Source organism: Microtus oregoni, unplaced genomic scaffold (assembly GCF_018167655.1).
Source record: "Microtus oregoni isolate MIOR12 unplaced genomic scaffold, Mior012 000006F_ref0000085, whole genome shotgun sequence".
Classification (NCBI taxonomy): Eukaryota; Metazoa; Chordata; class Mammalia; order Rodentia; family Cricetidae; genus Microtus; species Microtus oregoni.
The window spans coordinates 28670330-28741867 of record NW_024543065.1 but is presented as its reverse complement, the minus strand read 5'-3'; the positions used below and the strand labels follow the sequence as shown (position 1 = coordinate 28741867).

Below are 71538 nucleotides of genomic sequence, written 5' to 3'. Positions count from 1 at the left end.
ATTATGTTAATTGTTAAAAACCCTTCAATCACGCCGTTGCAGTCAATGGGCTTTAATGTGAAATTAGTGGGCTCTTGATAACTTACAGTCCAGAATAATCCTGGCGGTTTAGTCATCATTCCTAATAACAAGGATGTTGCTAAGAACAGAAAATTTTACATGATTTTTTGAAACATTCAGCCCTTCCCCCATGTGTCATTTAAAAAGAAAAAAAAATAAAAGGCCTAGCTTGCTCGCGATTTCCAACTCTTCCCTTGGCGCCTCGACCATGGCCTTGGCTAGGATTGGAGTTTGCGTGGCTATCAGCTCCGGGCGCTCAGCCTTCGCCACGCGTCGTAGGCAGGCTGCTGGCCGCGGGTTCCCAGAGCCTCTGGGGAACGGAGCGCGCAGCTTCCTCGCCCGGCGAGGCCAGATCGCCATCCTGCTCCCCGGGCGGCGCCCAGCAATGAATCCTCAAAGCCCGAGGCAGAGCGGGTGGGATTGGGCCGTGCGTGGGGCGATCAGAGAAGGCGGAGGAACAGGTAGACCGCAGGGTGCGCCCCCCCCGGGGGGTCTACAGCTCGCCCCACAGGCCGAGTCCTCGGACACGTGTGGCTGTGTGCACGCCTCCCGTTTGCGCTGTTAAGCTCCAGTTGCCAGCGATCTCGAGACCCCATTGGAAGCCCGGACAGGGCAGGGGGTTCAGTCAGAGAGGAAAAAAGTCACCGAGCTCCAGAGAGGGACCGAAGTTCCCAGTGCCTGGTGCCGAGTAGCATCTAATGAAAGCTAGTGAGAACGGCTCAGTACTTGAGTCCAGACCGCCCAGTATTCTCTGCAGCCCCTGGCCCTCAAGGAACGCTGCCCCCATCACCACCACCAAGCTTTCAGATTACCTGAAACCAAATTCAAAGTGTGTGTTTGTGCGCTGGGGTGGGAGGAGGGAGGGCGGTTAATATGCTGATGGAGCGGAATTCCCTCTCTATCCTCTTGGGCCTTATCAAACAACAGAGCAAGAACAGCTCAGCGGGCAAGGGAAGAAGACGTACTGCACCCTGTTGTAGACCTAGACACACACACACAAGTTTCTGAGAAAACAGACCGAGAAGATCGAACTGGGCCTCATGGGGTCCCGAGTCTTGAGACCTGAGAAGGTTAGGTTCCGGCGCTCAGGGCACCTGGTACCAGCTGACTAGGAACCTCCAAAACACTCATTCCAGGCATCCACTCACCAACTTTCTGCAGACTTAAAGGGATTTCCGTCTCTTCTTCCAGAATTGGGTAGGAAAATCGGTCTGCCTGAAGACTTGTACACACACACACTCCCCCACACTGTCCACAGATTCCAGTAGTGCCTCTCGCAACACACATGAACACCAACCTCCTCCCAGAAAGAGACTGTATCTCAGGGTGCCTTTCCCAACACTTCCACCTTCGATACCATTTGGACTGGGGGAGGGGAGGAGGCTCATGCTTTTTAATTTGCTTTTCTGTTTCTCTGGATACTTCAAAGTGGCAATTTTCTTTATTGGGTTTTCATTAAAATATGTATTTTTAATTTTTTTTTACTCTTTCAACCCCAAACAGCATGACTGTCCCTGGGGCTGGGGGACGGGTCTTGGCGACTAGCTGGGACTGGTTCCAAGGCTATTTCTGCTTGTCCTGCTCAGTACTTGCATCCTCTGGTAGGCTGAGGATCATTTTAATAAATAACAATGAACAGGAATGGCATCTAGAGGGCTTGTCGGCAACATTTAAAAGCCAATAGAGTTTATAATTCTACTCTATCATTTCTTATTGATTAGAGTAATCAAGATAAAAAGCTAGCCGAGCTGGGAGAACTTCCGCAGCATATCATTAAACATAAGAGTCAGTTAATTCTGGAGCTGGGGGAATGTGGCTGAAATGAAGAGTTCATTTGCATGAGATGCTGAGCCCAGTCACAAGGGGACAAAAATCACTAATTAGGATTGCAGAGTGTCACCCTCTCTGCAAGCACCCTTTCCAGACCACGGACTGTAGGTTCCGTTTATGTGAATCTGGGACAGGACCAAATGTGCTTTGTAGATGTCGACCCAGCTTCCCACACCTTCCTCCCAGTCCAGGTTACTCAACATGGACAGGAATCCTTGGGGTTCAACTATCTTCCACTCTGTGCACCTCGGACCCTCAACTCCTGCAACCACTCGGGGGCATTTTGCCTAGACCCTAAGGGATATTATTTGGCCAGTATTTGGTGCCTAGGTGAGCAGGCCTAGTAGCCACGTAGGTCTTGGTGTGGTCTCTGATCTGGTCAGGGGAGCTCCTGAACAGGACTAACTCTACTGGTTTATTGCATGAAGGAATTTAGCCCTGGGAGAAGCTTGCCCCAGTGGGGAACCCAGATGATGCAACAAAGCCCAAGACCCCACACTGGTTGCTCCCTCCCATTCCGGACAGTCTGAGCACTGGGGGGTGGGCACTCTTTACTGTACACAACTAGTGCTTGCAGGAGTGTGCAGGCATTGTGTGTGTGTGTGTGTGTGTGTGTGTGTGTAGGAATGTGTGCCTGTGTTTGCATGCTTGGTGTGCCGATGAGACCAGTTCTTGTGTAATACATGTTTGGAAGTTTGTGACTGCACAGATTTGGTTTTTTTTTTTCTGCTTGTGTGACACAAGTGTACGAGTGGACTGTGCACGAGATGTAGTGTATGTAACTTAAACACATGTAATGCCTGTGGCAAGTGACAGGCCAGAGAGGTTCCCCAGATGAATAAACCTACAGGCTTCATGGGTGGGCTTGGGTGCCCAGGTGATGTGGAAGCTGGACCCTGCCTCCAGATGCAGACCAGCAACTTCAGACCCGCCCAGGTCAAGCTAAGAGAAGCAGAAACCCCACCACCCTGAGGGCTACTGGGAAAGGTAGCTTCACCCGCTCCCCCCCAGGGGAACTGGAAGTAGCTACACTGGCACCCCAAAGGGTCGAAAGGCCGCTCTCTGCACCCACAAGTTCTGTGCGTTCATACCCAGGTCCTTTGGCCTTCAGCCTCTCCACCTTCTTTCCAGGTCAGTTACCCCAGGTGACCCTGGCCATGGTTCTCGCTTTCTAATCTGGGAGCTCCTTGGAGTTGCTGAGGCGAACCCCCCCCCCCCCCTCCTGAAGACGCTATGGCAGCGCCGAGGCTGGGACCCGCTTGACCTCAGTCACTTGAGAACTAACTTTGTCCTCGGCTCCGCAGTGGCTACAGGCACCCAGGCTTGTGTTGATTATTGTAGGTGCTGGCATGGGAAGCATCTGTGTTGGCTCACTCCAGCAGGTCTGGCCTGGGCTGCACCGGCTGGAGCGGGGACCTGCAGACCCGCGGCGCGTGCACCGAGCACAAGGGCCGGAGAGGGGACTGTCGCCAAAGCCGCAGGCCCGGGGCCCCAGCGGGAAGAGCGGGAGGGCTGCGTTTCCTTGGCTTCCACGTCCTCCCCATCCTGCTCTGGAAGTTTTTTTTTTTTTCTGCACAGCTGGGGGCTCCCTCACCACCCACCCCTGGGCCTTCCCATACAGAATAAAGTCAGTCTGTATTTAATGGTTATGGCGGATGTGAGGGGGATTTGGCAGAGGCAGAAGAGAAGCCTTTCGCTCTCAAACATCTCTCCTGACGTCGTGTGAGTCTACCAACCCACTACGACCCCATATTCTTGTGCGGGTGTCTGACTCGAATGACAAGCGAGCTGATTTTTTCAGTACATAGCTGGGAAATGTAGTGGGTGATAATAGAGATTTCTCTTTCATTTTTTACGCTTGACTTGGTTATTGTTGCTTTTCTTTTCCCGTGATTCCTTCTGAGGATTAGCTCTGACTTCCCCACTATTGGCGGTCAAAGTGGCCCCGACTCGGGATGACAATTGACGGGGATCAAGGGATTGCCCATTCTGTGCCTGTAAGAACGGATTCGCCAGAGAAACCCATCAAGTGGAGGCGGAGAATAAAGACCGTTCGGGGGTAAATGTATTCATTGAGAAGGGTTCTCCCAAATTGCTTCTAAGTTTTTTTAATGAAAAGTAACGATTGCAGCAATCAGCGGCTTTTTGGCGGATTACAAATCTGGAGGGAGCTGCGGCGCTGCATTGAAAAGTACCCCCGCCTTCGCACGGGGCAGGCGGTTCACAGGAGCGGCCCGAGGGGCGGGGGCCCGGGAGCAAGACAAAGGCGGAGGAGGGGGGGGCGCACGGAGGCGGGAGACTCGGGGCGCTAAGGAGCTAGCCCCAGAGAGGCGGGCGCCAAGGTGTCCGCCCAGAGCAGGCTTGACACGGAGCCCCCACCGCGGTAAGCCAAGAGCAGAAGGGCAGGAGAGGATGGCCAGGGAGGCCCTCCACAGCACCACCACCTTTGGGTGATTTTGGGGCCTCTGGAACCCGGAAGGTATTTTGAGGGGCCAGGTCGTCTCTGTGATGGGTGGAGCAGTTGAAAGTGCCGCATAGCCACTGTTACCCTCACTACCGGCCTTTGCACGCTAGCTTGTCCTAGGCATGCCTAATTTTGCACCGTGGGAACACGATCTTGCGGCACAGGGATCTTCTCCGGGTGTGCCAGTCAGAAGGAGGGAATTGAGTCTAAACAGTACAATGTCCCTCCCCTAGGCAGCAGCAAAATATCTTCAGACCGAGCCAAAGGCTTCCAAACAGCGCACGGATGGTCTCTGACACTGCCGAAACCACCGCAAAGCATCTCCCGCAGAGCAGAGCTTAGTGAGCCCCTTCCCCTGGCCCTCCCTTTGCCCCACAACGCAGGAAGTCGCCCTGGAAAACGGGAGAGGAGCGTGCAAGAACAACCGCTGTTCCCACAGAGGCCGAAATCAGCTTCATCCATTCTGCCTTTTTGTTCAAGTCTTTTTTTTTTTTTAAATAGCATATCTTACTAGCAGAGGGTGGAAGGTGTTGTTCTTCATTCCGACTTTTTAAAACTCTCTGGAGGAGAGAAGCAGAGAGCCTAGGGGCCAGAGGACGAGAAAAAAAGGCGACCCCCTTTCCTGGATCCTCCTCAAGTGCAAGAATAAACCCAGCAAGGCAGGTCCTTGGCGTTGAAGGTTTAACTTTTTTTCTTTGCAGCTTGTCAATGCGACCATTGCTTTGATGGGACGCTCCTCAAGGTGACACATTTCTGAACTTCACCCTCTTTTCAAACTAACTCCCTACCTCCTTGTTAGTGGCCAGCTCTGAACTTCTGCAGAGTGTTTTTGTGTGAGTCAGGGCTCATTCACGGCGCCTTTGTAGGCCCCTTCTCCTTTCAGGCCACAGCGTGTTACACCAATTAAAGGGCGACGTGCTGTAAATGTAATGGGCCGCGCTGCGATTGTTCCTGACAGGCAACAAAACACATAGATCCACCCCTTAGATTAGGCCGTTGAAGGGGAGGTTGAGGCCGGTCAGTTTACTGAATAGTTTGTGAACTGTAATTCTGAGGGCTCGTGTGAAAAAAAACCCCGCTCTTCCCACCTCCCTAGACTTGCTTCTCCGCAGAAGCTCTGAGAAAGAAAGGAACAAGAAGAAAAAGTGACATCCATGGGGCAGAATGGGGTCACTAGAGGGAGGAAAAAAACCCGCGTGAGGGGCTTGTTCTGTCCCTCGGCTTTCCCCCTTCCCCACTCTCTACAAGCATCCCCCCCCCTACCCCCCCCCACAAACACACCCCACCCCCGCCTTCCTCCTTGCTGGCTACTCCAGCCTTCTCCCCTGCAGTGGGTACTTGAAGTCAGGCTTTAAGTGAGGTCAGATTGTCCTGGAATGTTGCACAGGGTTTTGACCTGGCCCTAGCCGGCCACTGATGTGATGTCTCCCAGGCTGTAACTACTCACACACACGCCTCCCCCGGCTGGACCCTCAGCCTTGGGCTTCTAGTCCTCTAACACCCACTCGGGTTCTGAAAAGCCCACCCTAGCCATCGCCTGGGCTGTCTCTCAGAAGTCCCCCCTCTCTGGCTGTGCAACTCTCTGATCGCCTGAACTTCAGGGAATGTATTTCACTTGGAGAAGACGAAGAACAAACTTGCTGCTGCTTTCTCTACAACTTCTGGAGCCCAGAGAAGTGCTTAGACCCAGGATCCTGAGGAGGGGGAGCCCAGGGGCTCCAGCAGGTCATGCCATACCAATTTGCTCCTGGAACTGGGTTTCTTTTTTATTTATTTAAAAAATTCTTTTGTTACATGTATTTATCCATTCATGCATGTGTGCACACTTGTGACACTCGTGTGTGTGTGTGTGTGTGTGTGTGTGAGAGAGAGAGAGAGAGAGAGAGAGAGTGTGTGTGTGTGTGAGAGAGAGAGAGAGAGAGAGAGAGAGAGAGAGAGAGAGGGAGAGAGAGAGAGAGGACTACTCTCAGGACTCAGTTCTCTCCTTCCACTATGTGGGTCTCTGGGATCAAACTCAAGTCACCAGGCTTGGTAGCAAGCACCTTTGCCTATGGAGCCTTCTGGTAGGCTCCAGGGGCAGCATTTGTTCCTCATTGGCCCAGATCATCCCAGCTTAATATAGGTGCTCCCCAACACTCACCCCTGTACAACCCACAGCTCCACCCTCTCCCTGTCTCCATCCTCCCAGTTCCTCCCAGGAGAAAGTCCTTTAGGCCCAGAAGACATTTTTTCTTTCAAAATATTGTTTTTGTTTGTTTATGAAGTGTGTGCACATGTGCCTCTCAGAGGGCAGCTATGGGAGTCGGTTCTTTCCTTCCACCATAAAAATCCTAGGGATTGGAACCTGGGTTCTCAGGGGGCCTCTCACTAAGCCCCTCACCTTGCCAGCCCATCTTGCCATTTCTATGAAACTTCCCCAGCTCCTTTCGGTCAATCTCCACCCACCCACCACCACTTTCTGCTCAGAAACCTGCTCATTCTTCAGTACCTTGTTCAAGAGACTTCTCTGAAGCCACCCCAGGGTGCAGAGACCCCTAGGGTGTCAACACATAGAAGAACTCAGCAAAGATCAATGTGGCTGGCACAGAGGTCAGGCTGGCGAGAGGGCAAAGGTCAGACCCAGAGGGGTCAGCAGGCTGAGCACGCATGTTGGGTAGTACCTGGCGGCAATACCTGGCGGCAATAAAGAGCCTTTCGTCCCTTGTCCTGGAGAGCGGTGGCACACTCCTTGCATCTTTGTGTCTCTCCCCTGTTCCCAGCATCTGCTACAAGGCCAGGGAACACTGGCTGAAGTAATGAATCAACAACTCGGTGAAACTCCTCCTGTGCAGCTTTCCCCTGTGTGGTGTCAGCCCAGGAGGTGTTTGAATTTTCGATAACACCTGATGATTCTACTTCTGTGCTAGGGACACAGTGACGCTCACTCCTTGCTGGCAGGCGTGTGAGTGAGAGAGCTTAAGATCAGGAGGCAGGGTGTTTCCTGCCCTTCTCAGTACCGGGAGCCCCTCCTTGGGAGCACTGACACCTCCGTTTCTTCCTTAGTAGAATGGAGTTGTAGCAACTGATTGTTGAGAAGGATTTGAATTTTGACAGAATACAGACAGTCACACCAAGAGTAGGAAGGAGACACTTATAAACGACCCAGACCCAGCTTTAATCCCAGCACTTAGGGGGCCGTCAGGAGCAGGCAGGACTCTGGGAGCACTCTCTTCTAGGGGCCTTCCTTTTTCCAGTTGCTCCACAGCTGGCTGCTTCCACATCCTCTCCCACATCCTCTCCCCCACCTCAGGGCAGGGCAGGGCAGTTGACATCCTGCACACTTGGCTGCCTATGTCCTGCTCTAAGAATCTGCTTCCAAGAAGACCACTCTCATGTTGCACGTAGAAGCTGTGCTTGCAGGCAGAGCAGCGAAGTGCTGGGAAGACATGGTGAAAGTCACACAGACTGATTGCTGCTGCGAACCAGGATGGGCAACCACTCATGACAGGAGTATCCTGGCCCCTCACTGAGCTCTATAGTCTGTGGCCGTGGGGCTCCTGAGTTGACAGCTGCCAGGGCATGAAGTGTGCAGACAGCCAGTTGAGAAACTGGGTTGTGTGCCTCTGCGTATGTGTGTGAGCGTACATGCACATGTGTGTATACATGTGCATGCACACATGTGCGTGCACTCTAAAAGTCTTATTTATATTGTTGTTGTTGTTACTTTGCTGGACTCAGAAGCAGCTTTCATCGAGGACAGCCTATGTCTCTTGGCATCTGTTTTTGGCATTTTTCTTTGGCTCCTTCATTCTCTTGGCAAAAAGCTTAACATATTCTACAGCCTCCGCTTTAATTTTCTTAGTGTATTGTTATACTCCAGGGTTTGTACTGTAAGACACGTGGAGTAACAAGACACGGAAGCGTGGCTGCTTTGGTCCCAGGCTTCTTACCTTCCTTGTTTAAGGGTTTTCTCATGAGATATTGGAAGATGTCGTCTCCTTTAGAGAGACCAAAAAGCTTTCAGGTTCTGCTTGTTCTTTGGGTTCAAAACCTCCAAGGGAGAGTAGTCAGGTTTGTCAACCCAGAAATATCTCCCCTCCCCCACCATAACCAAGTTGAGAATACTCAGATTGGCACTTGCAAACAAATACACTTTGTCTCTCCAGTCCCCTTGGACTCTAACAAGATGACCCTTTCTCAACAGCAGGCACATTCTGTGGTGGGTCAAGACACCATGCTTCCTGGAAAAGCCTTGTTTGTGGCTCCCACCACTGATTCAGACTCATAACCCTCCTCACCCAGTGTGTAAGCAGCTAGTTCCTTCACCTCCAGTGAAGAGTACAGTGATCTCCCGTCACCCTCTTCAGTGAACTTCTGACCACTGGTGGGTCAGCTCCATCTGACCACCTAAGAGGTGCCATGAAAACAGAGCGAAAGGAAGACTTTTTAGGGTTCTTCATTAGATGAGGTGAGATGGCTCTCGGTGGAGCAGGCGCTTGCCACCTAGCCTGATGGCCAGAGTTCAGCCCTGGAACCCACAAGGTAAAAGCGTCTACTCTTGCAAGCTGTCTTTACATGCGCACTGTGTCCCATGTGAGGTACCTCCTGACACACACACACACACACACACACAAAATATAATTTTTTCAAAATTCTGAGTTCAAAGTAAATTCCTCTTGCAAGCTATCTCTCTGCCTTCAGTTGAAGAGAAGAGAGAGCAGGACACTTGTCTTGCATGTGAGAGCCCTGGATTCCATCTGCAGTGCTGCCAGGGCACAGGGGGAGACAGTCAAAATTAAACGCAGATGGGGAGAAAACTCAGGGTATATGAGTGCTTTCTGGGCAAGCCTGGGAACCTGAGAGTGAATCCCCAGAACCCACATGAAAAACCAACCATGGTTTTGTGCTCTACGAGCCCAGTACTGACGTAGGTTAGGACAGGGGACCACTATGGCTCTCTGGTTGCCAATGTAACTCCAAATCCAGAAAGAGACCTCATCTCCGGAGAATAAGGACAATGGGCAATGACAGAACAGGACACCTGGATGCCTTTCTCTGGCCTCTGCTGTGAACATACATGTGCATATAACACACATACGGTGAGAAGGCGTGGATGTGATGGTGTATACATACACATTATTCTAGAAAGTTTAAGGAATGACTTAGCTATGTAACTGCTCCACAAGACATTATCTCAAAATAAAAACTAAAAAGTAAGAGCTGGAGAGAGCTCAGGGGTTAAGATCATTCGCTGCTTTTCCAGATGTCTCAAGTTCACTTCCCAGCACCTACAGGGAGCCTCACAACTGTCTGTAACTCCACTTCAAGATAGCCTTTGCTGGTCTTCGCAGGTGCAGCAAGCATGCAGTACACTGACATATGAGCAGACAAACACTCCTACACTAAATAAATCCTAAAGAACGGAAGGGAGGGAAAAACTAACAGACAAAGCTAGCAAAAGACTGTCTAATGAGGGAGCCACAGCATCTTTAGAGACCTTTCTCTCCCACTTAACATTTGTGAAGCTTTAGTCCTGCATCCCAGACACCAAAATCAGCTTTCCTCCTCCCCTCGAGCCCCCTAGAGGGCTCCACCCTAAGCATCAATCTGTTAGGGAGTCTAGACCTTTCTTTAAATTCTTCCTTACCACTTTCATCTCAGATAGCATTGTTCAGATGATTCCAATGTCACTGTCCTTCACTGCCCCCACCCCCACCCCAGGAAGGTTCAGAGGGAGCAGAGCCATAGAGGGCTTGAGGCTAGGGCAGAGGATCAACAGAAATTTCTCAGGACTGGGCAAGACCCTAGTCATAGAAACAAGAAGAGCCTTGGATGTCTGTGGGGTGCCCCTGAGGAAGAGGGCCAAGCATAGTCTCCAAGCTTTACTGTGTGAGAGTCACATGCTGCCACCAGATGAAAAACAGGGCATCAATGATCTCCATAGTGAATCCAATGCCGTCCGAGGAAGAATAGGCTAAATCAGCATTCATTCCTTGGGGCCGTTCCAGGAAATATTTGTGAAAAGTTAGTTGAGAAAATATAACCCAGGCAAACCCTAATTTTGCTATTATGGTCAATCCCAGATTTCTTTGCAGTTTCTGATTGGAAAATGTTTTCGTGATTTGGTCTTTGAGACGAGCCTGTGACCTCTTAATTTAATTCTGGGTTTCACTTATTCAGTTTGACTGTCATGGAAACTTTTCCCAATGGTACAGCAAAGTCTGGGGAAGGTAGATCAGTCATAATTAGGCTTTATCCAATTAAGTCACTGAGTTAGCAAGAACCTTTACGGGTTCGTAAGCTCATAGCCACAGCTATGTTTACACTGGAGAATATCAGCCTGCTTCAGCGCTCTTCCTGGGTTTGTCTATGATGTAAAAAGGACAGTTCTCAAGGATGCCTCCAACAAGGCTGCTGGTAGCATCCAGAAGCCCACAACACCAACACTCTCCTGCCATCTCCTTCCTCTGCCAGAACCTCAGATATGCCCCTGAGGTTGGTACCCAGTCAGTAAAACCTCTGCCCAGTGTCAATAGGAGTAGAGACCTAAAACCTTGTGTTTTTATTTGATATTTTTAATTTTCTTCCTTCCTTCCTTCCTTCCTTTCTTTCTTTCTTTCTTTCTTTTTTTTGAGACAGATTCTCTCTCATAGCAAGTCCTGAAACTTGCTATGTAGACCAGGCTAGCTTCAAGCCCACAGAGATCTGCCTGTCCCTGCTTCCCAAGCGCTGGAACTAAAAGCCACCAGGCCTAGCTAAACGTCATATTTTAAAGCTCTTTTCTTTTCTTTCTTTCTTTCTTTCTTTCTTTCTTTTTTTTTTTAGACTTGGTCTCCAGTACCCTAGTCCAGCACTGAGCACTGAACTTACTGAGAACAGGCATGAATGCCTTATCTTTCTGCCTCTGCTTCCCAATTGCTGGAATGACAGAGACACCTGTGGTATGTGATGCTGGGAATGGTACCCAGGTCTTTGTACATGCTGGGCAAGCACGCTGTCAACCGAACAACCTCCCCAGCCCCCACACTAATCTTTTCTTCGTGTATCTGTGTTTTGAAACAGGGTCTTGCTATATAGCCCAAATTCTTGACTCTCCTGCCTCTACTACCCAACAAGAGCTGAGGTTCTAGGCTTGTACTGCCATGTTCATCGTAAGCCACTTTTTTAAAAGTTTTTTTTCCATCTGCCACCTGCCTTGAACTGGCGGAGAAAACGTCTCTCAGTTTCTTTGATTCTTCCTACCAAAGAATGGGAAACTCTGTCTGTGAAAAATGCCATATATTTGGGGACAGAGACCAGATTAGACAGATGGCTCAGATTTAGAACACACTGCACACTTTAGGTCACATGCTAAGTTTTGGGCTACCGGATACAGCTGTATGGGTTTCTCACTATACAGCGTTTACACTGGCTACAAAGAGAATCACATCGCCTGCTTTGCACGAGTGTGAGGTAAGGACAGGTATTTCTCCTGTGTTAGTGATCTTTATCTTACCAATATAAGAAAACAGAAATTGGGTGAACGAGTTGGCTCAGTGGGTAAATGCACCTGCCCCCAAGCCTCACAGACAGATTTCTGTCCCTGGAACCTCTTGGTGGGAGGAAACCAGCTCCCCAAGGATGTCCTCTGGCCATGGTGTGTGCATGTCCTGCTAATTGGATGGATGGATAGATAGATAGATAGATAGATAGATAGACAGATGGACAGAAGCAGTAAAAATAACAAAAGAAAGAAAACTGAAATACATGTTTGTTAAAATGACATCTCTCTTTTGGGCTAAAATAACGTTAGAGGGCTAGCCCCGGGCACCTTGAATCTTAGGTCAATGCGGCCTAGGACTTACAGAGACAATTCTGATTTTCTATGCCTTATACTTTGTGGTCACCAACACTGTGAAAACCTCCCAACAAACCAGCAGGGCAAGTGCCAGAGGCTGAAATAAAAGTGGCGCCTCGGTGTGCTCAGCGGTTCTCACGTGTACTTTTCATCTGCCCGACCTAAGGAAGACTAATCGCCCATCATTCCTTATTGTGGGAGGGTGGGACTCTGTGAGCTTTAAGGGACTTCCTCGGGTCCTTGATTAGTTGGCTAGCTGGGTGAGGGGCATCTGATTGGTGGGCTAGCTGGATGAGGGGCATCTGATTGGTGGTCTAGCAGGTGAGGGGCATCTGGCTCGAAACCCGAACACTGCTCAGGTTTCCCAGCGATCTATTTCCTGATGAAGAATGATTTGGCTTGAATTTTTGCCGTGGAAGAAGCTGAAGCCGGGCGATGGTGGCACACACCTTTAATCCCAGCACTCGGGAGACAGAGGCAGTGGATCTCCATGAGTTCGAGGCCAGCCTGGTCTATAGAGCGAGTTCCAGGAAGCCAGGGCTACACAGAGAAACCCTGGCTTGAAAATCCAAAAAAAAGAAAGGAAGAAAGAAATTGAACCCAGAGCCTCCTATATACTAGGCAGACGCTCAACCACTGAGCTTCCTCATACATACCTGGCCAAGAACTACTGATGATGATGATGATGATGATGATGATGATGATGATGATGATGATGATGATGATGAGTGTGTGAGCAGAGAAACTCTATCTCCAAAAACCAATCAACCAAACAAACAAACAATCAAAGAACAAAACAAAATAAAAACAAAAGCCTGCAGCTATCATTCCCATCCAGGGATGCCATCCTCCTGGCAAAGCACAGGTTTGAGTGAGTGTTTTGTACTTACAATTCAATGTGCTTCGAAAAAGACAGTTGCAGAGGGGAAACTTAAAGAATTCTTTCAATAAGAAGTCCCCAAAGCAGTGGGGGGGATGGGTGGCTCATGCTTGTAATCTCAACACTTGGAAGGTAGAGACTGGTGGATTTGTGCAAGCCTAGCCTGGTCTACAGAGTGAGTTCCAGGACAGCCATGTACAGAGAAATCCCATCTCAAAGAAAAGAAAACAGAAAAAAGAAAGGAAGGAAGAAAAGAAGAAGACAAAAAAGAACAACAGCTTTGGTGTGTGTTGAGGGGCATGTTATGCAAATCCAGTTATCCTGGGATGTGACTTTGTCTCTGTCTCCTATACTCCTATTTCCCAGCCTTCCTCCACAGTCCTACCGTCCATGTTGACCTCTGCTCCAAGCTCCTTGGCAGAGCACCCAACACAACAAAATCACTATGGCAACTAGCAAACAGGCATCACAGTCGTCCAGCCAAGTTACCTCCACCTAATGTGATGTTTACCCCAGAGAGGATCCAGTTCAAAAAACCTCATTCACACACAGACAACTTGAATTGGTGGATTTTGTGAGAAAAAAAAAATATTTCAGGTCCCATGAAGAGAGTGTTCCAGTCCAGGCTCAGTGTTCCACCCAACTGAGGCTCCAGAAGCATGTGACCTCAGAGCAGTTGGGCTGGGCCACCCGAGCCTGATTTCGGAAAGGGGTCTGGGTGGGACAGACGAGTGTCCCTTTAAGTGTTCCCTCGGTCAGTTGGCAGACTGCCGTAGCAATGCTGTGGAGAGGCAGCTTGAACACCAGAAACAGTTCAGATATGGAGGCCAAGATGCACAGAATCAAGGCGCCTGCTAGGTGGTGAGTAGTTGCATCTGAGTCTTCATAAGCAGAGAAAGAGAGCGAGAGAAAGGAGAGGGCTTGTTGTCTCTTCCTTTAAGGGCACAGACCCCACTGGCTTCACCTGAGACCATAGTTACTTGTTTTTCTTCAGGGTTTCTCTGCACAGCCTATGTTACCTAGGGCTCAATATGCTTCCTGGGCTGGTCCTGAACATCACAGCTTCCTGAGTGTTAGGATTACAGGGGTCCAGAGCTTCCTAGGAGTTTTGATGCTACACAAACATTGGTATGTAACACTCCCCCATTGTCATCCCAAATCCTGCACTTTTGCATTCCACTCCCAAAAGTCTGGTTCCTTTCATGTTGTGGGATAATCTTTTTGTACACTGTGAATATGTGCTGCTCTCACTGGTTTAATAAAGAGCTAAATAGCTAATAGCTAGGCAGGAAGAGGTTAGGCGGGACTTGCAGACAGGAAGAAAGTGCCAGGATGAAGAAGGGCAGAGTTGCCAGGAGACTCGGGTAGAAACTAGTCAGACTCGGAACGAGTTGGACACACAAAATGGGATAGAGGTAATAAAGTCACAAGGCAGAAAATAAATTAATAAAATGGATGGATTTAAGTTATAAGAACTAGTTAGAAACAAGCCTAAGCCATCAGCCGAGTTTTTATGATTCTGTGGAATAGCAGATCATATCAGATCCATGGTTTTCATTAACTACATTAACATCCTATCTCACGGGGAATGAAGATCAATTGCTAGAGCACTTGCGAGCATGCATGCAGCCCCAGCACCATGCAAACCAGAAGTGGAGGTGCAAGCCTGTAGTCCTGGAACTAAGGAAGCAGAAGGATCATAGCTCAAAGACATGCTCAGCTACATTAAAAGAAAATGCAAAGGCTGCCTGAGATCCTGGGGGGGGGGGGGACTCTCCACTACTGAGTTTCTTATTTCACTGCTTTCCATAATTTCATATTTCTGCCTTCCATAATACAGTAGAACACAGTTCAGCCACTGTGGGGAGTGGAGAAAGTCTTGAGTGGATTAAGTCCTAAGTGAATATATATTGTTGACATGGGCATGGCACTGTCAAGGACCCCATGCCTCAGCCCCGTGAGCATGGCAAAGGCTTTCCCCGCAAGGTAAAGCACAGAGGGACAGCTCAGAGGGACCTTCCCCTGGTCCGTGTGTGAATGACGATAGTACAAACAGAAAAAGTCCACCATAGCTGTTTTCCCCAGGACATTCGGAGCTTGCAGCCTGCTCCCTTGCTGCTCCCACCCAGACTGGCTAAACCCACTTCCTTGTTCAGCTATAGATAATAGCACAACACTGCATCCTTGCTCAGCTGTATGCAATAACCCCACCTCCCTGTCCAATACATATACTAAGCATGAGCTTCTTGGATGCTCAGTGTCTCCATAAGAGAGCCCAGCGCACCTGAGCCCAGCGTTTCCGTGCATGTGTCTGTGTGTCTGTCTTTTCTTCCTTCCCTCACTGCCCCAGTCCGATTTAGCCCCTGACATTGTGCCAGAACTTGGCAAACCTTGTAGTAAGGATGAGTTTTCCTCCACTTCACAGTAACCTGTTCCTAAGGCCTCGCCATAATGGCTTTTACTGAGCTTCTTTCAATGAGCACTTGGTCCATTATTCTTTATGCATTTTCTAAAGAGATGGGGACTTTCTCTTTCATTCTTTTCTGAATCCTTAGCCAGAGATGCCTGTAAAGCCCATATGTCTATCAGTTCTAGTGAAGCAATCTAGATTTGAGGGTTTTTGGGGGGGGGGGTACATTCCAAATTATCCTAGACTGTGCTCTTAATTTTTTTTTCAATTTTATGTGTATGAGCATTTGCCTGCATGTCTGGATGTGCACCTTGTGGGTAAGGGTGCCTGCAGAGGTCAGAAGAGTGTGTTGGACCACCATGGAACTAGAGTTACAGATGATTGTGAGCTACCATGTGGGTGCTGGGACCTGAACCCAGGTCCTCTACAACAGCATCAAGTGCTCTAAACCACTGAGCCATATTTCCAGCTCCTTTCACCAAAGTTTTAAAAACAAATTCCATTCACAACCCCTTTTCATCAGAGACACGCTTTCCCATGACTCTGGGTATATTAAAAAATAGATGTGTAAATCAAACATCTACTGACAATAAATGACAATAAATTTCTTTTTTAAAAAGCTTCATGTTTATTTATTTGTGTTTCTGTGTGTGGAGGGAGAAGTTAGGCATGCTGCATTGAACGTGTGGAAGTCAGCAGTCTGAGGGAGTCAGTTCTCCTGGTCTACCGTGTAAGTTCCAGGGACCAAGTTCAGGTCATCAGGTTTAGGGCCAGTGCCTGGGCCATTTGCCAGCCCCCAAGAAACAATTCTTTGGGGACTGGAGAGATGGCTCAGAGGTTAAGAGCATGAACTGTTCTTTCAGAGGTCCTGAGTTCAGTTCCCAGCAACCACATGGCAGCTTACAGCCATCTGTGGCGAGATCTGATGCCCTCTTCTGACATGAAGGCAGAACACTGTATATATCATAAATAAATAAATCTTTTAACAAAACAAAAAAGCCAAACTAATTCTTTGGTGTATATATAACTCTATCATTTATTAAAAATTAAAAACAAACTTGCATACTAATGAAATAGATGTGCATATTTATTTATGTATTTTGGTTTTTTGAGACAAGGTTTCTCTGTGTAACAGTCCTGACTTGTCCTGAATTTTGCTTTGTAAACCAGCCAGGCCTCAAACTTACAGAGATCCTCCTACCTCTGCTTCCTGAGTGCTATGATTAAAGACATGCCACTACCACCCAGATGTGCATATTTATTTTTGCATGAGGAATTAAGTCTTGGCCTGGGGAGACAGCCCAGTGGTTAAGTATCCTTGCTGCTTTTTCAGAAGACAGGAACTTAGTTCCCAGCTCCAAGGGTTCTGACGCCCCCTGCTGGCCTCCATGCACACCTGCGCTCAGAGGGCTTACACTCACCCAGACACATACACACACATAAATAAAAATTAACAATAATGAAATCCTGCCAAATGATTTATACTGCAGGGCCCAGATCATCTTCAATGTTTTTCAGAGTTGACTAGTATTTCGATTTTATAGCCATCAATGCTCAGAGTGCTGCTTCACACAAGTCCATGGTACAAAATGGCATAAGTATGTTTAGAGCCAATCCAGAAACTTTGAGAAATTCTGTCCTAATCTCAAGTAAAAATTTCATTAACAACGAGAATTTTAATAATCAAATCATTTAACAGAACAACCCAAAGCTATATTAATTTGACAGTTACATGATAAGCAATACAGTTGGAAAACACTGAATGTTTTGTTTTTGGTAATGAAGCCATCATGTTGCTACAGGAGTGAGCGGCTTTGTATGCACATTATAAACCCTGCAACTGAGAGCTCACAATCTGAGCGTCTGGCAGTGTTCTCTGGCATTGCATACTCGACAGCCTGCACATGTCTTGTGTTTAGAACCAAGGCTTCAGAGAAGTCATGAGCTACAACACAGACAAGTTCTTCCAGAAGCACTCTGGATTCATAGCACATTTGATTTTTGAGTTTCTTTATGTAGCTATGTCTTTTTACTGCTTTTACCGCTTTTTCAGTAAAAAGATGAAAACTCGTACTGTTGCCAAATTTGCCAAAACCCATACATTCAGTTATACAACTCCCTGGGGTCCCATAGTTTAAGGACCTTTGCTTTAGAATAGCATGCCTCTCACAACTCCCCTAGCTCCTACTCACTGTCCAGTCTCAAAGACTTGTACACGTCAGGTGGCTGTTCAGGGACCTTTTACTGCACGATACCACAATCTGTATTTGTCAAAGAAGGTCCTCCAGAAATAGACAGGCAACAGGACAGAGGGTGGATAAACAGACGGACAAACAGTGACGAGGCTGGCGGACAAAATTATTCAGAACAAGTGTCAACACAGAAACAGGCAGGACTTTAGCTTGAGTTCAAGGTGGGAAGAGAGGGGACACCACTGTCCCGTCTCAATGGCAATCCGGCAAAATAGTCTCAGTGGGCTGGGCGGCACCGACCCATAGGGAGTTCCATCAACCCGCATAGATGTTGACCTCATACAGAAGGATGCTAGTTAGGGTTCCCATTGCTGTGATAAATATCAGGACCAGGTTGATTCCTCCTCACAGGATGCAGTCACCATTGAGGACGGCCAGGCAGTAATTCAGGGCAGGAACTAGGGCAGAGACCCTGGAGGAAGACTGTCTACTCACATGCTCCTCGGGGCTTGCTCATGGTTTCTGGTACAGCCCAGGACCCCCCCCCCACTCAGGGTGGCACTGCCCACAGTGACCTGGGCCCTCTGTCATCTCTCGTTAATCAAGGAAATGCTCTACAAACTATAAACCTATGGGCGATCTGATGGCGGCATCTTCTCCACTGACGTTCTTCCCATTTGACTCCCGCCTCACTGGTACACACAGAATGATGTCTTGACTAAGTCTACACAAAATTAACCTTCCCAGTTCTCAGTCATGGCTTAGCTTCACAAATCCGAACTGGAATCCCCAGGGAGGGTTTGTTTTGTTTTTTTTTTTTTTTTTTTTTTTTTTTATGTACTTCACTCCAGTTCTGCTCCAGAAAGTCTCACATTCTCCTTCTGAGACAGAGCTCTCCTCAAGAGGATTTCAGGATGCCACCAAAAGACCAGACCTCAGCAAGCAAGGTTAGGGCAGAGAAGCTGCGTAGGCACTGTGAGTGGCTCAGCCCCGGAGTCCCTATCAACTATGAAGATCTCCCATTGGGCGAGGCATACATAGTTCAGAGGTAGCGCTCAATCCCTGGAACTGAAATAAATTGTCTGGCACGCACTCTTGTAGCTTCAGAACTTGGGAAGTGGGTCGTAAGGTCTGCATCAGCCTGGGCCACATAGTGAGCTTGAAGCCAGGGCAACACAATGAAGCTGTCTCAAAAACCAATGGTGATGATGAAGATAGGTCGAATTCCTCAGAGAGCACACAGCTACTATCTGGGAAATGAAAAGGTTAAACCACAAACGCAAAACAGACTTGAAGTGATTTTAAATGCTATTTTTTTAATGTCAATTTTTAAATTGGCATTTTAAAAAGTAATAATAAAGGCAGTCCATCTATGCCCCCACTACCGAGACTGAAACCGTGCAGGCTTGACTGTCCAAATCAGAAATTCTAGACGAAAATGGTGAGAAAAGGGTGGGAAAAATTTATGGAAGGGGGTCATGTCTGTTTAGCCTCCATCAGGGACCCTGCATGAAGGGGTTGGCTGCCTCGCTGGGCGGCACCGGACAGGATAGGAGTCCGGGGAGGAGTGGCCACGGAGATGGGAAGGCCGGGCCCCCCACCGCGCCCAGCTCCGGGGAGCAGGCTGCAGGGCCCTGGCGGTCGCTGCACCCGCCTCCTCCCGCTCGGCCCGCTGGGCTCTCGGGTTCAATGAGGATTACCTCATGCTGCAAGTATGCGGGGCAGCCTGAGAATCAAAGAGGGCGCTGGGCGGCTGGTTAACTGCCTCGCGCCTGAAACCCATCCTTCCCGCCCCCTCCCGCGCCCTCTCCCCCCACCCCGGCCCGCTGCTTTTGGTACCATTAAGGGTAGCAGTCTGGGGGAGAGGAAAATCTGATCAAAACTGTGCGCCGCCACCGACAGATTTTCTATGGATTCTATAGAGGCCACCTGAATGATTTCCCTAATTAATGGATGACATCTTTGGCTGAAGGAGAGGCGATGGATTCGACTCTGTCTTCGTCTTTGTTAACCTTCTAATTAACTTTCGCAGGTCACCCAGGTCTCCCAAACCTAAAAAGTGAAGAGGCCCATTGTGCCGGGAGCAGTAAACTTACTTTTGCTGGTAGGGTACTTAAAAGGGAGACCGATTATAGCCTGAGAAAAATAACTCCATTTAAAAGCTTTGTGGCTGCTGAGAATACATAGGCCCCTCCCTCAGAAAATAATTGAAACACCTTTTATACCAATATTTCTATGCATAATAAAAACAAATTAGCAAAAACGCATCTAAATTCAGCAGCACTTTCAAGTTACCTTTTTTGGAATGTAAGCCTCTGCAGGCCAACAAAGGGGAGTTGGGTTTAGAGCGAAAACTGCAACTGCAGCAGCGCCCAGCTTTTATGAAGAGGGACAGCAAGACAGGCCAGCCAGGGGCTTGGGTACCTCGGAGTCACCTCCCCAGGAAACGCTCTCAACATACCACCCTTGCAGAGGCTGCCTTCTGACTCGCCTGAGAGGCGCAAAGACGGTTTCAGCAGGATAGCTGCCGCTTTTTCTCCATAGGCTGAGACTCGGGGGGGGGGGGGGGGGGGGGGGGGGGGGGGTTGAGCTTTTAGGATTTTGTTCTGTTCTTTTTGAGACAAGGTCTCTAGAGGGTGGCCTGGAATGCCGGGGCTCAAGACATCCTCCTGCCTCAGCTTCTCCGCGGCTGGGCGATGGTCGCGGCCACACAGCCTTCCCTGCAACAGGGTGGGCATCTGCTTCTCCGACCCTCTGCCTCCTCCCAGCTCTTTTCTATTCTGCAAGCTAAACACACACTCTACCACTGAACCACACTCCCCACTGCCAGAAATAATTCTAAGGGTGTAAGTGAAGAGCAGACCACACTGAGTGCCAGAAGGGAGAATGAACTGGAACTGTGAACGTCAGCAACCAAGGCAAGGTGGGGTGGGAGCCGGGAAGGGTGGAGGGGAGGCTCAGTGATAGAACACCAGCACACATGCGCAAGCCTCCTGTTTGATTTCCAGAGAGATCGAGAGACAGAGAAAGGAAGGAATCATTTTTTTCTGCACATGCCCCCAAATTTTATACAATTGAAATTCATGTCTAAAAGAATACCGAAGCCAAACCCAGTAACAAAAAGCTATCCTGGCTATTCTTCTTTCATTCTCCCCCTTCCCTCCCCCAAGACAGGGTTTCTCTGTAGCTTTGGAACCTGTCCTGGAACTAGCTCTTGTAGACCAGGGTAGCCTCGAACTCACAGAGGCACCTGTCTCTGCCTCCCGACTGCTGGGATTAAAGGCAGGCGCCACCACTGCCCTTTTCTATTTTTCTGTCTTATAAAATGGGAACATGGAGCACTGTCTCAGCGGTTGAGAACACTTGTTCTTGCAGAGGACCCTGGTTTGGAGGACCTGGGTTTGGCTTCTAGCACCCAGAAGGTAGCTTACAACCGTTCATTACTCCAGTTCCAAGGGATCTGATGTTCTCTTCCGACCTTCAAGGGTACCAGGAATGCTTGCAGTACACAGACATGCAGACAGCAGAACACCCACATGTGTAAAATAAAATAAATAAATTCAGAGAGAGAGAGAGAGAGAGAGAACATACAGGCTGGTGAGACTATTCAAGTAAAGGCACCAAACCTGGGCTAATTTCAGTCTTTGGAAGCCCCATGGTGGAAGAAGAGAAGCAAGCTCTGAACACTTTCATCTGACCACACACACACACACACACACACACACACACACGTACATACACACACTGTGCAATGTGCACACAAACAATTAAGAAATAAATGCGGCTGGGAAGTAGTGGCACACGCCTTTAATTTAAGCAGAGGCAGACAGATCTCTGTGAGTTCGAGGCCAGCCTGGTCTAAAGAGCAAGTTCCAGGACAGCCCAAAGTTACACAGAGAAACCATCTTGAACAAACAAACAAACAAACAACAGTCAATCAATCAAACAAACAAAAAAGAAGAAATAACTATAAATTTTTAAAAATTCTTTTACAAGCCAGGTAGTAGTGACAAGTGCCTTTAATCCCAGGGAGGCAGAGACAGGCAGATCTCTTTGAGTTTGAGGCCAGCCTGGTCTACAGGGTGAGTTCCAGGATGGCTAGGACAGAGAAATCCTGTCTCAGAAAACAAACAAAGAAACCACTTGTACAATTAGGAACACACTCCTTTTGGAGTCCTGCCCACAAGCCTACATATAAGGTGAGCGGCAACTTGAAGACCTCTCTTTCCTGGAAAATAGCTTCTGCCTTCATATGTTGCAATGGGAATTTAAAAGACTGTATAGTCCTAGGGGTGGTTAGAACCCATTATCTGCCAAAATTCTGAATGCGTACATTCAGGGCTAGGGGTTCAGACTAATGTTAGAACACTAACTGTCATGAAACCTTGGATTCGATCAACAGCACTGGAGGAAAAGTACAACCTTTATTATATTAGTTGTATTTTCACATGTTCAGAATATGGTGTGCATTATTTATTCTTTGTAGCATAAAGGATCAAACACTAGATATCTACCAATAGGAGTTTGGCGAAGAAAACCTAATACCTCAATAGACTAACTAAACCCAGGGTTGAGGGTACAGTTCAATGACAGAGTGTTAGTCTAGCTTATGTAGGACCCTTGATTCAATCCCAGCATTGCCACAAGTAGATAAGCAGTTAGATGAGGTAGATAGTAAGGGGGGAAGATGTTGACAATCTCAAGTTCAAGGGCAGCTTGAGCTACACAGCAAAAAATCCTGTATCTAAATAGAAGAGGGATGAGGAGATGTCTCCAGGGGTAAAGTGCTTGCTGGTCAGGCGTGAGGTGGGGTCCCTTCCCATTACCAACATCAAGCAGGACACAGCAGTGCACATCTGTAATCCCAGGCTATTCTGCGAGCAAGAAGGCAGACACGAGACCTCCTGGAAGCTCTCTGGAGCAGCTGTCTTGCCTTATGCAGTAGTGAACCAGAGAACTTGCTTCAGGCAAAATGGAAGACAAGGACTGATGCCTAATGTTGTCATCAGACCTACACACACACACACACACACACACACACACACACAGCATGGCACCTATGTACCACACACATCACCTAACACACACATGTAATTTAAAGAATATAAATAATCCAGGCAGTGGTGGTGCACTCCTATAATCCCAGCACTCAGGAGACAGAGGCAGGCAGATCTCTGTGAGTTCAAGGCCAGCCTGGTCTACAGAGTGAGTTCCAGGACAGCCAGGACTGTTTCACAGCAAAACCTTATCTCAAAAAAAACAAGACAAAACAAGAGGAATAAAAATAATATGAGGTTTCTCAGCCAGGCAGTGGAGGCACATGCCTGTAATCCCAGCACTTGGGAGGGAGAGGTAGGCGGATCTCTGTGGATTTGACACCATCCTGCTCTATAGAGCAAGTTCCAGGATTGTCAGGGTGACACAGGAAAATCCTGTCTCAAAACAAAACAAAACAAAACAAAAAGCAGAAAAGAAAGGGAGGAAGGAAGGTTTTCATCATCTATCACTTTGGGATAATTTCTAGTCTATTAAATGGATAAAAACAACTATAAGAGACCATGTGTAAAGAAAGCTGCCATGCATAGGCTGAGTTTGACATGAAATCCTCAAGGTAGATGGGAATGGAGTGCCTGGAGAATCACTGTGAGAAGAAGGGGTCGTGATAACTTGTGCATGCTTTGAATTTTGTACTGTGCCAAAATATTTATTATTTAAAAATGGAACTATAGATTCAGAAGTACAAAAGAGAATGGCAAGCCTGGGCAGATGGCTAAGAGCACTAAAGCTCTCTCAAAGAGCCACAGATCAGGTCCCAGAATACACAGTAACTGAAAGCCACCTGTGGCTCTGCCTCCCTGGGCATCCACATATACACACACTTGCACACATGCATGTACACTGCACACACTACACACACATAGTAAAATAACCTTTAAAAAAGAGAACATGGCTACCAGTCTCCAATGCGTCTGTGCATAGCTCAGCACAATTCAAAGACAGCCCAGTCTAAGTACCTGTCAATTCCATATGTACAAGTAATTTGTATCAGATTTCTCAAAGTATGCCTAGACTAAGACTCCTGAAATGGAAGACACATAGTCATTTTTTTTCTTTCAAATCTTCAACAATTTTGAATGAAAACTAAACAATGCATTCTCTGATTTAATTGTTCAAAAATAAAAGTCAGCTAACCACTAAGGCCGCATCAATACAACAGTGACCACCTTCGTCAGCGTGTGTGTGAGGCCAGGTGTTTTGGACTTTGGTGGGGGTGGGAAGTGGGGGTAAATATGGCCTAGCATTGGAGACAGTTAAAGAGATTTATAAAAAAGAAGAAGAAGAAGAATAGACACCAGTTAAGATCTTGTATTATGCAAATTCCTCTCACCCACAGGGGTCTGATTTACTTGTATCAATCATTCTGAGTGATTCACACTTCATGAGCTATCTTAAGTGATTGAACTAAACCTGGGAAAATATTATTTCCATCCTGTCCCTTCATCAAATCTGTCTGCCTAAATGGAGCTGGGAATTATTAGGTTGGGCCATAGGAAATTAGTGTTGTGTCAATCGTTCGGGGGAAGCAATTTTGAGATCCCACCCAACCTTTCCCTTCTCGTGATGCTGTAGCCTGTACTGAAGACACTGCCTGTTGCCGAGGCCAACATCCATTTCCCCTGCTCTGTTAGCAGAACTATCATTTGACTCCCGTTGAAGGAGGTAGTACCTCTTACTTCAGAATTAGGGAATTCCTATTTCTTTTGCCAAGGATTAGATCCAATTAGATCTGGGCATGTGTATAGTTCTTGGTCACTGGGATGTAAGAAAAGACCAGCCGAAATTCCTAGGAGACATTGTCTGGTCCAGCGGGACTGACCAGAACTCCTGGAGCCATCTGACTACGACAGAGCAGTAAACACACAAGCAACATGTGCACAGTGAGGAGCTCCAGCAAAGGGGGAACCTGGAGCTCGGTGATGCTGTGGGGCCTCTGCACTGAACAGCTCTGAAGCTGGACTTCTCCCCATGTCAAAGAATGGGTTTCCTTGTTGTTTAAGCCACTTTGAGCTGTTTTTCTGTTACATTTGAAATGCCTGGGATTGGTCTGACAAATGTTTTCACCACACTGAGAGCAGTGTGAGTGACACCCAGGGAGTATGTGCAAAAAACTCTCCAGTGACTCCACGGCACTGCCCTGGTCAAGATTGTTCTAAGTCAGAAGAAGAAATGCCTCAGGGCTGGAGAGGTGACTGAGCAGGGTGGCTCACAACCATCGGTGACTCCAGTTCTGGGAAATCCAGGGCTCTCTTCTGATCTCCCTGGGTACTGGACACTCACACGACACACAGGCTAAATACCCACACACATAAAATAAAATAAAGTAAGTCAACGAAGAAAAACAAATGCCTCCTCGATGTCATTAGTCACTGGGGAAATGCAAATGACAGCCACATGAAACCCACTGTACTTCACACCCTTGCAACCCAGAAGACGGGCAAGAGCCAGTGTTGGCAACAGATGGCCATGCCTGCTCATGTGTCGTTCCTTAAAAATGGAAAATGGTGTGGCCATTTTGGAAATAGTTTGGCAGGTCCCCCCAAAAGGTAAACAAGGAGCTTTTCTGGAACCCAGTAGTATGCCCAAGAGAATTAAAAACCATACCCCAGAAACCTGTAAGAATGTTCAGTCAAGCCGGGCGGTGGTGGCACATGCCTATAATCCCAGCACTCGGGAGGCAGAGGCAGGCGGATCTCTGTGAGTGTATAAGAGCTAGTTCCAGGACAGGCTCCAAAGCCACAGGGAAACTGTCCTAAGTGGTGAAATCATGCACAGAAGGGCTAAAGATGGAATTCATCAGCAAAGCTTTGGACCACCACAGCAAAGCCCTAGGTTCAACCTTCAATGTTAATTTTCTTAAAAGTTGGGAACTAGGGGCTGGAGAGATGGCTTCTCATTAAGGGCTAATACCTCCCAGCACCCACACTGTCTCTAACCCCAGCTCCAGGGAATCCGGCACCCTCCTCTAGCTTCCAAGGGTATCTCCCCACCCCCAACACACACTCACACAGACACATAAGTAACACACAGTGGGGAAAATGATTTGGGGCCAGGCATGATGGCCCCTTTCTTTAATCTCAGCACTTAGGAGGCAGAGGCAGGGGGATATCTGGGAGTCAGTCCAAAGCCACTCTGGTCTACACAGCAAATTTCAGGCCAGACAAGGCTATATAGAGAAACCCTGACTCAAAATAAATTTTTTAATGATTTTTTTTTTAAGGTGCTGCCTCCAAAGTTGGCTTGGTCGTTAGCAGTGGATGGAGCTCGGTTGCTGGAGTTCTTGCCTCGTGCGGAAGCAGCCCTGGGAGTAAACCCCAGCATTGTGCACACTGGACGAGGTGGCACGTCCAGAAGAGAATAAAAGCAAGAGACAGTCGAGAGCCAGCTTTTAAAAATAACTATGGGCAATTGGAGAAATTTTGTTTGTTTGTTTTTTGGTGGCCATGGTCGTGTGTGCCTGCAATCCCAGCTTTCTGGGAGTCTGAGAGGGAAATTATTACTGAGTCCAGCTGGAACAACACAGTGAGACCCCATCTCAGAAAGAAAAAATGAAGTTTAGCTTAGGGGGAAAGACCTTTCCTAGTGTATGCCAATCTCCCTGGGCTTTATCACAACACCACACACACACACACACACACACACACACACACACTCAATCACGCATGCACATATACATGCACATACACATGCAAATATTTTTCCCTAATTTTATTTTCATGTGTGCAGTCATTTAAGCAAAACTGAACAAAAGGATTCCATCCCTCAGCAGACTGTGTCTTATAAGACTAATGTTCATCTCTGTCTTGGCACAAGCATCCTACACATTTCATAAGTTGTCTTTTTGTTTTGTTTTTCGAGACAGGGTTTCTCTGTGTAGCCCTGGCTGTCCTGTAGCCCTTTATAGACCAGGCTGGACTCAAACTCAAACAGCAGAGATCCACATGTCCCTGCTGGGACTAAAAGCCTGCCCCACTACAGCTCCTGTTGTCTTACACATTTTGTACAGTAAGTGAACGAATGGGCCCTGACATACCTTAACAAACATGGGCTTCGTCTCTAACATGGTTCTGCATTCTCTTGCCTGTCGTTTCCTCAGGGGTGGGAGTGGGGGTGGGGGGTCCACATACAACAGCTAAAGCCCTGCCCTGTTCCCAGCACACACGAGTCTGCAAGAGTCAGGCCAAGTGGTCCACACCCTGCGTTCCAGCACTCAGGAGGCAGAGACGGGTAGATCTCTGTGAGTCAGAGGCCAGCTTAACCTACAAATCAAGTTCCAGGCTAGCCAGGGCTACAGACAGAGATGACATCTCAAAACAAAACAGAAAACAATGAGTTGATAAAAGCTGGAATAGTCATTACTGTTTCACCTTGTCGTTATGTTATATCTGGGATCTTCTACCTACTCATCACAAGTGTTAGAAATTCTTAACCACCAGTCGGCAAGCATAGATATGGGCGATTGTTTTTAAAAAAAATCGACACTTGTAGGCTGGGCATGCTGACAAATGCCTTTAGTCCCAGGGCTTGGGAGGCAGAGGCAGACAGATGTCTCAGGGCTTGAGGCCATCTGGTCTACAAGTCAAGTTCCAACCAGACAGACACCCCCCGCCCATGTGTATGTACTTATTTTATTACACAATTTTTTATATGAATGAGTGTTTGCCTGCATGTATGTCTGTGCACCACTGGTGTGCATTACCCGTGGTGACCAGAAGGGGGCACTGGATTCTAGAACTGGAGATCAAAGGTTTGGAGCAGCTACTTGAGTGCTGGGAAATGAACCCCACTGCTCTGGGAAAGTGCCCAGTCTCTTTACCTCCCTGAGTCATCTCTCCAGCCCCAATTACTAGACAATTTTAAAAAGGTACTTTCAGATGCTGGAGAGATGGCTCGGTGGTTAAGAGCACTGGCTGCTCTTCCAGAGGTCCTGAGTTCAATTCCTAGCAACCACATGGTGGCTCACAACCATCTGTAATGAGATCTGGCACCCTCTTCTGACGTGCGGGCATACATGGAGGCAGAATGTTGTATATATAATAAATCAATCTTTTTTTGAAAAAAAAGGTACTTTCAGATTTTGATGCAAAAAGGTTTAGAAGTTCAGATTCATCAGCCTGAAGATTTCTTAACAGTTTACATGCTTGTGAAAATACATAAACTATTGAATTTCAACTTTTATAAATAATTTAGTCTGAAGTATCATTTTTCCAAAGCCTACCTCTTTTTAATTACTTACTAAGTTTAAAATTCTGAAGTCTGGGCCAGTGGGACGACATAGTGGGTAAAGACTTGATGCCTGGTGTCCCGAGCTTGGGCTCCAGGGTGTACATGGTAGAAAGGAGACAGGACCTTGCAGGAGAGCTGTGGCATGCATGTGGGGGATGACACCTCCCACACACAAAATAAACGAATGAGTAAATGAATAAAGGAATGAATGGATTTTAAAAGTATTTAAAATTAAAATACTAAGGCCCTCAATGATGATGTACCTTAAGACATTGCTAATATTAAAAAACAGACTCAAGTGCTCCCTTCGGCAGCACATATACTAAAATTGGAACGATACAGAGATGATTAGCATGGCCCTGCACAAGGATGGCATGCAAATTCATGAAGCACTCCATATTTTTAATGTAACCCTTGTATGATTGTGATAGAACTTTGTCTAGATTTTAAAAATGGACTCAAGATACTTGCTATCACATCTGGATTGTAAACTACTAACTGAATAGTGAGACATCACTCATTTCAAATGTATTAACTGGCAGCAATTAATATAAAAATTAGTGAAAAACATAGATTATAAGGGAATCTTAAGAATAAAAATGAGATTAATTTCTTATAATAGTATTGACAATTCTGTTTGAACTTGAAACCAGCAGGACCACAAAATCTATAGGATCTGGCTGATAAAAATCTTCAGGTTGGCTAACTCTAGTTCTTTTAATGTACAATCGCCTCTTAGTTCATGAGTCCTGTAACCTGGTTCCCTAACATGAGGCAGCCTGTGTTGGATAATCTCAGTTGTCCACTTGACACACATGGAAAGAAGGACTCTCAGCTGAGAAACCGACTCATCAGATTGGCTTGTGGGTGTGTCTATGGAGCCTGTTCTTGGTTGCAGGTTGATGTAGGAGGGCCCAGCCCACTGTGGGCAGCAGCATCCTTAGGCAGGTGGGCCTAGGCTGTGTTAGATTGGCAGCTAACGTGAGCCTGGGAGCAAGCCAGTAAGCAGCATTCTTCCGTGGTTTCTGGTGCTGTCTCAGCTTCAGATTCCTGTAACCAGTGAGATTAAACAATCCATTTCCTCTCCAAGTTGTTTTTTATCAGAGTGGTAAATCACAGCAACACAGCAGGAGCTAACCGGAACACAGACTCACATACTAACCGGAACACAGGCTCACATACTAACCAGAACACAGGCTCACATACTAACCGGAACACAGGCTCACATACTAACCGGAACACAGACTCACATACTAACCGGAACACAGGCTCACATACTAACCGGAACACAGGCTCACATACTAACCGGAACACAGGCTCACATACTAACCGGAACACAGGCTCACATACTAACCGGAACACAGGCTCACATACTAACCAGAACACAGGCTCACATACTAACCGGAACACAGGCTCACATACTAACCGGAACACAGGCTCACATACTAACCGGAACACAGGCTCACATACTAACCGGAACACAGGCTCACATACTAACTGGAACACAGGCTCACATACTAACCAGAACACAGGCTCACATAATAACTGGAACACAGGCTCACATACTAACCGGAACACAGGCTCACATACTTAGATGGAAAGTGTCAACTTTACACACAGTAAGAGCCATGGCTCTCCACTGGTTATGGTGTCTGTGAGGCAAGCCCTTCTGTTTTGGCAACTGGGATGCAATAGTCTGGATAATGTGGCAAAGCAGACTTAACTCTACCTAAATCACTCGTGTTTTCAACTGTGTTACTTTACTGTAAGTCATTATGAGTCATTTGGGATGATAATTTGTATTTCTAGTGTTAGAATTAAGATGAAATCTTTTAGAGGTTTGGTCTTTTCCAATGTTAATGTCTCTTACATGTATATAGCATGCCACACACAAAAAACAAAAGGAAACTTTAAGAAGTTTAAATCAGCCAGAGGTTGGTGGCTCTCAGGAGGCAGAGACAGGCTGAGCTCTGTGAGTTTGAGGCCAGCCTGGTCTACAAAGTGAGTTCCAGGGCCATTACACAGAGAAACCCTTCTAAAAAAGAAAGTCAGTGGTTAAGAGCACTAACTGCTCTTCCAGAGGACCCAGGTTCAATTCCCAGCACCCACATGGCAGCTCGCAACTGTCTATAACTCCATTTGCAGGCGATCTGACACCCTCACACAGACATACATGCAGGCAAAATACCAATGCCCATACAATAAATAAATAAAGCACTTAAAAAACAAAAAAAAAAGTTTAAATCAAAATAACAAGACAGATAACCAGTTAAAAGCTACTGAAAATTTGTTTCGGTGAAAATATTTACATGTTAAGAAGTAAAGCCCCAAACTGAATTTGAATAGTAGTAGATTTAATGCAAATAAAAATGGCTAAAAGTTTCAAACACTGTTAGCAGTCATTTTGCCCACTGTAACTCTCCATATCCACACCCACTGATGATCCTACAAATGTACTGTGTTTGAGTGCAAACCTTTTTACCTTCATGGAAGGTAACACATACTGCAGGGCTCTGGATTGAGGCAATGGTTACATGGGGATAGGAAGACTGTACCCAAGGCCAAAGCACGGGCCCCACGATCCTCAGAGAAGAGCTTCCTCAGCAGGTACCCGGCTAGTGCGGCTTTGCAAAGGAAGTCCAGAGGGGACAGGACGATAAATCCTCTCTACAGCATGAATGGGCAGCACAGGACACCACAGTGCAGCGTGTCCTCCCAGCCACCACTTCCGGAGACGGGCAGGTCTGAGGGAGAGATAAGTAACTTTGAGGTGCGTTCTTCTAGGCTGGGGCCATTTGTGCCTCCAGCGGTTCTAGATCAGCTTGAGTCAGTGTCCCGCTCGCTCTTAGAGTGCCCACCAAAACGGGAGGATGAGCAGAGAGACCAGGAAATCTATGATGTAATAGCGTCTATGTGTTCACGCCCTAACTGTCCCCTTCACCTCACTCTATGTGACAGAGAATAGAAAACAGAAATAAAAGGAATTTGCAGGGTTAGACATCACCCAGCAGGCAGTGCCTGCAGAGGCCAGAAGAGGTTGTCAGCTCCACTGGGGCTGGAGTTCCAGAAGGTAGTAAGCCATTGTGTGGGTGATGGGAATCAAACCTGGGTCCCTTGGAAGAGCTGTCAGTGCTGTTAACTGCAGAGCCCTCCAAACTCGAATTCACAGAGATCAGCCTGCCTCTGCCTCCTGTATTGGGATTACAGGTGCGGGCCACCACGCCTAGCCTCTAGAGTGATTCTGCAATGTTTGACTTGGTATACACGCAATTTTTGTGTACAGACACACAAAATCATGTTCTGAAGATGAGCGTTGGCCTTTGGATTTCTGCTACATGTTAGTTTCTCTGCTAACCCAGGTGCCACCTGTTCTTTGTGACACTAGAGAAGATAGTGAGCAGCATCCTCATAACCTCCCAGAGACCAGGGGAATGTCAAGCAGACCCCTCCTCTTTCTCCTCCTTCTCTTCTCCTGTTGCTTTTCCCCTAACCATTTAGAATTCTTCTTTACTTTCCAGCAAATGCCAATCTAAAGGAAGAAGATGAAGAGGAGGAAAAAGCATGGAAGGAAGAACAGGAAAGAGAGAGAATGGAGAGAAAGCCAGTCTTAACACGCCTCCACCAGCGGGTCAGTCAGCTGTCACCCTGAGTGGCACCACCACCACCACCTGCGTGTGTCCTCAGACGGTACCGTTCCGTCCACGCTCTGCCTCTGCACCAGGAGCTGCCCACATCGAGTCCCTGTTCCTGAACAAGTCCTCTGACCTTTCAGGGGTCACTACGAAGTGTCACGGTTTTCACAAATGCACTCACCTCCTCTGGATTCGCAAAGAACAGCCAGCCTCTGTGACATCAATGAGGACTTAAAAGAAATAACAGAAGTTGCCTGGCAACTACAGAGTGCGTGCGTGCGTGCGTGCGTGCGTGTGTGTGTGTGTGTGTGTGTGTACGTGCGAACGTGCCTGTGTGTGTGTGTAGGCCAGAGGTAACATCAGCTGTCTTTCCCAATTACTTTTTTGAGTCAGGGTCTTGCACTGAATCTTGAGCTCAGAGACTCGGCTAGCTAGCTAGCAAGACCTAGGGTTCATTCATCTCCCTGAAGCTCTGGCTGTCCTGGAGTTCACTATTTAGACCAAGCTCGCCCGGAACTCACAGAGATCTGCCTGTAATAGGCACATATCTCTGCACCCAGCTTTTTAAGTGGGTGCTGGGATCCAAACTCAAGTTCTTGTGCTTCCGAGGCAGGGATATATATCACAGGCATCTTCTTAGCTCTGTGAGTGCATATGACTGCCAACCAACTGTAGTTTAAATTGGGAACATAAGTGTTTTTAACAAAATGTGCTATTTCAATACTTTGCATAACTTAAAATTTCCAAAATTTGTGAAAGTATCTAAATTTGTTACTACTTACTAAGTTTTGTTAACATGAAAAACGTTTTATTGTTCTTGTTTTTGATTTTTCTGTCCTGTGCTGGGAATTGAACTCAAGGCATTAGAGGTACTGGGCAAGGATTCCACCATTGAGCTAAACCTTCTGACTAAAAGCAAGGTTTTTTTTGTTTCTTAATTTGTTGAAATGGAAATAATTTATTTGGGTGTAATTTTATAAAATATAATGCCTAGTTTTTATAAAACATGCATAAGAAAATCCCATTTATGTTTAAAGTTAAAATTCCTCAATGTTCCAGGTCTTTGCTTTGTGAATTTAAAGACAACCCAGGATTTTAAAAGACCATTTATGAGAGAGTTATGGCCGAGAGACAGCTCAGCAGTTCAGAGCACCGACTGCTCTCGCAGAGAGGACCAGACTCGATTCCCAGCACCCACATGGCAGCTCACAGCCATCCTCCAGCTCCAGGCCATGAAGAGTTCTGACCTCCTTGAGCACTAAGCACACGTGTGCTACACAACCATACATGGAGTCGAAACATTCACACACAAAAAAAAATTTAAAAAATTAAATAAATATAAAAAAATATATTTTATGGTTATTATAGAAAAGTTGAAAAGCACAGAAAAAGCATAAAGAAGAAAATGATTGATAATCCTACATCCAGACAACCATTGCTTATAGTTTCTTCCATCCCCTTGACTATATAGAAAGAAAAATTTTTTGGACATTGGGTATTGTGTTTTAAAGAAACAATTCAACTTTTTGTTTGCTTATTTCTGAGACAAGGTCTCACTATGGAATTTATCATGTAGAACAGGCTGGCCTTGAACTCACAGAAATCTGCCTGCCTCTATCTCCCAAGTGCGACAATGAAAAGGTTATATGTGTCTTGGTGTTTTCAGTGTTAGGCGTACAGTCCGTGGCCTCATGCCTGGTTTTGTAGGACTAAGCAAGGATCCAGCCTACTTGTGGGATCTTACACTAAAGACTAAGATACATGTAAGGGAAAGACACGGTTTTGCTATGCTGTAGAAATTCAAGGCCATTGTGTGTAGCTATCTATCTTCTCTTGCACTTCTGCAGGGAAGAGCACAGTGCATGACCTGCAGCTCATGAAACTGAAAGACCAGTCTGTCTGTAAGGGGGTTGGGAGTGGGGCTCAGTAGCTCTGAGCCATGGAGTTAACTGTCCTTACATTATTTATTTATTTTGCTCCCTTGTGTTGTATGTATGGGTGTGAATCTGTGGAGGTCAAAAGTCAAGGGCAACTCAGGGAAGAGTTCTTTCTTTCCACCCTGCAGGCTCCAGGACTCAAGCTGTCTTGGCAGCAAGTGTTTTCACTCAGGGAGCCTCCCGGGCTTCATTTTACTGATATCGCAAGCATTCTGTCCCTGACCACACTGTCCTTTTGTCATAAGAAATTGTGGCTCTGCCTTTGTTTCCAGCATCCCGGTCGGTTAAGGCAGCAATGGTCAAGCTAACTTTATGTGTCAGCTTGGCCGGGTTACAGTGCCCAGCTCTTTTACACTGAGGTGAATATTTCTGGGAAGGTGCCCGCAGACAGTGAAGCTAAGTCTCCAGGGTGGAGGGGTATATCTTAAAGATGCGAATGGGACTACGGGGCTCTCGGCTTTGGAACTCACGAGTAGTGAACAAAGCACCTGTCTCTCCTTTCTTCTTGGTTTTCGAGACAGGGTTTCTCTGTAACAGCTCTGGCTGCCCTGGAACTCATTCTGTAGACCAGGCTGGCCTCGAACTCACAGAGATCCTTCTGCCTCTGCCTACTAAGTGCTGGGATTAAAGGTGTGCACCACCACCACCTGGCACAACTCCCATTTTTAAAGCAAGCAAAACATGAGGTGGCGATTACAGTTAGCTTACGCAAATGTAAGTGCAGCAAGGGAATACACCTGGTGTTACATCTTACCAAAATTGTTCTTGGCACTTACCACATTTGGTTGCCACCTTTGGTCATGTAAAAAAAGAGCCAAGAATAATTTTTTTTTAGGCATTTTCCTTTTCCCCAGAGATAGGGCACTTTAAGTTTATCTACTTATCATAATTTATGCAATATTTTTAGAAGGCCCCCTTGTGGTAAGAACATCTTGTACTCTGCTCCATTTATAATTTACAGCAAGTTCACACCTTTTGTGCATAGGATCCTATGGTACCTCTGGATGCGGACAATAGTTGAACATTTAAAGAGGCTTTGAAGCAGAATGCCTTTGCGTAACAGGCTACCCTTCATGGTGTGGGTGAGTCTTATCCATTCAAGCCCTTGAGAGAAATGACTGACATATGACAGGAAATTAGAAGGGAAACTGGGGAAAGGAAGAAGACTAGCAGAAAGTGAGGGGGGATTAGGAGGGAGGAGGAAAAAGATTTGGCACAGGGGAGGGGCAAGTGCGTCAACAGAAATGTTTCTTAACGACATCAAATACTGACTTTTTTGTCAAGTGTGATGGCACATGCTTACAATGCTAACACTTAGAATGGGTAGGATAAAGGATGGGGAGTACAAGACCAGTCTAGACCGTAAAGGAATACTCCCACCCCCTCAAAGAGGCATTATTTGATAGCAAATACAAGTGCTCTCCGCTTCATAAAACAAAATAGGAGCTCATGAATGTTAGTGAGCAGGGTCAGCGAGAGGGCTCATTACACAGACTGTTTGTGGGGCAAGCCTGAGGACCTGGGTTGGAGTCCCAGAATCCATACAAAGGCAGAAGTGGAGATTTGACCCCACGAAGTTGTCCTCTGTCGTAATGAGGAGCGGCGGGCTGTGTTCTCACCCGAAATAATTACACGAAAACTGTATTCTTTTAAACACTGCCTGGCCCATTAGCTTCAGCCTCTTCCTGGCGAATTCTCACATCTTGATTAACCCATTTCTAATAATCTGTGTAGCACCATGAGGTGATGGCTTACAGGGAAGGATCTTAACCTGCGTCCATCTTGGAGAGGAGAGCTATAGCATCTGCCTCACTGCCTTCTTCCCAGCATTCTGTTCTGTCTACTCCACCCACCTAAGGGCTGGTCTATCAAAGGCCAAGGAAGTTTTTTTATTAACCAATAAAATTAACACATTGACAGAAGACCCACCTACATCAGTCCTCTGACCTCTACAGTTACACCATAGTGTGGATGACCTCCCTACACACACTGATGATGATGAAGATAAAATTTAAAACCTTAGCAAGATGGGGCTGGAGAGATGACTCAGCAGTTAAGAGCAAATATTACTCTTCCAAAGGATTTGGGTTCAATTCCCAGCACCCACATGGCAGTTCACAACCAACCCCTAACTCAAGTTTCAAGGGACACAAAGTCCTCTTTCCGGCCTCTGAGGGCACCACACACATCTAGTATACATCTAAGCATGCAGGCAAGTATTCATACATAGAAAAGAAAACAGTAGCAAGAAACAGTCTATAAGAAGCATTTCATCAGCTCTGAAGTGGGTCTAAATAACACTCCAGGAAGTAAAAATGTAAACAATCCAAGTTTGAGATGGGAGTTATTTTCCGTTTAGACAGCAGAGAAAAATCAGTGAGCTGGAAGCCAGAATGCAGCTCAGAAGCAAAGAGTGTGAAAGCATCTTCCAGAAAGCAGTCTAGAAAGAGTTCAAAATGTGAAAGACGTTGAGCTTAATCTACTCAGAGCCAGGAAAGGCACATTCGAGAGATGTCTCCAAAGAGACAACAGCAGACACTTCAAGGACACCAGTCCACAGATCCAAGAGCCCAGGTCCACACCGAGCAGGGGACAGCGAGAAATGTTCACAGGGGACAGGGATTGTAAAAGTGGTGTAGGAGGTCCTTCTGTATTTGTGTTGCTCATATTGGTTGCATAAGGAAACTGCCTTGGCCTTTTGACAGGGCAGCAGCTTAGGTAGGCAGGGAGACAGAATGGAATGCTGGGAGGAAGGGAGACAGAATGGAATGCTGGGAGGAAGAAGGCAGTGTGGCAGAGGCCATGAAGCTCCTGTCTGAGACTGATGCTGGTTAGGATCTTTCCCGGTAAGCCACGACCTCGTGGTGCTACACAGACTTGTAGAAATAGGTTAGATCAGGATGTGAGAGTTGGCCAAAAAGGGGATAGATATAATGGGCCAGGCAGTAATTTAATTAATACAATTTCCATGTGGTTATTTCGGGGGTTAAGCTAGCCTGGCGACTGGGCAGCTGGGAGCCGGGCAGCCGGGACAAAAAGCAGGCCCACTCCTCTTACAACATAAAAGTGCAGAACTCCCAAAGCACAAGAACTCAGCACCTGTGTGTCCCGTGTGTGTGCAGAATAACATATAAATGATATAACATGATAATAAATAAAAATTAAGAAAAAAGAGTCAGATGTGGTGGTATGTGACTTTAATCTCCGCACTCATGAGGCAGAGGCAGGCAGATCTTTGAGGCCAGGCTGGTCTCTATAATGAGTTCTAGTGGCTAGCTATAAATGTAGCTGCCTCAATAAAAATAATTAATTAAATAATTAATGAGAGAGAGAGAGAGAGGAAAAATAAGAGTGGCTGCTGGTGTGGCTCAAAAGATTAGCCCAAAGCATTACTAGAAATGAAAAAGAATTGTTACCTAATTCGCTAGAAAGATGCACAAATTTGATACTGTATGCACCCTAAATCCTCTCCTTCTTGGGGTCTGAGAAAATAGTTCCTGCGCACTCAGAGCTGTATCAGAGCCTCACAACATGCCAATCACAGGAAACAAGACCAGCATTAGAGGAAATGAGAAAGATCCAGACTGCCATATGCAAAGGATGCTACTGGTCATGCAGAAAACCCCAAGGACAACAAGGTAAATTGTTATGATCCATAAAGGAATTTGTCAATCAATATACATCTTCATACAGTAAAGAATTGTAATATTTAGAAAAATGCCATTATAATGGCAAAAATGTACTGTTTAAATCTAACAAAAGTTATATAACACTGGTATAGAGAAAAAATATATCTTGCTACAAAGCACCAAAGAAAGCCTTAAGAAGATTGAATTGGAGTCAGGTGAGATGGTCTGTAAGTAAGGACTTGCCTCCAAGCCTGACAACCTGAATTTGCAGCACAAATTCTAATTGGTCTTAATAATAAAAACCCAGAGTCAGACATAGGGGGCTAATGCTGACGATCAGGGAAGCAGAGAGGCCAAAGAGTTCTTTTATCTCTACCAATGCTCAGACCAAAGGGGTGATCCTGTCCTCAGACTGCATCTCCAGACTGCATCTGTCTCTACCAAATCTGACTGCAATTGCTCCTCCCACCTTGTATTCCTCTCTCCACCCAGCCATATCCCTCCTGTCTCCACCTCCCTACTGCTGGTAGGGATGTGATCCTTTGTGTGAACTCTGTTTCTCTTTTAGACAGATTCAATCTTGCATAGCCCATGGTGGCCTTGAACTAACATAGCTCCCTCTGCTTCAGTCTCCCAAACCCTGGGATTAAAGGTGTGTGCCCCCATTCCCTGTCCTTTAATGGCTTAGCTCTGCACTCTGATTTCAGGCAAGTTTTATTTGTTAAAACACAAAATATCACTACATGAATTTGATTCCTGAAGTCCACATGATGGGATTTGAGAATCAATTCCTGCAAATTGTCTTCTGACCTTCACACCCATGCCATGGCACACATGTGACACCCCCTAAATAAATATAATAATAATAATGATGATGATGATGATGATGATAATAAAAGATGCAGTCAGTGTTCCTGGAAAGACACACCAACCCTATATACCACACACAAAACCAAGTCTAATTGGGGTGAAGGCTTAAGGGTAGAAGAAAAAACTATAAAATTCAGTAAACAATTTAGGAGAACATTACTATACCCTCACAATGGGTAGCATTTTAAAAACAAGACAAAAGCTGGCTATGGTGGTGCACACCTTTAGTCCCAGCATTCAGGAGGCAGGGACAGGTGGATCTCTGTGAGTTTGAGGCCAGCCTCATCTACATTGTGAGTTCCAGGATGGCCAGAGCTACATAGTCAAGCCCTGTTTCAAATAAAATAAAATAAATAAAAACAAGACAAAGATATTGATTCAGCAAGCAAAAGTTGAAAGATTCTATGAGACAGAAACAGGAGGAAAAGCAGCAGGAAGAAGAGAAGTATAGAAGTATAGATGGGGACTGTGCTTCCGTTTCCCAAGTGCTCAGACCCAAATAAGCACACAGAAACTATAGTAATTGCAATACTCTTTAACCAATGGCTTAGGCATATTCCTACCTAACACTTACATTTTAAATTAACCCATTTCAATTACTCTATGCATCACCACGAGGCTGTTGCTTACTGGTAATGTTCTGGCATCTTTCTCCTTTAACAGCTACATGGCATCTCCTTGACTCTGCCCCCCCCCCCGATTTCTCACCTGACTTTACTCTGTTAAGCCATTGGCTGAAACAGATTTGTTTATCAATCAATAAACACAACACATATACAGAAGGACATCTCACATCAGAGGAGCTGGAGGAGAACAAGAAGCATCAAGAAGAGGAGGAGTTGGAGAAGAAGGTGGACCAGGAAGGGGAAGAGGAGCTGGAGAAGACAGAACCCCAGTGGGCACCAACAGTAAGGATTAATCAGTTGAGTCATAGTCCCACGGAGGACATCTATTTATACAACAAAGAGAATGACCACACCACATGGTGGGAATTACCACAGTTAACTTGATACCAATATTAAACCTCTTGGGAGGGAAGAAAACATAACCCACTGAAGACAACATAATGTTTGCTTTTTTATATAAAGGTGATTAAAAAGTAAACTTTACAGTATCTTAGGGATGTGTAAATGTAATTATAATGCAAGCGACGGGCGATGTTGTCCCAAAGTGGCCTCAAGGTGGACACTAACTTTCCCATTTTTAACGTAACTACTAAATGTGAGCACACATTTCATTTCATTCTCCCCTCGCATTCTTTTATTTCATTACTTTAATTGTGCAGATATTCAGGAAGCATTTTATTGATTTGATACATCTCACTATCAAAGGCTAAATCTATGTGTTTGTTTGTTTGTTTTTCTTAAATCTATCTTGTTTCCATGCTCGTGTCTAGTGCCCCGAGGCTCTGACTGTCTCTGCTTTGCTTCTTGGAGGACTAGCTACTTGAAGCTTCACTCTTAGACCGGGGTGGAGCTCAGAGGTAGAAGGACTGAATACCTAAAAAGTGCAAGGCCTTGGAAATATACTCCCCCATCCTCTCTCTTCCTCTTCCTCCTTTCGTTGGTCTTCAGATGGAGTCTCGTGTAGACTAAGCTGTTCTCAAACTCAGCACTGAGGCTGAGGATGACCGCGAACTGATGGGCCTCCTGCCTCTACCTCCCAACAACTAAGATTGTCGTCTGGTCCCACAACCACGCGTCATTCTGGTGTTGGTTCAGTCTAGAGGACCTTGAGAGGCAGGCTTTCTTTGTGGTTTGTCACTGCAGTGTTCCAGATCTGGTACTGCGCTTGCCCCTCCCCTACCATTTCTGTACTTTTCTGGCAACCTGAGGCTGAGCTGCCAAGACCCACTCCTTCCTTGCCAGTGGGGTTCAGACCGTAAGGACCTTCTCTGCTCTAATGATGTCCACATTGAGTACCCCAAAATAATAACTTTTTCCTAAGAGACAAAGTACTTAAAATTTAGTTTGAAAGCAAGCAAAGGAGGGTTAGGGAGATGGCTCCGCTGTTAAGGGGAGGTCCTATGCCTGCTGTGATGGCTCACCCTTTAATCCCAGCACTCGGGAGGCAGAGACAGGCAGATCTTTAAATTAGAGGCCAACCTGGTCTATAGAGCAAGTTCCAGGACAACCAGGGCTACACAAACAGCCATGTCTCGAAAACAAACAAAAAGAGCAGACCTGAGTTTGATTCCAGCACCCATGGTTCATAACTGCCTGTAACCCCAGCTCCAGACGGATCTGACACCTTTGGCCTTCACAGACACTGATATTCACAAGCACACAGACCCACACATATATACACCATTTTTAAAAATAAAAAATATGCTTAAAAGTAAAAAGCAAATGGGGTCACAAGAAGGCCTGGTACCAGTATGCCAGTCACCCTTTGTGATGCTGAACCCCTTGAAACTCTCTTGCTCAGCAGACCTGCATCCATAACACTGATGTGAACCAGGATGCTGGGCGTTCTTAGAAGCTGTGGCCACGAGCCTCCCGGGAGAAGCCAGTCCACACTATCAACACACATATTGCTTCCGTGTGGAGGCTCACCAGATGGGTTTGTTCTTACATCCCATAATTTACGATTGCAGGCTTTAACCCTCCTATTTCTTTCTTTACTTTTTTTTGGGGGGTTGGGTGTTTCAAAACAGTCTTTCTCTGTGTAGCTTTGGTGCCTGACCTAGAACTAGCTCTTGTAGATCAGGCTGGCCTCGAACTCACAGAGATCCACCTGCCTCTGCCTCCCGAGTGCAGGGATTAAAGGCGTGTGTCACCACCACCCGGACCCCTCCTTCTATTTCTGCTGGAGAGGAGACACTCATCATGGAGTGTTAAAGGTCAAATACTATATTAATTTTTGGCAGGAGTTAATAGCTTTCACAATAAGCTGAGATTCTCATCATTTGTTTGTTTGCACTTGCAAAAGGCACCAACAAATCAAAAGATGGCATACTGAGAACTGGGGGAGGAAAACTGTTGACTCCCAAATTCCTCTTTCAGGAATTCAAAATACACAATAGTCGCAGCTGCTCTAGATCCCCACCAGAAATGAGCACAGATAAGTTATCATTGAAATTCAAAGTTGTGACATCTTTAGATAAATATTTGTCCTTGATTTTTCACAGCCTCAGATTCAACAGAAATCTGGAAGGCTTCACTGTCTGGCCCGGAGAAGATCCTTTCAAACTGACAGCTGTAAAATGTGGCTGAGACAGAGCCTAGGCTGGATCTTGGCAGCAGATCTGCCCACCACTCCTGTTTTGGCACCACCAGGTCCAGGCCTTTTCCTCTCACCACCTTCGCCTGTTCCTGACGATCCCTTTACCCCTTAATACCACGGACTTGGTACCTGTTATCAGAATTGCTCTCCTCCTATGCCCACCTGGAGTAGTGCCAAGCTGCTAGCCAGATATCTTAAGAAGGGTGCCGCACGAAAAGACTTCTGTTAAAGACTTCTAAACTCAAAAGTCACTGTAGGGTAGACTGCTCCCCGCAGGCACAAGAGCAGAAGCAATTCCCTCAAATAATCTCTCTTCCCTCTTGTTAGCTGTTGTCTTCAGCCCTCGATCCAACTGGCCACTTCCCTCAGACAACACAGGTAGCTCCTGCCCAGCTAGAAGTCAGTTCTGGCTGAGGAATGAGGCCTTTGCCTCTTGAGCAGGTTGTCTTGTAGGACACGCCCACCTTCACACACTGCAGAGGCCAGCAAGCTGAGGAGAGCAGCCACGGTTAAAAGAATTTTTCCCTCATCTCAGTGACAGCCAAAGAGGCCTCTGCACCCCTCCCTGATCTCTCATCCTGAGAGGGGAGGAGACAGAGAACCCAGTCCTGGGCTATCCTCTGCCTGCTGTGTTCAGACCATGGACAATGTTGAGTCTGTAATTTATGTTTGTTTTAAATCATTTTCACTTCCCCAAGTATGTATCTACAGAGGAATTAGGTATCTTCTCCCTCATGTCACTCCTTCTGGTCCGTGTCATCGGTTACAGGGGGTTACTGATTTTCCCATTTAACCTCCCAGCTGCTATCTCACCCCAACACTCTCTCTCTCTCTCTCTCCCTCCCTCCCTCCCTCCCTCCCTCCCTCCCTCCCTCTCTCTCTCTCTCTCTCTCTCTCTCTCTCTCTCTCTCTCCTCCCCTCCTGCCTTGCTCTCTCTGTTAGACAATGCTCTCAGTAGCTCAGGCTGGCTTCGAACTCTCAGCGTGCTGTCAGCAGCCCTGTCAACAGACAAGTCTATAGGCCTGTGGCACCAGACCTCACATTAAAGGCTAAGGCCCCCTCTGTCCTCCAGTCAGGAACATAGTGGCTGCTCAATACAGAAGCCACAAGGGTGATCAAATCTGCCAGGTCTGGAACACTTCCTGGACTCCTCCCCATCCTGGGGCCGCTCCTCATCAGGGCCAATGCCGCTACCCCACGCCTTTCCTCAACCACTCTCAAGACCCCGCGCTTGTGTCCCACCCCGCCTGGTGGGTGTGGCAGGGAGGCTGCACCACCCTTGTGTCCAGAGGCAGAGGCGCCAGGAGGGCCCGGGACAGGGTCCTGGGCAGCCACACCCACGTCCCTCTCCATCCTTGGTCCCCTTCCCTTCAGGGTCTCAATCCCCTGAGACCCCTTTACTCTTCCTCCCGGGATCCACATCCCTTGATCCTTTAGAGTTCCGGTCCCTCTGTGATCCCCCCAGAGCTCCTGCTCCTTAGAGGTCCCCATCCCTCTAGGGTGCCCATACTTTAGGAGTCCTCGTCTTTTAAGGGTTTCTGTCCCTCCTGGGTACTGTTCCTCTGGGATTCCCAACCCCAGTCCCGGTTCCTCCAGGATCCCCGTCCTTCCACCCTGGTCCCCCATCTCTCCAGCACACACCCCCCAACCCCACCCCTTACCCCATGCAAGAGCTCAGCAGAGAGAAGCGGGTGAAGAATCTCGGCGGCCGCCCCCTCCCCCGCCTTATAAAAAAGAAATTGACTTTTGTTTGGAGTTTGTGAAAAGTGGGGCTCGGGGCCCAGTCAATGGGGCGCCCCGCGGCGCGGGCTGAGTGGGGCTGGAGCGCCGCGCTCCGCCGCGGCCCCAATTAATCCGCCCTTTGTGCGGCCCGCGCCGCCCCCGGCGCTCAGCCCGCGGCATTGTTCGGCCGCGCCGGCAGCGGGATTTACCCTTTTCAAACAGCGGGTTTTGTCCAGCGCAGTTCGAGCGGAAGTTTCTCACTGACAATTTGCCCCAAATAGATAGATTTGTCAGCAGCGACCTTCGGGAAGGAAGCAAAAAGCCACCGGCCTGAAGGTTGGGCCCCCAGACCAGGACTCGCCGCCCCACCCGGGACCCCGCGCACCCGCGCCGCGCTTTTACCCATCTGTGAAATGGGGCAGCGTGCGAGCCGGTGGTCCAGACGTCGGCTCCGCGGGCGCCCGTCACCCGGTTTCCTCTCTTTCCCGACCCTACTTCTGCAACTGAAGGCCAAAGCACCAGCCAGGCCCCCCAGCCACCGCGCCGCAGCCGGAAAGGTGGGTCACGCTGACGTGCTCAGAGGGTGCACGTGCGGCCCCTCTTCTGCCCTTCTTAACAGAGATGTCAACCGAGTTAAGTCACAGGTGGTGCCTTTGTAATACCGGCTATTGTCTCCTCATAAGTCAAGATAGAAAACGCTTTGTACTGCTCGGCCATGATCTGCAGCTCTCAACTTGGGAGTCAGCCTGTTAGATTCCCCCACCCCCACCCCCCAGAGACGACATTCTCCCCCACCCCCACCCCCAGAGACTTGCTTCTACCCAATGACCTTACTTAATAAGCAAATTTTAAGTGAGGCTAACACGCTGTTGATGAGAAGAATAGTTACTGATTTCTTCACTTAATGACGAGCTCGAGTCTTAAAATGCACACCCCACAGATCTACGAGTGCTCCAAAGACCTGAGCTGTGTTAATTCGATGGCCCCATTTGCTCATTTTCTATCTCGCCATGAAAAATGCAGGAGTGGGGGTCTCCACAGTATGTTTCCACTGTACCCAAGCGATTTTTTCCTCCCTTCCAGAAAATTTCTTGCTTGTTGCACATGAGAGAAAAATTGAAATGGGGAAAAAAATCTGTTTTTTGTTTATCCAGCAGGTGAATACACGCTTCAGCACCACGCGGAGGAAGCCCTAGGTGGTCTCAACAACATTTCAGCGGTTAAGAGCTACAATTTAGAGACGCTGACAATACGCACACAGTGTCAACAGTATTTAAACAAACATCCCAGACAACAGAATAATGGTTATTAACGATGATGTTTGAGCTCCTGACAAATTTCCTATGACTGTCTGCAACTCAGCAGCTGCAAGCCACCCCTCAGTCCCCCCACCGGGAAAAAAAAAAAACCTAACCTGTTTCAGTGCATCATTTAAACATCTCATTAGCAGTCCTGTGTTCCAGAACAGCCCCTTTGAGTGCATCCCAAGTGAATTGCTTAGCAGAAGCCATGGAGCCAGCGGTAAGGATGTCTTCCATGCCCAGAAGACTGTAAGCAGTCTGCTGACACCGAGATGCACACCCTGGAGCTCCACCCTGCTCACACTAGCTCGCGTGTTTTCAAAACTGGTTAAAACCTGTGTTGCTGCACTTGAGCACACACCTCATGGAGTCTGAAGAGACTAAAGGGATCAAAAGAGCAAAATAAGATTATCTTGTATAATTTCTTTCTCCCTCTTCCAAATACTAAATTTAAAATTCATTTTAGCTCAGTGGCAGAGGATGCTAGGCCCTGAGCTTGAACGCCAGCATGGCAATCCATCGACAGAAGCTACTTTAGTGAAGACAGCCTTTTTAGAGTGGATTAATTCCTTGTACACCCCACATATACATATGATTTGAGCCTCGATTTAACTAAAGCAACTGGAAATGCCTGAAGTATAGAATACTGGCTAAGTACACATTACTGTAACTAAGCATAAATTCAGGAAATAAATTCTAAGTACCTTCATTGTTTTCACTATTCTTTTGCATAGTTATTTAGTATATCCACTTAGCACTAAAAGATACACAAAACAGTCAAGAACCTTAAGGGAACCTGAACATTTGTATCCTGTCTTGCAGAGATACACGGTTGAATTGTATGTGGTGAGGGTGGGCATGGAGGAACTGTTTCAAATATTCCACTAGTTAGTGTTCTGGTCTGATAGAAACATTAGACTTTTCAAATCATTGCTTCACCTACCCCAAATTCCGTGTCCATTTCACATGAATTTTCCAGACAGAGGAGAAAGTCTTGCAACCTCAGTTCTTGCATTGTGAACTCCTGTACCTGAAAGGCCAAATCCTGTGCTCCCAGCAAGCAATCATCGCATGCCCTGAAGCATGAGATCTGATTACCCCTATCATCATCTTGGCTCGCCTAGATACAGATGTTATTAATGGCTGTAGTTTAGCCAGCCCTTTTTTAAAGCGCAGCTGCAGCGTTTGACTTGGGGACCTCCTGGGAACCCCACTGATTGACTCCTCTGAAAGCACTTGGGTTTGGGGGAAGGGAGAGGATTGGGGAGGTTTGTTTTGTTTTGGAGAGTGGATTTTTTTTTGTTTTTTGTTGTTGCTGTTTTTTAACAGACTTCTTTAAATAGCCACTGTGTCTCTTTGTAAGTGATGTAGATAATGAAATTACTGAGGATAACTGAGTGCTGTATGAACTGTGTCTCTTGGAAACAAAGCATTCTAGGGTGTTGGATGTCTCACTGAGATTGATATTAAAGACTGTAAATATTCTCCAATGTGTTAGCCACATTTCAATCAAGCTGCCAGTTTTAACATAACAGTTGTTTCTGTTAGTCCTGAAATGAGGTTTTTGTTTTTGTTGTTTGTTTTTGTTTTTGTTTTTTAGCTAAGACTCTGTGTGTCAACCCTCATTGGTCAGATTTGGTGATTAATTGCTTATTCTAATCATTGGCCTCTTCAGAATATCCATGAATAGTACCTTTCAGTGTTTCTCTTGTAGATCATCACATCAGTCCATCCACATGACAGAAAAAGACCTGACTAGCCCTTAGGACCCAGCACATTGCTAGTAGAGAGGGAATTTGAAGGAAAGTGCGAAGCTGAGATTGCAGAAACACTGCACCGTGCCTTCAGGACGCACAGGACACTCTCCTACTTCCCAGGGCTTCAGTGGGAACTGAGTGAAGCTGTTTTAATTGGAGGCTCTAGAAACCTTCCTGAAGGATGAGGGGTGGCTTCCCGCTGTGGAATGGGTGTTCCAGAAGCATTCATAGGTGGTTTGTGTTTTCAGATGCGTGACTGAGGGCAGAGTTTGTCTTTTGAAGGGCTCCAGTTCCCTCATCAGTGAAATGAAGGAGAGCAACCGTTCTTTCTGATTTGCATGCTCTGAGAGTCTGGGGTGCAAGAAAACCAAACTGACTGAGTGAATCTTAGGAAATGGAGAGGCTGAAGAAGGATGGAGAGCTGGTCTCTCTCCAGATGTGGAGCAACCTTTGGGCTTCTCTAGTCAGTATTTAATCTCAGAGAGTCCAACTCTGCTGAGGTTTGGGGACCTTGAGCCTGTTTCTATACCTTTTCACCCAACTCTGTCCCATTGTGGGGTTTTTGTGACTCCCACCAAACAGGCTCGCTCATACAGCCCACCTTTCTAAGTCCTATTGCAGCCAGGCTGACAGCAGGCAGGTGCTTCTATTGTATTGTTAGTGCAAGGTGCAGTGAGACTCAAGATGAGTTTCTTTTTAACTGACTCTAGAACTGAATTTCTTCTACCAAGTGGTGTGTGTGTGTGTGTGTGTGTGTGTGTGTGTGTGTGTGCATGTGCATGCAGAGACAGGATTTGTTTGTTAAGGGGATGGGGCTGTCACACATAGACCAGCTACATGCTTCTTCCCATTAGTGTGAAGTGAAGGACAGTTCTTAATGCTGTTCTAGATCGTGTTGAGAAAAAGTCTGCAACTCAGCACTCATTGTATTCTGGGGGAGCTGAGGTTGCTTTCTGGATCGGTCTCAGTCTTTCTTTTCTGAGTAGAGCTCACAGCCAAGCAACGTGTGAAGAGGCTGGAGAAAGAATCAAAGAACCAGAAGCAAGCCTGGCAACAGTTCTCTCAGCCTGCCACTTAGCCAAACCTTACTGTGTACCTGCTGCTTGCTGGGCTCTGCCCCATGACCCCACCCACTGGGCAAGCCACAGTCAGGAGCTGACTATCAATACAACTTAGAAGTCGGTGAAGAACACAGGTCTCCTTCATGCAAACAAACATCCAGATAAGAGGGAAAGGGCTCAGAGTTCCCCACCAACTTCAACAGATCTGCTTGCTGGGGAAGTCACCTTTCTCTGCTCTATAGGTCCTTTTCATTTAGAAGCACGGAAGAGGGGCAGGATGGGAGAGAGTGGCTCCTTGGGGGAGGGGGGGGGGAGCCAGCAAATGCCAGCTTTAGCATCACATCCAGATGGCCCCAGGGCTCAGGAAATCTTCCCACCTGCTCTCCTGCAGCCTTGTTAGCAGGAATTGAAGCCCTGCTTTAAGGTGGTTGGATGGCTCTCTACAGGAGGAAAGAGCTGCAAGAGGATCAGTCCAGAGGCCGCATATTCAGAGCACGCACTGAAGCTGAGGGCAGTTTTCCAGGGTCCCTGTGTAACCCACGGTGCTACTCGCTGATCGAGGCACCCTTTTATATCTTTTCAGAATCTCCTGCATTTATCTAATTCTAAAACCATTTTAAAAAAAATACTGTTTGTATGGATGAATGTTTGACCTTGCATGTATGTGGGCACCACATGCATGTCTGGTGCCTGTGGAGGCCAGAAGAGGGCGTCAGATTCCCTGGGACTGGAGTTACAGATGGTTGTGAGCTTCCAGGTGCCACTGAGAACTCAAACCCAGATCCTCTGAAAGAGCAACAAGCATTCTTAACCACTGAGCCAACCCCCAGACCTCTAACATCATTTTTGATGGGTCTGTTTCCCACAATCCTTTTGAGTAAGAAAGGGGCCACGCTATTAATCTCCTATGGAGGATGCTCATATTTGATGAATCGGGTGAACTGGTGGTTGCTCCCTCTTATTTTTTTTCTCCTGAACCAAATGCAACCATCTGGCAATGAAATGCTGCAAGTTCCAGCTTAGTGGAGAGCAGCAGGCTCATGATGTGTGCGGGAGGGAGCAGAACGTAGATGCTGGTCCACGCCTTTAGTGGCGGCTTGGGGAAGGGGCTGGCAGAGGCAGGCAGATCTCTGTGAGGTTAGCCTGCTCTACACAGTGAGTTATAGCACAGTTTGGGATACCTATGGCTCTTCCCCTTTGCCAACCTGTAAACTTTGTCTCTGTTAAAGATGTTTCTGAGATGGGTGATTCATCTTAAGAGCCTCAAAGGGGAAATTCTTGTAACTGAGAGTTAAGCAAAGTCCCAACCCTTTTTTATAAATCCCCATCTGGAGGCCGGAGAGGTCTAGCCACTTGCTCAAGGTTACACAGCTAGTTGGAGCAGGGTCTGAATTCCTACCTCCCGGTTTCCTTGCAGTGCCTGGAGCAGGTCCCCCCGGGAAATCTGCCAATGACTCCTTTCTTTCCCACATTCTGAGGCACCTCCTATGAGGCGGGCAGCGCGTTGAGGCCAGTGGATGGGAAATGAAGTCAGTCTTTGCTCTACTAAAGGTTTTTTCTTTGAGCTGTGTCCCAATTAGCTCCAGATTTCCGCAGTTTAGAGCCAGGGTCCCTGTGGCCTTCAGCCGGTTGGCGTGAACAGAGGCCAGGCGGCCTTTGGGCTCCCGGCTTCTCTGCCGATCTGGGGTTGAAGCTCAGACCCGCCAGTCTATTCTGGAGCTAGTTGCTGCCTTTACCACCAAACCAATCATGCCAGAAAGTCATCACTATGATTTCAGAACTGTATTGTGAATTATGCAAAGCGCGCGGATAATTGCAGTCGGACGCCCAGAACACAGAACGCATATGTGGTGGGGTGGGCAGCCCTATGGTGTTTGCCAGAATTGAATCATTCTCTCTGTGTGGGGTGGGGGTGGGGGTGCACCCTTGCCTGTTTAGCGGGTTTCTTGGCACCTAATTCGATCAAGAGTTAGTGTCTGCAGAAAGAACATCCCAGTTTTGGTTGGGGGACAATTTTGACGAGCTTGGGGATATTTTTCTCACAAGTTTTGATGTCTTTAATGAGTCACCAGGCTCCTGTTTCACGCAAGAGAGGTCATTTGAAATCCAGGGCAGTATGTCCTTCTGCCTCCCAGCCTGGACACCTGAAACCTCCTAGCTCTCCTCTGGCCCACACACCCTTAAACTTCTCCCTGAAGACAGACCCGGATCTAGTCCCCATCACCATTTGCCCTCATCTCTGCCCGTGACAAATTAGTTCCACTTGAAGTTCTTTGTCCTTGACCAAACGCCCCCCTTCTGCCACCACATCCCGATGGTGGTGTTGGCGGCAGCAACAATTGGATTTCTGGCAAGAGCTAGACCCGACGACCCAAAGCCGAGCCTGGCACCCTGTCTCTAGCCGAAATGCCTTTCCCCTCTGGGCACCGAGTTCGAGTTTAAGCTGTACTGAGAGCAAGGTTGGCTGGCAGCCCAATTGGCTATCAAGGGGAGGGGGGGAAGCAATTTTCTCTTCTGTCACCTAAAAATGCCCACCATACCCTAATCTCGTCCGAGTTTGTAAGACCATAGAGGAGAGATGGCAAGGGAAACCGTCACCCGCCTCTCTGTTGTTCCGGGTGGCCGGCCCCGGTGCCAGGTGACTGCTGTGTGTGGTGCGCAGGGTCTCTTGCCTGGGGGCTCGGGCAGCTGGGGAAAGTTGCGATCACGTGCTGCAGCCGGCGCCCCTAGCGCACAGCTCTTGTGGTCTGGGACCCGAGCCGTGGACCTGCAGCGCCAGGCGGGCACTCGGGGGACGCCAGTAGGCACTGCAAGCACACTGAGGCCATGTGGACAGGGAGCTGCGGCGGGGGTGGGCCAGCGCCCTGTGGGAGAGAGGACCACTACTCCCCTCCCCCACAATTCTGTTGCATAGTCAGAGGCGTGACCTCTGACCTCTGGCCGGGCCCACGCCCTGAGAAGAGGCTGGCAAGCTCTTGTTCGACAAGTTCAAGCTGCCGAGGGAGCTTAAATAGAATTAATCTCTTAGAGAACGGAGATCACCGCTCCCTCGGCGCGCGCTGTCCCCGCGCCGCGCCACGACCAGGACGCCAGAGAGCTCTGGAATTCCAGAAAGATGATCGGGGTCGGGAGGAAGGTGGCGGAGCTTTCCGGAGTCTCCAGGCCTACAGGGGGAAGCCAGCTATGCCCGCTGGGGACCAACCGCTGGGGGGAAGGCTTCGCCACCCTGCAGCTCCCGTACACATAATGGAGGCAAGAGGACTCCGCCAGCTCCGGGTGGGCCGGTTTCGCTTGCAAGAAGCTGGCGAAGCCCTCCCGGAGCCCAAACCCGTCACGCCAAGACCGAGGGACCGCAAGACCCCAGCCCAGGCCCTAAGTCCGCATCCTCAGCTCTGGCTTTCCAGAGATAGTTGCAAAATGAATAAATTACTCACCTCGGGCCAGATCCAAGTTTTACCCAACAGAAGGGGCGCGGTACCAACAATGAACCAACTCACATGACCATGTCCGGGCGCGCACAATCACACACAGACACAGCCACCCAATTTCTTCCACGAATCTATCTGTCTGGCACTCTGGAGAGAGGGGGGAAAGCGTTTAGAGAGAGACCCGTCACCCCTCCCCTTCTCCCTTGCCGTGAAATATAAAAATTCATTTTTATTGTAAGAGCGGCACCGTCCTCACCATCACGCACGCACCGAGCCGTATTCACACTCTAACTCGTCAGCTCCCAGAGCGCCTGCATTTTCTTTGGAAGCCGCTTGGAGGTTCATTAATATCATTAGCATTTAACCCCCTCCCTCTTCCCATCTCCTCCCCGCACATGGCTGACGTCAGACCCCGCCAGGAGTTGGGGGAAAAGCTAAGTGGGCCAGGGACGCCCTATTCCCCTCCCCGCGGCTGCCTGTCAGAGCGCTTCTGGAGATATTACCCGAGATCCGGCCCGCCGCGGCAGGCACAAAGTCACAGGGTAATGAACTTCGGGGACCCTTCGCTGCTGCGTGAGCGGCTGTCCCCGGAAACTCGGACCTGGCCATCTCTTCCCTTGGAAGATCTCCCAGCCATCTAGTTTCCCCTCTCGGCGTCCGGGTTCCGGCAGCGCGGAGCTCATCCGCCTCGGAGACCGCGACTGTGGTTTTCGGCTTTTCCGTTGAAGATCAGCGGTCTGTAGAGATCTGCTCCTGGGCACGCCTGTGTGGAAGGAGAGATTGGAAACTGAGTAATAGGAATGGGGAAAGACAGGCATCTCGCTCTTTTCGCTCCGTAGGAAAACCGTTTCCGTGTCTCCATCTCCATCCTTCAGCATTCCCCTCGTGCTGTCCTCCCTCTCCAGCCCGTCTGTCCATCTCTCCATCTGTCCGTTCAAGTCCGTGTCCATAACAAGCCGCATCCCTAGCAGTGGCGGTTTTGCTAGAGCCGGGAAGAAACTTAAGGATGCTTCCATTTCCACTGTGGAACGAATTCTGATCGCCCGGAGAGCAGGGCGGCGCGCAACCAATAGCCACCTGTCCCGTCCGGGAGCCTTGCAGGCTGGAGGGCGGCTGGAGAGCCGCGGCGCCCGGCGGCGACGTGGGCGCTGCGGGCCGGGACACCGGCGGTGCCCACCAACCGCTGCGCCCCGGGACCGCCAGCATGAGCAAGCCCGCCGGATCAACAAGTGGGTACCTCTCCGGCAGCCGCGGGGGTCCCAGCGCGTGGCCTGGGGAGGGCAGGCTGGGAGGCCGGGGAGGTCCTTCCCGGAGCTCTGTGAATTTGAGCCCCAGCTTGGGACTCTGTGTCCGTTGGCCTAGCTCCCCTCAGACTGTTGCTTTGGAGCGTTTCGAGAAACTGAGAGAGCAATTTTGTTGCTTCTGGACGCTTGCTTTCCCCGGTCTCCCCGGCGTGTGGGGAAGGTTGCGACCCTTTGCAGCCCACCGGTCCAGCGAGTGGTTTCTATTTAGCTGCCAGGTGCTGAGGGTGGGAGGGGTGAGGCGGGGGCGGGAACTGGGCCGCAGCTCCAGGCGACCGCACAACAACGCTGCTGCTCAAAACTCGGAGTTCCCGAGCGCAAAAGCAACTCTGCAAAGCGGATTTTGAGTGGAATGCTTTGCACCCCGTTTCTAGCTATTTCAAATAATCCTGCAAAACTGGGAAGCAGAAACCATTTAAAAGTCACATTTTTCTTAATCCTAAATCCGCGTAGGTCATAACTGGGGAATGTAAAGTATGGCGAGCTACTCTAGCAAAGAAAAGACCAAATCCCTAATCCCAAGGACTTTCCGAGCCGGAGCCCAGCACCCGCGGAAGTCCGCGGCCTGCTCACTCGGGACTCTTCTTCCCTTCCTTCCACTCCCTCTCTGGTGGAACCTTCAGCTGCGGCAGCTGACCTCTGCCGACTTCCCGAGACAAGACAGGAGTGCAAGGCTACTCGCACGGGCTAGCGCATTTGCGGGCACAGAATCTGCGGACCCTGGGGGAAGCGTAGGCCCGAGCGAGCCGGCCTTGGGAAGGAGTCTACAGGGTGCTCCAATCTCCCGGCGGCTTTTCAGTTCCCGCCTTCCGCGAGCGGGAGGCTGTGAGTTGTAAGGTCTGTGCGGAGTACCCACGCACCCTGGACCTCTGCAGGCACCCGTGTTGTTTTCTCCTATAGCATTTTTGGCGCTCTCCGTGAGTTCCTTCCCGCCTCCTCCCCCCCTTCACTCGCCCTCATTGTCCCGAGTCTTTGAAAAGTTGGGAGAGTCCTAGCTACTTCTGAGGACTGGTAATGAAGTCTCACTTAGGATGGATGCAATTCCGGCCTCCACCTCCCTACCCCGTAAGAAGTAGGGTGTGTTTTCATTTTGTGCGTTTGTTTTGGTTTGAGTGCTGAGTAAAAAAATTAGAATAAAGCGAACGTCAACAAACCGAGAATAAAGGAAACGCTCAGAGCTAGAGCCTGGAGAAGGACCCTTATTCACAGTCACAGGGCACAGCCGACTCGTGCAGGACCGCGGTTCCCCTTAGTTTCGGCCTATCCGTGCCCTAGCTGTTCGGATTTCTGGGAAGTCGGACAGGCTCCAAAAGAAAAAAAAAATTTTTTAAATTTTTTAAATTTTAAAATTTTTTCTGGCTGTGTGCTTTCCCCAAGGGAAGCAGAAGACGGAGGCCATTCCCGTTGCATTATAAAAAGTATCCATTGCAAAAAATGAAGTGGAAGGGCCTGGGCTGGCCTCTTGACACGTTCACCCTGGAACAGCTTAGCATAGGTAACAGCTAAACAGGAAAGATCTTTGGGACTTTTGCTCTTTTAAAGCGCGAAGCTTCCAAAGAACTTGAAAAGGTGGGACTTAGGAGATGAGGAGAGTGGGCGCGAAGCTCAGCTTCCAGGTTTGCACCGGACTCTGTAAGCTATACAGACGCAGGCAGACTACCCGAATTGGGGGATCAGAGTGGGCACTTGTTGTACGAGGACGCTTTCTAAGCAGTTTTCTAACTTGCTAAGCCCGAGTTTGATCTTGAAGGCCTCGAGGGCTCGGTAGAAGTGGCTCTCAGGGAAAGGTGGTAAGTCCCTGGCACTCTCGCCGCTTCACCTAGGAGGTTTTCTGACCGTGGCTGCGGCTAGCAGAAACCTAAGGCCCTGTGGCCCAGGCTGTGAGAGTCTGCTGGCTGCGGGGCAGGCGGGTCTGGACCCTGCGGGGCAGGGAGGTCTTCGTCTTAGCGCGGCTGGAGAGCAGAGCGTTGTCACCGGGATCCCCGCCTGGGTGGTAACAAGACCCTGGCCAGTCACCCTTGCAGTTCAGACTAACTTCTTTCAACAGCCTCTGATGGTAATTACAGTAATCGAAGCTGCCATATATCTTTAGGCAATTATGACACACAAAAAGCCCCGAGGGGACCCCCTGGGGAGGGAAGTTAAGAACCGTTTTCCAGCCTCAGGAAATTCGGCTTGACTCAGGTCTGAGCTCGCTCGGCTTGCTAAAAGAGAGGAGCTTTGCAGCCGTCAACCAGCTTGTCTGTGACCCCAAGTCACCTTAACGTGCCTGGGTGGCGGAGTTTGAGGCGTCGACCCTCCGTGCCCTGGAATTTTCGCTTCTCTCCCTTCCGTGCTCCGCCGCCCCAGTCCAGCTCCCTGTTACTCCTCTGCTGGGGCTGGGAAGTCATCCTTAAACAAGGCCGACCAGCAAGACCAAATGGTGACAGTCGAGCATCCGACCGATAAGCTTGTAAAGGGTCACCCACCCGACGCTGGTCTTCCCGCCCCACTTGGGTTCTCTAGAAATAAATGACCTTAGCCTCCAGTCTGGATGGGAAGCCTGGCAAGAGGGCCCACCACTGCTTTCTCCATGGGCTCATTTGTCATCAGCGTCAGTGCGACGGGGAAGAGGAGAGCAGCTAGGGCGACAGTGCTACTGAACCCTTAGCACGGACCCCAGGCGACCAGAGCGCCAGGGTTGTGCCGAAAGACGTGAGCCCCTCGTTGACTGTTTCCAGAGGGAGTGCTGAGCAGCAGAGGTTCAGCAGACCGAGGTTCAGGCGCGACTGTGACTTGTTTGGGGAGTAGTGACAGGCCCCAGGGGGTGGAGGACAAGACCCACGCTTGGTTCTCTTCAGCCCCTCCCTCCCCCAACAGTCTCCGTTCTTGCCCTGCGGGAGAAGGGGCGCCGAAGCGGTGGCCACAACCCCGAATGCCTCCCCCGCCAGCCTTTGTCGCCGTCCGAATTCCCATGCTACTCTTTTTGACGGGTCACTGGTGGCTCTATAGGCAGGTGCTGCGGCGGGGTTGTAATTACCCCGGCTGAGCCGGGTCCTCACCGACCTCCCCCTGCCGGGTCCCCCGCACTGCCCCTCCTCCACCTGAGGCTGTGGCCAGGGCTACGCGAACAAGCCCGCCCAGGCACCTCGGGATCCCGGAGTCAGTTCCTACCCTGGGCCGCCTCCCGGCCTCGGCAGACAGAGCCCTTACTTCCCCAACTCTGCTGGCTCAGTGCTTCCCACTGCCTCCTCTCCTGCCCCCAATCTGGGTGCTCCAGGAGCGGTTGCCGGGTTCCCAAGAGGGCCAAGACAGTCAGGGCCCGGACTGGGAATGCCTTTGACCCGTGTCGATGGGAATAATTGTTATTAACTATTTTTAAATGATGTTAACACTTTTTTACAAATATTCCCTTTGTTTTCGGAAGAATTTCTACATCAGTAAATTGCTTCAGGCACTTGTTGGACTGAAACCTGATAAAACACACACACACACACACACACACACACACACCTTCCTATTTTCCTCTACCTAACGCCCCTTTCAGAGCTGAGGCCTCACCAGGCTTGGAGAGTCCAAACATAGTTCTTCGGTGGGGGGTAGCAATCCCAGAAAAATTGAAGCCATTCAAAAAAAACAAAAACAAAAACAAAAAACAAGCAACAAGCCCCCTTCCTCCAGCAGCAGAAGACTCAGAGGAAGATGCACCCAGGACAAGGGAGGAGAGACCAGTGTTTAGAGGGAAAGGATTTGGGGGTAGAAGAAGCATAGGTGACCCCCCCCCCAGCTACCCCATCTGGAGAGCCACAAATCGGGTAGCTCTTACTCTCAGACCGGTGGTTACTTCCCTCCCCCTCAACTTATTCCCTAAAAGAAATACTTTCTCAAATGGGAAGCACTAAGCATTTTTCCATAGGTAAAGAGAAAGTTGGGCAATTACCACTACCCTTATTATCATTAATAATCTGAAGATTAGCATCACAATAATAACCCTAATAATAACAACCGCTGGGCTCAGCTCAGAGAAAACTCGATTGCCTTCCAGCTGCCGTCCCCAGTTCCAGCCGTGTTTGTTTTTCTTCTTTTTCTCCCTTTTACATTTCAAGTTTGTCTCCTTGCGCACTCACTAACAACTTTTTTTCCTACTAAATGCAAGAACGAAGGAGGGAGGCGGCCAAACTTTCGGCGGAGCAGAAAGGCAGCAGCGGGCCGAGCTGCTGCCCGGGCCTGCTGTAATCTTTTATTCCAAAATGGGTCTCGGCGATTAGAGGAGACCCAAATACATGTAGCGGTGCATGAATAATGCTCATTGTAGGAAGCTGACACTTGCTCAAGGAAAAAAGTTTGGCTATAAAATCTCTTCATTATTTGCTTTTACCGCAGCTCCGCTGCTAATCCGCTCAGAGGTCAGATTGCTTAGCATCTCTCTCCCCCTCTCCCCTTTCCTCCCTCTCCTCCTTCCCGTGCTCCCTCTCACCCTTTCCCTCTCTTTTCGGTCTTTCCTGCGGTTTCAGGCCGCATTTTAGATATCCCCTGCAAAGTGTGTGGTGACCGCAGCTCCGGGAAGCACTACGGGGTCTACGCTTGCGACGGCTGCTCCGGGTTCTTCAAGAGGAGCATCCGAAGGAATAGGACCTATGTCTGCAAGTCCGGAAACCAGGTACTCCCTGGGGTTGAGCTGCCCGGCTCCCCTTTGTGCCCCATCCCACCCCACCCCACCCCATTTCCTCTGAATTCCCTGACCTGGGTCCTCTTTCCTCCTCCCCACCTTCAGCTTTGGGTGGCCCTTTGGCTCTGAAAAGGCCACATAAGGTTAAGGGAAGCAGATGAGTTTACAGAGGAAAGTCAGAACTCCCACGGTTTTCCTGCACTTTTTTTTTTAATTCCTTGGTCACATTTTGACTTTGAGTAAAGAGGCCCTGCCCACACCCAGTCTGAAAAGCCTGTATGAAGATCTCAAGGAATTTTAGAATCTAATGCCCAAGTAGCAAGCAGAAGAAAGGGCCCATTAGGTTGCCTGCCCACCCTCCACTCCATCCTTAGCAGCATCCTCGGATAGTGCATCTGAGCCAGGGTCACCACTACCTTTAGCTAAGGCCTCAAAGTGAATGCTGGGTACTTGAAAGGCATGTGCTTGCAGATGCGGGGTCGGGCTGCTCTGGCATGGGCAGGTGTAAGGGCTGAGCACCTGCATGGCTCAGAAAAGTGCAGGGTGGCAGAAAGAGAAGGCTCAGAGGAAGTTAGGAGCCCATCAAGTTCTCCTCGCTCTTCCCTTGTCTACTCACAAGATGAGTTGGGAGTTGTGTTTCAGTCTGGTCCAGGCTGAACTAGCTCACAGACACAGGGCCGTTAGGGTATGAACTGAGCCCACCTATAGCTTCCAACCAGAGCTAACAGAAACCACCTGTGACTCCATTCCCAGTTCAGTGGCTCATGCAACCTAGGAGATCAGCCTGCTGGTCCCACACTTTGCTCATCCTCTGCAGAGGCATGTAGTACTAAGATGTCCAAGAGTGTCCTAGTCAGGGGACAGTCTCTGGCAACCGAATGATGAGAAATACCCACTAATTGTGTATAGGATACATATCAGCTCACATAGCCCTCCGGTGCTGGAGAGTTACAGTTGCTCAACTGGAATGTCTGCTCTTAGCCATTTCTGATAGGTTTTGTTTGGCAGCACACACAAGAAGGCATATGCATTCAGATAAGTTGTTGTGACCTCTGCACCCCTGTTACCTGCTTTCTTGGGTTCTCAGTGTCTAGCTCATTAATGTCACATTATGCACATGCTCCATAGGTATGAGATTCTGTGGAGCAACAGATTTGAACGGGGATCTACTTAGATGGCTGGTGTTTGTCTTGACCCAGCTTAGGGTGGCCTGAAACTCTTGATCTTCTTGCCTCAACTTCAGGTTTGGGTCACCACACCAGGCCATATTGTCTTATACTTGTATGCAACAGACAGAATTGGAAAATCTTTTTGCTTTTTAAGGAGATGGCTATCAATTCAGAGACATTTGTTTCAGTTCAAAGAGCTTGCAAAGTGGTGATAGCAAATCTATCTGTTCTGTGTCACCTCCGTGGTGAAAAGAATACAGGAGTCAAACGGAGGCTCCCTCCCTCTGTCTCACTGGCCCCAGGTACTTATATACATTGGATGTGATTTGAAAACCCACTTGAGGCATTTTGTTTTTACATGTTTATCATAATGCTGGAGAAGACATCATTCCAATTGGGTATTCAACTGCATCTAATAATAAATAATTTGAAACTCTTAACCATGAATTATTTTGCTGCTGACCAAATATGCTCTAATTTTCTCCCAGATACTACAAATTCATGTACTTCTTCTCTTGCTCTAAGACTAAGTGAAGACCATTCTATTTTCTTATTAACAACAATGCTGACATTTAACACTCATTATGGACATCCATCTACCTTCACTTTAAACAAATTGGCACATCTTGCGTTGGTTTGGTTGGATGTGTATGCATGCTGGGTATGTACCGTGAATTACATCCCAGCCACCCAAGTCAACCTGTTTTTAATTGCACAAAGAAGACTGTATGAAACCGTGTGTTCTCGCGTGTCATTTTCCTTACAGATATTTCAGGGAGGAAATGCACTCATTCCTATTTCAGTGTTTATGAATATTTAAAATTAGAAAGCAAAATAAGAATCCTTTTCTGTGTATAAAACACTTACGCAGAAGGCTAGGAGTGTCACTTGGTTGAGGGATGCTTGACCAGCCCTGGTTCTATCCTCAGCTCTTCCAAACAAAAACTCATACACATGATGTATCTGTAGATATTCTCCCTCAGTAAAGACACAAACAAACACTGAAAGAAGCATTGTCTGAACTGGCCATGGTGGCAGGGCAAAGCAGGAGGGTCACAAATTTAAGACCAGTCAGTTCATTAAGACAGTAAAGTCCAGGTCATCCTAACTATAGCATGGGAAGACTCTGTTTCCAATCCCTGCCATTTGAGGATGCAGCTCAGTGGTTAATACAGGCTGCTGCCAACCCCTGCACTAAATAAGGAAGGGGGAGCCTTATCTGTCAATGCTTTTTTTCTTCTTCAAGACAGAGTCTCACTATGTAGTGCTGACTGACCTGGAACTCACAGAGATCCACCTGCCTCTACCTCCTCAGTGCTGGGAATAAAGGTGTGCACCACCACACCCAGCCAAATAGGTGCATTTACCTTTTTACTCCGCAGAAAATCACATTAGACATTTGATTGCTTATTCCTGTGAGATAAATATTTGTAAAGCAGCAACTATCTTTTTTCTACCCATTATCTTGTTTGTTACTGCCTGTATATAATCTTTTGTTAGGTGGTGTCTCCCTAAGTCCGCCTGAGTTTTCCTCAGGCCCCCACACTCTCTCTGTAGGCCTTGTCCTTCTAAACATCCTGGCTGCTGACTCATTCCAAGAATGGCTTCTGCCAGGGACCAAGGCTGAGCATAGGACCTCAGGGTTGGCTCAGCTTTGTGGTTGTGTAAGAACAGCTTAACTACAAAAGCAAAGGAAAGGACATAGGGTAGAGAAGAATGAGTAGTGGAGGTTTATCTGTCAGAGCAATGGGCTCACTCAGAAGATGGCACCAGGCTTAGCCTACAGGCAGAGGCCACTTCTTGCAGAGCTCAGGACCAGGTCGCTGTCTCCGGTCCTGAAAATTATCCCCCCACCCCATCCCCACCCCCGCAGCTGTTTCCTTCTTTTGCTTCTTAGTCCCAGCAAGATCTTGGAAGTCAGGAATGACCATTCTCTTTGACCAACTCTCTGAGGTTGAGAACTGGTCTTCTTGTCCCAACCCTGGGGATCCCAAGTGCCTTGCTTACCTGGCCCTGCCAGTGCTCAAAGCTTTCCCATTTCACTGGGTCTGAACCTCCGTGCTGGGTCGGTGGCTGGCCAGAGTCCCCACGCTGGGCCTCCCCACCCCAGGACCGGGTTCGGTGCCCACCTAAGGGCCCTGGGGTCTCTGACTGCCTGTGATCTGTTCCAGGGAGGATGCCCGGTGGACAAGACACACAGAAACCAGTGCAGGGCGTGTCGACTAAAGAAGTGTTTGGAAGTCAACATGAACAAAGATGGTAATCAGTACATGTCTTTATTCTTCTAATGTTGATTGAGTAGTAAGTAAATTATATGTACAGCAAATAGACGGCACTCCTATGCATGTAAATCATTTCCCCAGCAGATCTCTTCTCTCCAGATGCTGGAAAATGGCCTCAGGCTGTCAGTTGTAGGCCCCCTGAGACTCAGCAGCAGTCCCCAGCTGACCTAACTGTAGCCCAAGTCCCAGGCCCAGATGGGAAACCTGCGCCCCAAATCACACTAAGGGAGTGTTAGAGGGCAGGCATCCGAGCTCAGGTGCATATTTCCTAGGCTCCAAACCCCATTTGCAGTCTTTAGTAACGTTTTGAGGTCTCACAGTCGCTGAAGTCTTTCTGGAACTCTCCAAGCTCAGAGACAGGAAAACGGGAGATTTCCAGTCCTCATTGGCAAATTCAGTATGGCCAGTGAGTTGGCCCTAAGCGTCTCAAGAGTCTATGCTTGGTGGACAAGAAGAGAGAAAAGGGGCTAGAGAGGCAGGATGACACACTCTTTAAGGGTGAAGTCAACACCCCGTTTCTCTGAGGCCCAAATTCGACCCAGACCTGGATCTTCCAGAAGTTCAGGGCCCAGAAAGTGGTCCAAAGTGTACTTCCCGCCTTTTCCCGGGTCAGAACTTGGGAGGGTCAGAACTTGGGAGGGTCAGAACTTGGCAAGAGCACCGGGGGACTGGGGGAAGGTGGAAGAGAGCCTGGAGACACCATGCAGAGTGAGCCTTGCGGTGGGGACCTGCTTGAGGGGGAGCCTGTCTGGAGTGCACCGTCTCCCGCCCCTGCTGTGAAAGCAGGAGGGAGCATCCAACCTGTTGAACTTGTGTGTTGACAAGTTGTCACGCTCTGCGGAGGAAGATTACCCTGAATTAATTTGTTTGTTTAAACTGGTGGTGGTAATTGTCACATCTCCCTTGCCTTCCTCCGGCATACTCTCCCTTCCATCCCCCAGGGTTTGTGGGCTCCGGTCCTTTCTCTTTGGGCCTTGGAAGCCACAAAACCATTTGTGGGGGAGAATTGCGGACCTGGTTGTGAGTGGTGCTCCCTTTTTTGGTGATGGGAGGAGGGCAGCTTGTTCTTCCAGAGGCCCATAGGATGCTTGGTTTCCCTGGGAATCCCTGGGAGGGGAGGACCGCTGAGCACCTTCCTGACTCTTGTCCATCTCAGACCCCTGCTTCCCACCTGTATCGGGGGAAATCGTGCTGAATCACGTACCCTCTCTCGCTCCTGAGTGACCTTGAGGGGCCCAGACGGGACGATGGAGGGGCAGCCGGGTGGCATCCAAGTGTCAGCGTGCCTGTGATCCCAGGCCTGTGCCCATGTGCTTCTCTGTAGCGGTGCAGCATGAGCGGGGGCCTCGGACGTCCACCATCCGCAAACAGGTGGCCCTCTACTTCCGTGGACACAAGGAAGACAACGGGGCCGCTGCACACTTCCCCTCTGCAGCGCTGCCAGCTCCCGCTTTCTTCACTGCAGTCACGCAGCTGGAGCCGCACGGTCTGGAGTTGGCCGCAGTGTCTGCCACCCCCGAACGGCAGACCCTCGTGAGCCTGGCTCAGCCCACGCCCAAGGTTAGTGGCTTTGCTGGGTCCAAAGAAACTCCTTTTTGAGGAAAGGGAGGTGGAGTAGATACGCTCTGTTCAGAGCTGAGACGCGGCCAGGAAAAGGTGGGGGCAACTGACGTTTAGTGCACAGTAGAACACCCTTGGAGCAGCGACAAACGCGCGCTCCCGAGAACGCGGGGTGGATGTCAGAAACCTGCACCTTTAGGGAACTCTAAACCGGTTGGTGAGTGGAACTGTCTAATCCTCCGAGTGCAGCCTTAGATGCCCCCACAGGCCGGAACCAACTAGAACACTAGTTCCTCACCTGGGAGAAGGAGCCTCCCAAGGCGCCCTGGGGTCTATAATATAAGAGAGAAAAATGCAGAAATCACTGTTAGGAGGGCTGTTTTATCCCCCCCCCCCCCCCCCCCGTGCTGCCTGCCCACTTTTAAACCACTCCCAGGATTGGCCCTACCAGCAGGGACATGCCTGAAGTACCTGGGAAGGCTGCCACCTAGGGACTGCACTCCAGGCCTCGAGTTGATCCCTCCCAAGGCCCCCACTGAAGGAGAACCCAGGATTTCCCCCAGAGGAGGCCAGCTGCAGCTTCACACTGCAGGGGAGCCAGACACCTGGGCACATACACACGCACAATATTTAATATCGCTTTCTTACCCTTGATGTGTATAATAAGCTCTGGAAAGTAGTGTTATGAATATGTTGTCAGTTATGAATGGGAATGCTCTGTGAATGATTAAGATGTCTAATTGAAATATTTCCATAATATACTAATCCTTTCTAAAAATACTCATATGCATATTTGTGTTTGGGATGCCTATTAATTTATACTTTTTTCACATCTATTTTTATTTACACAAATGCAAGCCGTTCTTGTCTAAATTGGGAGCCAGGCCTGGTACTTGGCTCAGTCCAAGGGAAATTTACAGCAGGGGACAGAATAGCCAGGCACCCCTTTGGAAGCCAGAAGCCCCCAAAGAACAGAAACATGCCTCCCCCAATAAGCACCATTCCCCGGATTCTGTCGACAGAGATATTTGGAGGCAGCCGAATGCCAATACAGAGCACCAGATTCTCTCTGCCCGCTCTGTTTAACCAGCACACTGAAATGTCAGCTGTTGGGGCAAAGCTGAGGTTCCATCACTCGCAGGTGTTCCTCTTTCTCCCTCCCCCCAGTACCCCCATGAAGTGAACGGGACCCCGATGTATCTTTATGAAGTGGCCACAGAGTCCGTGTGCGAGTCAGCCGCCAGGCTTCTCTTTATGAGCATCAAGTGGGCAAAGAGTGTCCCGGCCTTTTCCACCTTGTCATTGCAAGATCAGGTATGACCAATCGGGCGTCGGGGGTTGGGAAGGAAGCATGATAAGCTGGGTGTCGCCTGCAGGAATCGGCAGGGCAGGTGTGTAGTCTGAGCATGGGGAAACCATTTATCTTTCCCAACATCATTCTTGAGGTTCAAAGATCTCCCTATGGAACCTTTGTTAGGAATGTAACTATGTTATTTCAGGGTAGCTGAATGTGCTCTGAGTAAAACACGTATGGAAGTACATTATCTTTTTTTAAGTTTAGTTAAAGCCTCCAAATTTAAAAATCTTAATGTTCTCTAACACTGGCGATGAGCCAAGAATTAGGACGCACATCTGTAATCCTAGCACTTAGGAGGCTGAGGTAGGAGAACCTGGAATTTGAAGCCAGTCTGGGCTCCACGGAAAACTATTGATGAAATGATGTTTTCTTGTGAACACTCCAGCCGAGAAGAATAGAAGGTGGTAGAATGTTCACTGGTGGGGTTTTTATGTCTTTAGGTCTTCAGCTTTTTATTCTCCACTGTGATGTACCACAGCTTGGGCTAATAATGGCTTGTCGCCATGGAGAACCAAGAGGCACATCTCGTGTTGACTAATATCGTGTTGTATTCTTGGTGATCTGCTTGGGGGCATTGTTGGGGATCAGGTCCATGGCTTTGTGTGTGAGGAAAGTTTGCTCACGGCATACCGCATCCCTGATTCTTTCACTGCTTTCAGAACTTTTGGAAACAACAACAACAACAAAAAAGCATTTTTACATAGTTCTTTGGTTATACATGATGTTCAAAAGTAAGAAAATTATGTGCATCTAAAAAAAACCTGCATTTTAGCAAACCCCATAAAATTTCCTGCTAGGAATATTAAAAGTTGTCCTTTTTGTCAATGTATTTTTTTATTCATAAGAGGAAGAAAGAAACAGAGTAGGCAAAACTATTGGCTGCTAAGGGTAATCACAAAAATTAATAACTTTTTTTCAAAAGGCTAATAAGCAATTTTTTGCTTCTTTTTCTTTTTTGGATAGTTGTAATCAAACCTGGACCTTGCATTGCTCAGGGAGTGCCCTGCCTCTGCCTCACACCCATAGTTCTGAGAGCAGAGGGCTCAATTCTCTTCATACCTAACTAATCATAGCATGAAATATGGCCACAATTATTGTTCACCTCTAATCTAAAATTTATTTTCTGTACTCAATGCAATAAGATAAAAAAATGAAGCATTTTAAAAATTAAACATTTTGGTCTAATTGTGAAAATAGTTGCAAACCTTCATGATTCTTAGCTTTCGGAAGTAAATTCTTTCATATAAATCATCCAGCATAATAATCTAGAATTTTTTGGTTTTTGAAAGATTTTTAGACATAGAGAATTGTTTTCAAGGTTATAGGTAATGTCTTTGACCAGGGTTACCAGTTGCCCTTTAATCTTTTGCATGAATGCTCTCTCTTCTCCTCTCTCTCTCTCTCTCTCTCTCTCTCTCTCTTTCTCTCTTCTCTCTCTCTCTCCCTGTGGGTGGGTGAATGAGTGTGTGTAACACACTCACACACATACATGTATATATAAAAATTGACTACTTTTTTTTCTGAAAACAAGAATTTGTAGACTGTAATCCAAATAAAATTCACTTCCTGTCTGGCACTTAGCCTTTTGCTGGAAACCCTTCAACAATAAGCAAACTACGGTGAAGTGGAATCCAGGACATTAATTTGGGAAAGGAGCCAGATTTTCATTTTAAATATTCAACAGCACATTTTATTAGAATGAAAACGACAAGCACCTTGATGCTGTCCACTTATGAGTCTCAGAGAAATCAGGCTGGGAGGCGAGGTAAACTCAGCAAAACCCGATTAACATAATTACACCCTGATTTCCCCCCTCCCCCTCCCCTTCTCTCCCAGCCCCCTCGGCTCTCTAGGAAGATGGGGACCCTGACCTACAAGCTTAGGCAGGAGTCTTACTGGTTTACACCAGAGCAACACACCTGCTCAGCCGCGGGTGGCATTTTATGGATTTTCGGTCTCTAGAGAAGTTCCTAGGTGGTGGCAAGGACGTGAAAGGCAAAGCCCGCTTTGACTCTGAGCCGCATGTGGGTGTCTATAGGCACAGCTTCAAAACAGGAAAATGGGGAAAATAAGAGGAAAATAGATTATTTGGAATTTTTTTTTTACCAAGACAGGCATTTAAAACACTTTAAAGGAAATTTACATATGGAAATTGTTTATAAATTTATAAATTACACACTATATTATATTATACATCTATTGTATGACAGCTGATGCTTTTGGAAGACGCGTGGAGAGAACTGTTTGTTCTAGGAATAGCACAATGGGCCATTCCGGTTGATGCTAACACTCTACTGGCTGTATCTGGTAAGAATTGCACAATTTAATGACTTTGTTGTAGAAATTACCATAAAAATACATTACTGAAAAAAGAACAACATGTAAAGAATAACAAATTCCTGCTGAACAATAGAGTATACCTGTCATTTATAAATCTATATTTAAATGCAAATAATGTTGTTTTGTTGTATTCATGACTGCTTGCATTGTTATTTAAATGCAAATTACTGTGTTTGTTATCATCCAAGGGAAGATTTTATATTAACTTTCATACAATATAGCCAGTTTACATGGAATCACATATCTCAGAGTGACAATTGAATAGATATTGATATGCAGGATTTTGTCAAAAATCAATATTAAAACATGAAAATGCCTTCATATTAGAGTATTTATCCCATATTTCAATTCTAGGCATGAATAGTGACAACACAGATTCCCAGAAGCTGAACAAAATCATATCTGAAATACAGGCTTTGCAGGAGGTGGTGGCGCGGTTCAGACAGCTCCGATTAGACGCCACTGAATTTGCCTGTCTGAAATGCATTGTCACTTTCAAAGCTGGTAAGCAGACAGAGAGACTCCTGCCTCTCCCTCCTCTCCTTTTGCCGCCCCACTAGTTCAGCTACTTCAAGGTCCATTTCTAGACTGGAGGGGGGCGGGGGAGCAGTAGGTGCAGCAGTATTTTCTTGGGGGTGATACTCTGAAGTTGGCCCAGTCTTTCACAGCTGTGGAGACCTGCATGCTTTCAGGGTTACCATCCACCTCCAGTGTCCTGGGAGCCCACAGTCCTCCCTATTCTCCAGATTGTCATCCACCTCCAGTGTCCTGGGAGCCCACAGTCCTCCCTATTCTCCAGATTGTCATCCACCTCCAGTGCCCTGTGAGCCCACAGGCAGTCCTCCCTATTCTCCAGATTGTCATCCACCTCCAGTGCCCTGTGAGCCCACAGGCAGTCCTCCCTATTCTCCAGATTGTCATCCACCTCCAGTGCCCTGTGAGCCCACAGGCAGTCCTCCTATTCTCCAGATTGTCATCCACCTCCAGTGCCCTGTGAGCCCACAGGCAGTCCTCCCTATTCTCCAGATTGTCACCCACCTCCAGTGCCCTGTGAGCCCACAGACCTCTTTATTCTGTCTCTCACGGTTTCCTGGCCTTGGTTTCTAGTTCCTACACACAGCGGTTCTGAACTGAGAAGTTTCCGGAATGCTGCCGCCATTGCTGCTCTTCAAGATGAAGCTCAGCTAACTCTCAACAGCTACATCCACACCAGGTGACCGCTATTTGCTGTGAACATGTACTTAAGAAAATTGCCTCCATTGTGAATGTTCCAGCAGGCAGTAAGAAGCCAGTTCAAACACTGTGACTAATTATCCTGTTGCCAGTCAGTTAATTTAGTTAGAATCTGTGTCCTCACCTGTCTCTGGGAGGAGGGCGAGAAGGGCAAATTGAATTAGGTGATGAGAGAAAAGGGCTTTGCCAGGCACAGCAGGCTATGCCGGCTGAATGAGCTGACCAACAAAAGGAGCTGCTCATATTTGTGAGTCTGGGCATGGAGGGAGTCAAAAAGCAGCCAGGTCTGAAACACAGGTTGCTAGATTAGAAAGTGTTCTGATAATCCTTGGACAGGTACCCTTCTTTAGAGGCCAATCCCAAGTTCAAGGAACGCAGGGCTTCACAAGACCATCTTGACTCTGGCCCCCACTATTGCTTGGGTTTGGTGATTGGTGTCTGCTGAGCTATCTGGGGTCCCAGCACCCACCACGTTACTTCTGTCTGGGCAGGGTCCTCTGACTGACATTGGAAATTGGTAGAAACTCTTAGATACTCTCCAACATGGGAGCTCAATAAAGTTCCCCCAACCCAGCACCAGTGTGAGCTTCCTGATTCCATTTTCAGAAGAAACGAGCCAGGTTTTTAAAGGAGTAATGAAACCTCTCAAGCTTCCTAGGTTGGGACTGCAATGGATCTGAGATTGGGAATAGAATTCAAAAGGGATTCATGGAAGCCTGTCTATATCACTTCAACACTAGCATCGACACCATGGTGGTGTCTATAGACACCTCCTATGGACAGAGGCCGTTAAAGTCTCCCTCACCCGAGGGGTCAGAGAGATCCCAAGTCAGCAGTACCTGTGGGCGCTAGGAGCTCCTTATTTCGGTCACAAATCACCCTTTGGATGCTGAACGAGTGAAATTGTTCCTTGTTTATAAAATACCATTGAAATGGCATTGCTTGGTAGCTCGTGTAACTATGCTTTTTCAAAGTAAAGTTCGATGGCTGGGAAATTTAAAATCCACCTTGAACTATAGTATAATAACTGCAGGCACTTAATTTTGTAATTCAGATTCACAAAATGAAACCATACATAATCTGGCCATCAAAGCTGACTGTGTACCACAGCTAACCTTTGGCACTCAGAGCCTGGAGAATATTCAGAACACTAACCAGAGAACATGGAACTTGGTTTTTGATTCAACCAGGCCTTTGCTAGGGAGTCACCATCCATAGGCGAATGATGCATTATCAGAAAGAACTAGGCGAATTGTGGGAAGTGGGCAGAAACGTCGCTTCACTCAGGAAAGGGGAGGCCTGAACTCTAATTGGAAAAGAGTGAGGAAGGTGCAGGAAGGAGATGGCATGTGAAATGGGCCTTGCATGGCAGAGGGATTTCAGTAGAGAAGGGAAGGGGCAGCACCAGGGGGTGGGGTCCCCCCCGAGATGTGCTGGAGGTGTTCTGTAAGCTTCTGCAGAGATAAGCAGGGAGACTCTGAAGTGACCTGGGACTCCAGAGCTGCTGACAGGGTGGCCTGGGAGAATCCCACCGCAGATGATCACAGTCTGTTGTTGAGACACAGTGAGGACACCGCAGCTCACCCTCAAGTATCTGAAGGTGACTGGAAGGCGTCTGCTTTGTCATGGAACTTCCAGCTCACAGTATCAGCTGGAACTATAAAATGTCTAGAGTCAGATACATGACAAAAGAACTGTTCCTTTTTGTCTTGGCCCTTTCAAATCAGTGCACACTCTAAGGATGTCCCTACCTGGAAAAACAACATGTGAAATGGAAAAGTTAACATGCAAACTTACATGTCTGTTAGTGTTTTATAATCAACTGCTCTAGTTATCCAGGATATATGGAGCTGGCTAGGAACTGGAATATTACAACGCCATAGTCGAGCTTCAGATCCTGAATCTGTGATAGGCACAAAACATTTAGAATGTTAATGGGTGAAATCAGGGGTACATATTCTACAAAATAATTAAAAATGTATCTTTATTCTTTAATAATTTCAAACCCATTCCCATTCCCATCTCCCTCCCAATTTCATGCACTCTTTAAAAACAAAAGAAAACAAAGCAAAGCAAACCCCATCAAGTCCAGTTGGTAGAGCCTGCATGTGCTAAGGCTATCCTCTGGAGCACAGGCAACGTACCTGGGGCTGCTTCCCTACAGGAAACTGTGCTCCTTCTCCCAGCATCCATCAGCTGCCAAAAGCTCCTCATCCAAGGTTATCCAGGGATGAGATTTCTCGAGCCCCTCCCCATTCACATTGGGATTTCGGCTGACTAGATTTTATTCAGGTCTTACGCACGCAGCCACAACCACTGAGTTCATATGTTCAACGGGACTGCATGTCTAGAAAACACAGATTTATTTTTTACTGTAGATAAGCATCCTTATTTCCACCCCAACTTATTAAGTGTCATCGGGTGCCCTGTCCAAGAGTTCCTATGAAAGTTGATTATGTGAGGGCCGAACAGGGTGGCCAGAGTGAATTAGAAGCTTTATGTGTGGCTGAGCGGAGTTCTTCATCCAGACCTAAGAGACAAGTGTAGAATTGTCCTAGACTGTCTCTGTACAGTGGGACGATCAGGCAACTAAACACAGTTAACAAGTCCTGCAGAGGAATTTGATGCCTCTCAGTTTGTGGCACCTGTGGCCTAGGTGGAGCATGGTTCAGTCACACATGTGTCCCTGCAGCTCATTTTAAGATGACCTTCTCCCAATGGCAGGACGCTGTCCTGTAGAGGGTGTTGACGCCCAGCTTCAAGCCATTGACTGGAGTAGCACCAGGGTGTAAGAGGTGGGGTACAGCATCTGAAGACAGCGGGGATGGAACACGTACATCGGAGTACAAATGTGTGTTGGGCATCAAGTAAGGAAATTGTTAAGCAATTTCTCCCGTCTTTAATTATGTGCCAATTTCATTGACATGAAAGCTGGGTGGCATTGCCGCCCAACAGGACTCAGTCTTTAATTTGCAGTGTAATAAGGGCGGAATTATTCCTGAGAGTGACAAAGTATAATGCCTGAATAATAATTGGGAGAATTGCTTAGAAAAAGAAGCCATTTTCTTTGAGAGGAATAGTCTGTTCAAGAGCGTTGGGAATTTAAAAATATGAATTCCCACCGCCGGCTTCATAATCAACCCTATGGTCATCCCCCACAGTGATAACGTGACATTTATTCTTTGCTTTAAAATTAGCATCAGGTGTCTTAAAGCTGATTTGTCTAGAATTGAAAATGTACTCCCCTTGCTGATGCTGAGAGAGAGAGGAGAGAGAGAGAGAGAGAGAGAGAGAGAGAGAGAGAGAGAGAGACTGAGCACATGTGATTGGGGCAGTGCCGGTTTCCAGGAATTCCAGCAGTCTACCTGTGAAACAGGCACAGAGGCACCTGTACCACAGTCTGCTGCAGCATGCTTCTGCAGCAACCTACAGCATGTTACTGAAGAGGCTCCGGTCAGGAAGGCACCCTGGGCTGCTGTGTGTTCAGGTATGAGACGGCTCCCTGCTTGTGCGGACTCTAACATCGCTTTGGTGGCTTCTCCCGTTGCAGATACCCCACGCAACCCTGCCGCTTTGGGAAGCTCCTGTTGCTTTTACCAGCTTTACGTTCAATTAGCCCATCCACCATAGAGGAAGTATTTTTCAAAAAGACCATCGGCAATGTGCCCATTACAAGACTGCTTTCAGATATGTACAAGTCCAGTGACATCTAAGCTCTTCATCACCCGCTTTCCAAGGTGGGACAGTAGCGGACAGATTTCTGCCTTGCAGGACAAGCCTCAACTAACAAACCCTCCTGGAAGGAGAAACCTGGAGAAAACAATGCCAGTGGACACAGAACACTAGCTATGACCTGCTGCTCCGCGGAAGTGGGGTGGCTGGAAAGGCCGTGGTACACACACTGTTGCCATGCCCTGGGGTGGGCGACCTGGGGCCACCACAGGCCACGCCAGTCGTTCTGCCTCTGACCCGGAAGATCCAGCTGAACTCTTCCAAGTGGAAAGACAAGTCCCACTTCCTTTTCCCTTTTAGCACACGAAGTCAGCTGATCAACAATAGCTTTGTGTAACATCATCCTGCGGCCTTCAGAACTCGGTCGGGTTGGAGCGTCTACTTTAAAAATAATGCTTAGGTTTTAAATCAAAAGTATTATCAAAAAAATTCCCTTCTATCATAATACTTCATTAAGTGGCCTTCAGAACCAAGTGAGTAAGTGAAACGTAGCTTATGCTGTGTAATCCCCCCTCCCCCTCCCCTGTTCCGTTCTTTCTCCTTCTTTTCTTAGCACCACGGGCCAGGCAACCTCATCAAAGGAACAGATGACCAAAAGGAGTTTCCCACCAAGACTTCTGGTTGGACAGCATCTCAAAGCAGAAGACCTCTACAGAAAGAACCTTAGTCCGGGCAGGAGAACTCCAAACAGCAAAACCAAATCCAGTGGAGCCAGGAGACTGGTGAGGCTGGTCGCTGTCCCGCCACCACAGTGCTGAAGCCCAAGGCTGCAGGGACAGCAAGTCACACCAGAGGGTACATGAACATGCAAGCCAGAAGGAACTTCAAGGAGGTGCATGCTAAACAGGTTCCTGACCATTCCGTTGCTAACAGCCTGGGACTCTAGAATGCCTTTCAGAAAATCCTGGTTTCTAATAAAGCTTCAAATGCATATACACACACACACACACACCCCACATCGTCCTACACACTACGCTGCTCCTTGGGTATGAATCTATACTTACGGAAATGTAGAAACAACCCTTTTTAAATAGCTGCTGTCCTTTTCACATTTATTAGGTACTAGCACCAAGGGGAGGGGGGAAATTCAGCACTTGGACTAGCATAGGATGAGTCGAACTTCTCTTGTACAAAGTGAATTAACTAATTTGTGAAGTTAAAAGGTTGTACTCATTGTATTTACAAAGAATAAAAATATATTGAATTTAAGTAAATTCTGCCTGACTTCTTTCCTACCTCCCTGGCTCGTTCCTCCCTGTCAGCAACAAGGTGGCGGTGGCCCCAGCTGGGATAAAAACCAAAGCTTGGAGCCCTCCAGCACGGAGCATAGAGAACTGAGCTACAAAGGCAATTTCCTTTTTACAGTGAAACCCATTTGTATAATGATGAATAAAGAAATAAAACATAAGATCTCATTC

General features: G+C 47.9%; 1 protein-coding gene and 1 non-coding gene across 2 annotated transcripts; both read left to right on the top strand.

The window, feature by feature from the left end:
* Positions 1–28234: 28234 nt before the first annotated feature.
* On the top strand, positions 28235–28340 carry LOC121450240. The gene has a single exon (XR_005974570.1). It is a non-coding gene; the product is annotated as a U6 spliceosomal RNA (small nuclear RNA).
* A 22718-nt stretch (positions 28341–51058) lies between these two features.
* Positions 51059–71329, top strand: Nr2e1 (nuclear receptor subfamily 2 group E member 1). The gene is made up of 9 exons (XM_041653907.1): positions 51059–51727; positions 56293–56438; positions 59788–59875; positions 61223–61458; positions 62626–62772; positions 65026–65122; positions 65510–65659; positions 66263–66368; positions 69939–71329. The coding sequence occupies exons 1-9, from the start codon at positions 51703–51705 to the stop codon at positions 70099–70101; spliced, it is 1158 nt and encodes a 385-aa protein (XP_041509841.1). The 5' UTR covers positions 51059–51702; the 3' UTR covers positions 70102–71329.
* Positions 71330–71538: the final 209 nt, after the last annotated feature.

Coding starts and splice junctions, on each gene's coding strand:
- Nr2e1 (XM_041653907.1), top strand. CDS start 51,703: ATGAGCAAGCCCGCCGGATCAACAA. Junction 51,728..56,292: donor CAAGCCCGCCGGATCAACAA/GTGGGTACCTCT, acceptor CTGCGGTTTCAG/GCCGCATTTTAGATATCCCC. Junction 59,876..61,222: donor AGTCAACATGAACAAAGATG/GTAATCAGTACA, acceptor GCTTCTCTGTAG/CGGTGCAGCATGAGCGGGGG.